General features: G+C 53.7%; 1 long non-coding RNA gene across 1 annotated transcript; it reads right to left on the bottom strand.

Moving 5' to 3' along the window:
• Window positions 1–34,277: 34,277 nt before the first annotated feature.
• On the bottom strand, window positions 34,278–50,917 carry LOC131279924 (uncharacterized). The gene is made up of 4 exons (XR_009187427.1): window positions 50,619–50,917; window positions 50,050–50,491; window positions 44,655–44,877; window positions 34,278–34,526 (listed from the first exon to the last, which is right to left on the bottom strand). It is a non-coding gene; the product is annotated as an uncharacterized lncRNA (long non-coding RNA).
• Between the last annotated feature and the right edge of the window lie 19,856 nt (window positions 50,918–70,773).

Below are 70,773 nucleotides of genomic sequence, written 5' to 3'. Positions count from 1 at the left end.
CTGCCCCCAACCCCGGGGCACGCCTGTCACCCAGACACGGCCCCGGCACATCACCAGGTGCTGGGCCAGGGTCTCTGCAACGACACTCCAGGTGTGGTTGTGCTGCAGAAAGTTCCGTGCACCCAGCAGGCCCAGCAGTGCCGACCCCTGCAGCCGGCATGTGCCGTGCTCCCCCCCCCGAGTGGCCGAGTCCTCCAAAGGAGAGACCCCTCCTCAGGCTGCGAGATTCCCGGAAGTTCAGAAGTGCAGTGTGGACAACATCCACAGTCCCACCTGGGCTACACCCCAGGGGCCCCCACACCCCTCAGTTACCCCCAGGGACCCCTCCCCACCTTGGTCACCCCCACCTGAGACTCTTCTGGATAATGCCAACATCCACCTCCCTTTCCTTCTCCTTCCTCCCTGATCCTCGTTTCTCTTTGGCCTTGTTGAGGTTATAGACTGGTCCCTCCATTGCGTCCCCATGGCACTGTTTGGGGCCAGGTCGTTCTTTGCTGGGGGGCTGTCTTGCGCATTGGCGTGTATTTAGTAGTATCCCTGGCCTCCACCCACTAGGTGCCAGTACCCCACACACAGCTGTGGCAACCAAAAAGTCTCCAGACACTTCCAAATGTTCCTTGGTGGGCAAATTGCCCCCACCGAGAACCGCTCTTCCACGCCCATTACCTCCCTTGACCACTGCCTTTCATGTCCCACTTCTGAAACAGATGCGCCCTGGGGGTGAAGGAATACTGTCAGCGGAATGCCCTTGAGCCTGATGCATCAGCTTCTGAGAACCTGATCTTGAACTCGGCACCCTGGGACAGCAGGGTACGGAAAAGGATGAGCTGGAGTTGTCTCGAAGGAGACAACTGAGGTAAGGCCACCAGAACCTTCTCCAAGTCCCACCCCTCAGGGTAGATCAGCAGAAAAGTGATGCTAGGAGAACCACTCAGCGTCACTGAGACTGCAGGCAGCCGCCCTGCCAGGGGCCCCAGCCAAGGGGATGTCGTGCTGCCAGCACGTGGGAGGGGCCGTGGGGATGCCATGCAAGGCACAAGGCCGGATGTGCTCAGGGTCAGGTCTAGATGGGACTCCCAGGACACTGCTGTTCTCTAGGATGGAAGCTTCTGGCAGGGGCCTCCAAGGAGGGCTGTGAACTCCGTGAGGCCCCTGAAGCGCAGCACGGAGATGCCCTGGCAGTTGGGAAACCGGACAGCCCTCTCCTGGTTGGAGAACACATGCGTGTCCGTGTGCGAGCATAAGCACTTTCACAGAGGTTTGCTTTGTAGTTCCAGAAACAAAACTTTCTGAAATCATTTCCCCGTCATTTGCCAAACGCTGCAGACAGGCTGTGCTCTACACCCCGAGTGCAATAAAAATAAAGTGTGCGGCTCCTCTGGAGGAGTCAGAGGTCCAGGGTGGGAGACACGTGCACCCCGAGAGTCATAATCTGACATGCAAGTGGGTGATTGAGGTTGGCACGGGCTCTGAGAGTTTCCTTCTAGAATGTCCCGCAGCTCTCCAGAACAATTCTTAGGGCCATGCCAGCCCCTACTGTCCTCTCAGGCCTGTTGTCCATCCTGCAGTTAAAAGGCAGAAGAAATTCCTGTGTTCCGATTGTCCCAACATCCACTCTTGCAGGCATGGCCATCGGCATCGATCAGGGGACCCCTGAAGAAGGACATTCCGCGGCAGTTCAAACGGATTCAAGAGCCTTCTGGACCAGGGTACCACAGCCCGCTCAGGTTGGCTGAAGCCTAGGGTGTGAGAGGAAACGCAGGAAGCTCAGGACTGGAGAGCAGGCGTGACATCAGGGAGGCCTTGTGCTCTGCCAGGTCACCTGTTTCCACCTGCATTGTCCCCTGTCCTCCACGGCCATCCCTCTTACCATCGTTGCTATCTGATGGTCAGCTGGAAACCATCTTTCTTCCCTCATTTGGCTTGATGAGACCCAAGCCCCTTCTGGTTGGCTCTGAACAGCCTTGGGCATCCCACAGAGATCGCCACCAGGACAGGTATACCTGTCACTCTCGCCGTGACAAGGCCCCTGCTTCCAGCAAAGGGCGAAGCTACAAAACTTTAAAGCTGGCAGAAAGAACAAACAAAATACATCAGTAGCTAAACAAAAAAGAAAAGATGAAAACAAACTTCAAACAGAACAAAAAAAGAGAATAAAAATACATAGTAAAGGCACCAGTGACCTTGGAAACACCCTCATCCAACTGCCGTCCTTTACAAGGAAGGAACCGAGTGCTGAGAGGGGACCCTGCCTGCCCAAGGCCACGCAGCCCTCCAGGCCTGGCTCTCTGGAGTATGACCCACGGCTCCTCCCTTGCTCCTGCTGCTGGTCTGGCTCCTGGGTGCGAATCCCCCCGGTGACTCCACCGCTCAGTGCCCTTAGCCGCTCTCCACGTGAGCCTGCTCTCAAGCTTTGCCCCTTCCTCCTGCACTGAACCTGTCATTCTGCTGGTGCTGCCTGATGGAGACTCAGGCCCAGCCCTGCTCTGATTGGCAGCTCGATGTGAGCCAAGGTGAGGCCGCATAACAAGCCCATCAGACGGGCCCCAAGTGGTCAGGCAGCAGCCCCAAGGCAGCCAGTGTTGGTGCAGACAGACCACGGAGGCTGCATTACAGGGGCTCCTGGTCCAAGAAGGCTCGCTCCACCCAAAAGTCCCTGCTTCCTGGGCATCTGTGATGCAAGAGGCACCCAGCACCTCTCGGGTAACCACGAGGCTGAGTAGAGCCCCTGCTATCCAGGGCATCTATGACACTGAGAGCCACCCCTGCTTCTCGGGTATTTGCGATGCTGTGTGGTACCCCTGGTATTCCCGCATCTGTGATGCTAAGTGATACCCCCAGCATCCCGGGCGTCTGTGGCACTGAGCACTCCTCTGTGCTGCTGAGCAGTACCCCAGCCTCCTGAGCTCTACCACCAAGCAGTACCCCAGCAATCTCGGCACCTGTAACACCGCCACGTGCCCACATATTAGCGCGTCTGCCTCCTGCTGGGCCAGCATCAGCTCACTGACGCCACAAGCCCCCGGCCACCTTTGTAGCGCCCGCGCATAGCAGCACAGCTGGCGGATGCAGGATGAGTGCTGGCAAATGAAATGCACGATGCTTGTACAAACAAGACACGGGTGGAATAAAGCTGCCAATCAAGTGTCCTCAGCCCAATACCTGTGTTCAGACTTGGCCGTTGTCTGTGGGCCAGAAACAAAGTTGCCACATCTGGTGCTATGTAGAAATTGTTGGCAGAGCCAAGAAAAAGGGGGTTTCCTGGAGGCTACCCCAAACTTACAGGATCAGACCTTTAGGGCATGGGGACCCCAGAATTTTTACTCCCCAGGGTGGCGATCCTCGAGCAGGAGCCCCAGCCCGCGTTGGGGATGTGCAAGGACGAGCATCAAGTCTGCCCTGGCTCCCGGGCTGCAGCCCCAGCTCTCACTTCTTATGGATGCAGGCCGGGGTGCAAGAGGGCTAGGCTGGGGTCAGCGGGCAGCTGGCCGCGCTATGGGGCACAGGCTCCCAGGCCTGGCTCAACAGGCCCTGGAGTGGGCATTAAACTAGAGGCAGATGGACAGCCAGCCAGAGCACACACTTCCAGCCGGGGTCTGAATCCCAGGGGATGCCCTGCCCTCCATCTGATGCTAAGCAATGCTGGAAGGCAGGGGCTGCGCCCTGACCTTGCCTCGCTATCCCGCCATCACAGGTAGAAATCTGCCTCTCCTCAAGCACAGCCAAGTTTGAAAATAGGCCTCGGCAGTCCAAAGAATTGCCTCTTGTGTGGAGGCATGGCCGGGGGCCTCTAGGAGAGTGTCTTGCAGAGCAGCTAAGCATGCGGGCTTGAGGCTCAGACTGCCCCGCGTTCCAGAGCCAGCTTTGCACTTACCGTGCATATTACTTTGCCATGGGGCTGTCAGTGCAAAGTTCCCGAAATGGGTTGGTGCTTCTACTGGGAATTTTATTTAGGGTAAAAGCTCACGGTTCCGAGGCCATGAAATGCCCAAATCAAGGCACATCAGAGGAGCCTTCTCACCCACGTCAGCCACGGGGCGGCGAAGCCTGATGGTGGCCGACCTCGGCCAAGTCCCTGCCTTCCCCTCGGGACGCACCGTCCCCCGGAGCCCAGCTGCGGGCGCCCAGGCCCAGGGCTGCCTCTTCCCAGCCTCCTCTCCGTCTGTCTGCTCCGCTTTCTTCCTCCCGAGCTCGGCTGCGGGTGGTCAGCACGTGGCGCATCTCCTCAGCCTGTGGCTGTGCCTCTGGCCCTGCCCCTGGGGGGCTCATCCCCTGCCTCCGGGCTCTGCTGGTCCCAGGTTTGGGACCCCTCTCAGCCTCTCGGGGCTTCTCTGCCTTTCTGCAGCTTAGAGAACCCAGGGTCCTCGCACACAGCCAGGTGACAATGGCAGAGCCCCTTTCCCTGGGTGGCTCTCTGTGTCTCCATTCATGTAAGACCCAGCAGGAGGGCGGAGAAGCCACCCAGTCACGCCTGGCTGCCGTAGCCCAACCACAAGGGTCTCACACCCATGGGAGTGGGTTGGTTCAAAAACATAACATTTCTCTTCTGGGAATTCGCCAAATTCCGCCTGTCACACCACGGGACCTTGGGCGGGGCACACACACCCCCTGGCTTGGGTTCCTCCTCCGTAAACGGAGAGACGGGGACCTGCAGCATGCACTGGCTGGGAGGGTGGAAGGAGAAAGTCCCCAGGGGTCCTCACGGGCCCTGGGGCGTGGCAGGCAGCTGGCAATAGCTCCATCTTCCCAGCAGCTCCCCAGAGCCTCTGAAGAGAGGTTATGTACTCACACATCTGCGGTGTGTGCCAGGGCACCTGTGCGCACGGGAGCGCCCGTGGGAAGGGGTGCCCTGCAGCCGGGCACGCTCAGCAGAGCAGCCCTGGCCAGTGTCAAAACCACCAGGAGAAGGAAACGGATTCTGACCCTGTCCAAGCGCACGTGCCCCCTCGCCTCGGCGCAGGCTCTGTTCGTGTGGCTCCCCCCGTTCTTCTGCCCTGCCCTTCGGCCTGGCGTCCCTCTGCCTCTAGCTCTGCCGCCACTCGGCTGCCCCTCTCCATGATGACCAACTCGCTGGGGAAGGGTGTCCTGCTTGCCCTTTGTTCTCTTCCTCCCGGTCTTTCCGGCTTGCACAATAAGCTTCTCTTCCGTGTGCCGGAGGCATTGCCAGGCTGACAAATCTCTCCCTGCAGGGAAGCCTGGCTTCTAACTTCACCCCTACACACCGCTCCCTCAAAGCCACCAGCGCCCTCACTCTGTGACGAGCCTGGCTCAAACGATGGCTCTGGCAGGACTACGGGGGGTGGGGGGGAGACTGGGAGGTTCTGTGATTCCAGCTTGACGAGCGCTCGGGAGCCAATGTGCAGCTTGGAGAGTGAGGTTCCGGCAGCCGGGGCAGCACCTGCCAGCATGCGGCCGCACGGGGCTGCCGTCTCGCCTTCTGCCCTGGTGCCTTCTTGGGATGCTGCTCCGTGAGGACATGGCCCTGGGTGCGAAATTGCCAACAGACCATGAAGACAAGCTGGGACGCCTGGCGGGAGCGTGTCAGGGAGAATGGCTGGCTTCTCTCAGTGTATTTCCAGCAAGAACAGACCCCAATGGGCTGCCTGATCTATCAGGCTGAGCGGTCCCAGTTTGACGGATGTTGCTCTCCCACTTCCCACTGGTCCCTTCCCAATTCTGTCTCCGGAATGAAGACTGAGGGGCTGGAATGAGTCCTCTGGCCTTTCACGCATGCCTCCTGCCCCGCCCCACATGAACACAGCAGCCCCAACTGCTTCTCCTGCCTTCAAGGTTCAGGTTCACTCCAGAGCCGGCAAAGAGGATGCGCACTTTGGAAATTGTTTATCCTAGTAGTAACCCACAACACATCTCCTCTGATCAGGGGGCTGCTAGCCTTGCCTTCTCCTCACCACCATCACCAGGGGTAGGCCCCAGGCTTGTTTTATAGAAGAGGAAACTGAGACTCAGAGGGGTCCAATTACTGAATTAAAGTCAAATCACCCAAGTCATCGCTGATTTGCTCCTGATTCCCGGGTTGGCCAGCCTGGCCTTTTTCAATGTCCCACGACTAAGGAATAGCCCCCAGGAACTGAGCCTGCTAGCCCAAAGCCCATGCTTTGGACTCTAGCAATAGGATTAAGATCCACCCTGATTGAGGTGGGCTAGTCTTTAACTGATGTAGCCTGCCAAAAGGTCCACTTACAATGGCCCACACCCACAGGGATGGAGTAAGTTGAAGAACATGTTTTCTTGGGGTGCGTATAGTTCCAAGCCTCCGCACTGCATCTCCTGGAGCCCAAGAAGACCTGTTCTTCCTACACGCAGAATACATTCATGCTGTCACAACATCCCGCAAGTGTTACCTCATTTCAGAAACAATGCTAAGTACAAAGTCTTTTCAAAATCGGTGATAGGTGTGGTCTGTTCTGGGGCACAGTTCCCCTCCATCTGTGGACCTGTGAAACCTAGAGAACAAGTTATCTGCTTCCAATATACAATGGAGGGACAGGCATAGAAGAGAATTCCCATTCCAATAAGAAGAAATTTGAAGGAAAACAGGGGTCACAGGTCCCAAATAATTCTGAAACTCCATTAGATTCCAAGGTCTGAGAGTCACCTATGGGTCCACGTTTTGTCCTCTGGAACTGATGGAGCAACTGTCCCACCCCTTTCAAGTGCTTGTGCAGTGGTCATCTCTCCCCCCGTGCTGAGGGGAAGGGTCCACCCTCTCTGAGCACTGGAGTGGTGGTCAGGCTCTCTGTGAACCCTGGGGCGCAGGCCCCATCAACCCAAGCATTGGGGTGACAGCATTCTTACTGAGTAATGGGGTGCAGGGCCCCACAACATGAGTGGAACCATTCTCTTGACTTGAGATTTCTTCTGTCCAAACCTCAACTCCCACGGTTCTTCTCCTGAAGTCATTCTTCTTTCAATTGTCCCTTCTCTGTCTCTTTCAGTCCAGGTTGGCCTTGATTCCATTCACACAAATTTCACAAAAGCCTTGTTGATTTTACACGCATTTCACAAAGGTTCAAACCATCAGACAAACAGGTTTCCACAGATACTTCCTGGATAACTGCATTTCCGACCCGGACCTCCACTGAAATGACTAACTTGGATCCCTGTTCAGTTAAACCCTCACATGGAGCCCTAGTCTCTGGGGACTCGCTTTCCAGAAGCTCAGGGAGGTCCCTGGCAGAGCCACTCCTGGCCCTAGTCTCAGAGGACACTATCTGGATAGGCTCAGGATTTTCCAAACCATACATTTCTGGTTTCTTTGTATGCAGGAGTTCAGGTCTCAGGTTATCCCTTTCCTCTCTCATTTCACTGTAGCTGAAAAGAAAACCCAGGCTTCACCTTCCACACTCAGCTTGTGTGAGAGCTAGCTGAATATCCAAATTCACTGCTTTCAAGTTCTGCCTTCCATCTAATACCAGAATTCAATTTTGCCACCTTAAACCAAGGACTGCCTTTCCTCCAGTTTTCAATAACATGCTCTTCGCTATCTTCTAAGGCTGCATTTGGAGTACATTTAGCATCCATCTTTCTACCAACAGTTTCTTCAAAGCAATCTAGGCCGTTTCTATCAAGTGCCTCACAATTCTTCCAGCCTCTACCTATTACCCAATTCCAAAGCCATTTCCACATTTTTGGTATATGCAGAAGCAACACCCACCCACTTTCCTAGTGTCAAAATCTGTTTTAGTTTCCTTGGTTGCTCAAGAAAATAAATACAATGCAGTGGGTTAGGTTCGACAATAGGAATTTATTTGCTCATGGTTTTGAGGCTAACAAAATCCAAACCAAAGCATCATCAAGGCAATGCTTTCTTCCCGCAGACTTGCATTCTGGAACTCACTGCCAGCGGTCCTTCACCTTTCCTCTGTCACAGGACAATGCACATGGCAGCCTCTCCTGGCCTCTCAGATTTCTTCTGGATTTCATTGAAGTTCAGCTTCTTACTTTCTGTGGCTTTTTCTCTTTTCTGTCTGACTTTCATTCTGCTTATAAAGAACTCCAGTAATAGGATTAAGATCATCCTATCTGAGGCAGGCCACACCTTATGTGGTAACTGGAGACTGTATGTGCCCCGAAAGCCACGTTCTCAAAGCCAGTCCGTTTCTGTGGGTGAGAACTTTCCACTAGGTTGATTAGATTCAGTTAAGAGCCTCCAGGATCACTGGCATCCTGTCTTTGGGAAGAAAGCATCTCCTGATGATGCCTTGATTTGTACATTTTTCTCAGCCTCAGCACTGTAAGGTTGTAAACTAAAAAATCCCCATTGTAAAAGCCAACCCATTTCTGGTATATTGCATTTTGGCAACCTAGCAGACTAAAACACCTTAACTGAAGTAGCCTCCTCAAAAGGACTTACTTACAATGGGTTCACAGTCACAGGAATGGATTACGTTTAAAGGCAAGTTTTTCTGGGGTACATAGATCCAAGCCACCACAGTAGCCTTTGTATCCATGAACCTTCTACTCCCATCTCTTCTTGCAAGCAAGGGCCAAGAAGGGCTGAAAACACCCTTATGTCCATGTGCTCCTCCAGGTCCCTCTGCTCTGTGGCTTTCTCCCCATTTCACAGGCCCTGGCTTGGCCAGTGTCCTCAGGCTCAGCCTGAACTCTAGGGAGTTCTTGCATGCATCTTGGAGCCCACTTCCTTGCACCTAGCTGCTCTCCTTGCTGGCCTGGCCCTCTCTACTCTGTCACTGCCTCACTCCATGCTGACCAGTTCCCAGGGGAGGCTAGCAGCTTCCCTTTCACTCTTGCCCTTCTTAATTTCTAGTTGCACAATGACTCTCTTTTAGCAGGAAAGGGCCCACTTGCATGGCATTTTAGCTTCTCCAGAACTACCCATAGCTTGGGGCATCATACTCATGTATGTTGCATACATTTCTCTTCCAAGGAACTGTGGGTGTATTGAAGATGGGGTACAAGTTGAATCAATGTTTCCTTGAGGTTGCCTTCATGCTGAATTTTCCAAGTTTATCTTTTGAATCAGAAGAGCCTACACCCTTGAAAATTAGTTCTGAAGAACACTTCAGAACAACAACAACCACCAAAATCATCCTTCATCCATGCTTTAACCACACTAACGAAAGTCGCTGTTAATGTGGGTACTGTATGGGAGGTGGGGCATATGGGAAATTCCAACATTTTTTATATAACATTTATATGATCTAAAGCTTCTTTAAAAATAAAAAAAATTTTTTTGGAAAAGAAGAGAAAAAAAAAAAGACTGAAATATGCAGGGATCTATACTTCAGTGAGCCCAGTCCCTAAAACTCTTTGTCCAGAAAGCAGGAGGAGGTGGAGGCACCTTTGCTGGTTGATAACACCAGCCGCTGTAACAAAGCACTCCCGGACTGCCCTGTGTGCCCCATCCTTTGGCTGAATGTAGTTTGTACCCTTTTGCTTTAATAATTCTGTAATAGTAAGTATAGATTTCCTGAGTTCTCGGGGTCATTCTAGTGAATTAGGAAGCCTGAGGGTGGCAGCTGAGCTTGCAGCTAGCTGGTCTGGAGTAAAAGTGGTCTGGAGTCGCCTGAACCTGTGGCTGGTCTGAAGAGAGGACTGTCTTGTGGGGACTGTGTCATTCACCTAACACTCTGGCTGAGCCTGGGTAATTTCTTAATATTCTATGAAATGGGGTGCTGTAAGTTACACAACTGTGCCTGTCAAGGTGGGGTCCGGAACGTGGATGTCACTTCAGGTACTACAGCAGGAAAGTTTTAATACAGGGGATTGGGGGCTTAAACTGGAGGAGCTGAAGGCACGGAGGTCAGGGAGACTGCTGCTCCCTCTCTGATGCCTGCAGCCCTGAAGCGGGTGGTTGCAGGAACTTGTTGCGAAGCCCCTGCAAACTGCGTGTTCACTGTCTGTCTGCCCATGTGCCCACGCATGGAGATGGCATCCTCTCCCTCCCTCTGCCTTCCACATGTCTCATGAAAGCCTCTGCTTGGAAGACACTAACCCAGGACGATGCAAGGAAGGCTGCTAGGGAAGTCACGGACACACTCAGTGGCCAACTCCCAGCTCTCACCTGCACACACCTTTCCCTTCTTGATTTGTAGTGTGTGGGTGTCTGTTATGGTTTGACTCTTGCCCGTTTGCATGCAGGTGTTCAGTATATTTTTAGTTCACAAGAAAGCACGCGCAGCCTGGGGAGACATTAAATCTTAATCAGCCCCATCTGCTTGTCAGTGCATAAAGGTTGCTTACTGGCAGGACTCCTCTCCCCTGGAGTGCATAAAAGCCCAGCATTCTGGCAGAGCAGGTGTCCCTCATCTCCAACAAAACTGAGACATGCAGAGCTGACATTCGCCAACAACAGCCCGAGCAGCTGACTGTCCCAGGAAACTGGCCATGGTGGGATCTTTCCCCTGCTCATTTGAACTCTTTGTGCTGTGCAAGTAATAAAGTAGTCATTTGCTGGAAGTCTCTGTTGTGTCTGAGCTGTGTTTCCATGATGCACTATATAGCAAAACTGTTCCACTAAAGGAACTTGGGCGATGTAGTCCCAGGCTTTCTCTGTGATTCAGAGGAGTGTGTTGGTTTGAGTCTTTTGTAGATCCCAGAAAATTATGTTCTTAAATTGAACCTATTGTGAACCTTTGATTAGACTAAATCAGTTATGGGCCCCTTGGTTAAATTGCTCCAAAAGGGTGTAACCTAAAATGAATTTTCATCCTCTGAAGGGAGTCCTTTATAGACAGAATTATAAAAGCCACAGATGCAGAAAAAGGTTGCAGAAATAGAGAACCCAGAAGCTGAGAGGGAAGTCCCTGGAGCCCTGTGCCTGATAGCCCCATGGCTGAGCTCGGGGAGAAAGCGAGCCTGGAGGAGAAGGCAGAGACTGACAGAGTCACCATTGTGCCTTGCCACATGGCTGGCTTCCCAGACTGCCAGCAGCCAACCTTCAGGGAGAGAGCTTCACCTGATGCCTTGATTGGGACATTTTTCTCAGCCTTGGAACTGTAAGCTTTTAACCTAATAAATTCCCATTATGAAAGCCGACGCATTTCTGGTATATTGCAATGGCAGTCTTTAGCAAACTCAAGCAGAGGACTGTGTGGACAGGGTGATGGGGCACCCAGGTGGAAACACGGCCAACCTCTATTGTTGGGCTTTCAAGTTATTTCCTGATTTTCACTGGATTTCTCTCTTCACCCTACATAGTAGGGGAAAACAGTTATCTTCTGCAGTAACACATTTCTCAGGGCGTCCAGACCTCTTAATGGCTTCCACGTCACTGGAAAACCTGGACTCCTTGCTTGGGTTTAGGGGTCACACACCTCCTTTCCACAGAGTGGACCCAGGATGGTGCTGCCTGCTTTTCTCTGGTTCTTGGTGGAATCTGCACTCTTGCCCTGGTCTAGGCAGATGCTCAGCAGGTGGGTTCTGAGAGGCTTGCTTGCAGGGATGCCCCAAATTTCTGGCCCAAGAGCTTCGCAGGATGAAGAGCTCCTGTTCTTCCTTCTTATTTCCCAAAGTTCACAAAGAGACAGCCTGAGGAAGGACATTGCTCACACAGCGGTCAGCACAGGCAGTCCAGCTGTGGGTTTCTTGGACATTGTTGCCTGGGATTGGCAGTCCCTTGGGCTGGAATGTTCAGGGAACCCTGTGCGTGGAACAAGCTCATTCTTTGAATTGCTGCTCTGTAGTCTGATGCAATTGTCCCTAAAATGCTGTTTAGGGAAATCTCCATCCCACTGTTCAGGCACGTTGAAAAGACGGAGGGAAGTTTGGAAGTGAGGGAGAAGAACCAGGTCTATTTTGGACACCGTGCGCATGGACTGTCCTTCCCACCTGTGTAAATGATGTAGTCCAGTCTTCCCACCAGGCTGAGAAGCCATCGAAGGAAGAGCTGTCTCACTGTGGACCCAGACTTCAAAGCCTGAGCCCTCCACTGAGAATTAAAGTGCAACTTAGGACTTCAAGGCTCTGTCTGAACTGGCCCCTGCCCCGCTCCCCACCTCATCTCCCATCCCTCTCTGTGCAGTTCAAGTTGCTCTGGCATCTCCCCCATTCCTGCAACCCATTGGCTTGTTCCCACGGCCTCCCATGCCTGCTCGCCTTCAGTCTGGATCACCCCCTGCTGCTCATCCCATCACACCCCTGGACCTTATCTTTCAGGTCTCAGCATCAAGGACCGCCCCCCTCCCGAGGGCCTTCCCCTCAACTCCATTTAAGTGGCTCCCAACCCCCACCAAATAATTTTCCATTTCACTGCCTTTGTGTTTCCCTTATACATACCACAATGTGCAACTCTCTTACCGCTTTTCCTGTTTAACTCACTTATTGTTTGTCCATCCCCTCCCAAACACCCACCCATAGTCTGTAAGCTCCATGAGAAACAAAGTCCTGCTTGTCTCATTCACCATTGGACTCCCAAGACCTCACAAGTCCCTGCCCAGGAAACAATTTTTGAAATGAATGAATGAATTGGTGTTTACCCCTCAAGCAGCAGCCAGCTCAAGACATCTTGCGTGACCCAAAACACAAGAGGAAAGAATTGTTTTGGGTTTTGCTTCCTGGGGTAAGCCAGCCAGCCCAAGGGTCAACAAAATAACTTAACTCCACTGGTTCCCGTTGTGAATTGAACTGTGTCCCCCAGAAGTATACACTGGAGTTCTAATCCCCAGGACCTCAGAATCAGACCTGAGTTAGAAATAAGCTCATTACGGATGGAATTAGGTATGTTAAAATGAGGTCTTACTGGAGTAACATGAGCCCTTCATCCAATATGACTGGTATCCTTATAAAAACTGGAAATGTGGATACAGACAGATACACAGGGGAGAAGGTGGTGTGACAACTGAGCCGGAGGATGCTTGAATTGCCAGCAAGTCACCTCCAGAAGGCAGTAAAAAGGCATGAAACAAATTTTTCCATTCAGACATCAAAGGTAGCACAGTCCTGTTGACACTTTTATTCCAGGTTCAGTATTGTGAGAGACTAAATCCTTGTTTCTTTGAGACACCCAGTGTGTAGTACTTTGTTATGACAGCCCTTGGAAATTAAGACAGTTCCAACATCCAGAGCTCATCTGAAACCCCAGGACCAAGTGGAATTCTGGCAGAGATGGCAGCTCACATTATTCTTGTGGCAACTCCACTCTGGTTTCACAGATGGGGCTGACCCATGATTCCTGCTATAGCCTGAAGAGAGACTTAGGGTGCCTATGTTGTAGCAGGCTGCTGCAGACCTTTCACCCCATCTTTTGTTTCCCCCCCACCCCCAAGAAGCTGGATCCCACTGTTGGCCTCTCCCCAGGATGCCTCCAACCTGCTGCTCCAGCAATGTGATGTGAGCAATAAGCAGGAACTAGGAATGACAGCCCCCTCCCCGCCTCCTAACCTTAGCACTGAGGGCAGGAGGGAGCGGTAAACTGGCCTTGGTCTCTAAGGGAAAGGCAGGGTTCACCCAGATGACCAGCCCTGGAATTTATGCCATGGCCTCAACCCATTTCCATCGATCCATATTATCTCTGGCATATAGAAGATAGTGCTGCCTCCCAGACCTCAGAGAGAAGCTGCTGACTACTGTAAGCTCATCCACTTCCTAGAAAAACTGCTGACACTGCACATCGCCAGCAATTATCCCTGACACATCCGTGGAGGCTGACTGCCTCATGGCAGAACTTTCATCCTTGCTGACGTGACCATCTCACTTAAGGGAGGCTTCTCTTCAGGTCAGAGCCCTGTTCCAAAGACATGGTAGTCACACTTCTAAAAGGTCCAGAGGGTAGAACAAGAAGAAGCAGTAGCATTTAGTGTCCAGGGGTTTGGACATGCCATAAAGAAGGATTTTCTAGGCTAGAGGGATGGACTTGGAGTGGTCAGGGATGAAAGTTGTGGATCTCTTCACCGAGATGGATGCACAAAGTCTTACTCTGAGGCAAGGGTTAGGCAAGAGGGCCAAGTTTTACCCTGCAAGGCACAAGTCCCTGGCTGTTGTTTCTTCCCAATTTACATGAAACCAGCTTTCCACAAGGCTGGAGGGGGGAGGTCAGGAGACATGAGTGAGATAAAATGTGAGAAGCACTGGAGCGATGACAAGCAGGTAATGAGCATTCATAAACATGATCTCCTACAATGTCAATGACTCACTTTGAAGACTAGCTTGAGTACCACCCTCTTGCAAAGCCCTCCTGAACACCCGTGGCCACTGTCCTTGCTTCCTTCACACTCCTTCCATCACCTTTGTATGTCTTAAGTTCCTCCTTACGTTCTGCCATTAGACTATGAGTAACAGGATGATGACAATAGCAATTACAATAATAACAATATTCACTTGGTCAACAATTATCAACTGAGGGCCTAAATAGCTCCATGCTCTATTCTCCACCCTAGGAAGTTGGTAAAGGACAGGACAGACATGCCTCTTGTCCTCCTGTAATCAAAGTAATGATAATAGCAGCTGGCATGTATAGAGAACTTACCTGTTAGGCATTGTTTTATAAGCCCTTTGCATGCATTATTTTAATTCATTTTCAAAACTACCTTACGAGTTTATTATCACCCCGTTTTACAAATGATGATGTAGACACATAGATAGGCTAATACACTTGCTAAAGATCACACACGGGAGTGGCATAGCTGCAAGGAGAAACGTCAGGACTGATTGCTAAATGAACATTCTGGTAATGTGTTTAGAGCAGCAATCACATCTCATCCTCCTTGTGGCCATCACCAGACCTTTACAGCCAGCAGCATCAGCAAGGTTTATGGACTCAGCATCAGCAATCCTCCCCTGGCTACCATCTTGGCATCAGGTTTCAGGGGTCAGCATGTCCCTCCTAAGGCCCTGGACTCAGGGAAGAGGAGCAGGAGGGCCCAGGCCCCCGTCATCCAAGGAGCAGCAGGGCTACGTTGAGGTCAGGCTGCAAGTCCCGGGGACGCTGACATTTGGGCTGAACAAGAGACTCACGCTCCATAAGCATTTTACTATTCCCTCCAAGGAGCTTATGCAGACATTTGGGTTGATAAACCTGAAAAATCTCTAGAAAGCATCTAATTAACATGTTCTTCCCGAGTAGAGTGTTTTGGTAATTGCTCTTCAAACAACAGAAAAGTTGAGAAAGCTTTTACTGCAAGTGCTGCAGGGACAGATAGAGAGCCACACGGCTGCTTTTCCCAGGCGCTGGCTCTCCCTCACTCAGACTATTGACAGCCATTAACATTCTTCCAGCTATAAAAATGCATCTTATTCTAACACTTTCCATAGGCAGGAAGCTGGGCAGTGAATTGCCAAGCCTGAGTAATTGCCCGTAGTCATTGTGATGGAAAATGGCAGAATTGCAATGAGTTACAGAGTGTTGGAAAGGCAACTGTTAGTGACTATAATTCTGTAACGATAATTTCATTAATGGAAGTGGGAAACGGCGCTTGTGCCAGCGAATACTGTATATGTATATATAAATATCGATGGACGCACATCTAGGGTTTAAAATCAGCTGGATGTAGATGGGTATGTATGTGTCTGCCTTTTTTAATGAATGCCCAAGCACTGAATGGTAAAGCACCATTCAAAAGTGATTTGGGACAATCACAAGGGGGAGAAATCTTTTAAGAGAAAGGAAATGGGAATAAGGGTGATTCAAGGGTGGGTGTAAAAAGCATCTGGTTGATTTGGGGCCACAAAGGATTCAAAAGGCATCAAAGCGATGACAAGCTGAATAGCCATCACCAAGGGCAGATCTGCCCTGCTTGGCATTTAGCACATGAAACAAACCGAGGGCACGTCCACATGCCCAGAGGAAGTCACGGAAGGACAGAATGATTTGACGCTGGCTGAACCACAAGAGAATCCAAGGTTCTGCTCTGCTCTGCGTCAGGGCTCCAGCATCTCGGCAAAAATGGGCCCCTGTCTTGCAAAAAAAGGATTCTGACCTTTGAATGAAGGGGGTTCCTCTCGGCTGCCACACCCATGGCCTTGGGATTAAAGGCAGGGGTGGACATTTTAGGGCCAAAAATAATCATCCACCAGACAATTTCTCCTCCCCCTCCTTCCAAAGGCCTTGCCCAACTCCCATCCTCATCTCTGTAGTTGGGTTAAAAAACAAAGTGCAGAAAATTGCTGTGTCCTTTGCATTGTGCATCTCCAGAATTTGAGTCTTGGTGGACCTCGCATTTGGGACCCAGATGGATTTTATGTTTGCCAGTGAGTCAGTCTCTCCCTAATAGAGAGACACCTTCCCCCCTGAACTGCGTGGGCTTTTATTCCTTTTAAATTGGGATAAAATTGACATAGCATAAAGGTAACCATTAAGTATTTTAAAGTGGGTAATTCAGTGTGACATAGTACATTCACAATATTGTGCAACCATCACCTCCATCTAATTTTAAGACCTTTCCATCACCATAAAGGAAACCCCTGTACTCATTAAACAGTGCCCCCTCCCCAGCCCCCAGCAGCCACCACCATGCTTTCTGTCTCTATGGGTTTACTCTTTCTGGCTGCTCTAAACATGCGATGTTTTGTGCCTGGTTTCTTTCACTGAGCATATTTTTGAGGTTTATCCACGTGGTAGTATGTATCAGAACTTTACTCCTTTTCATGGCTGAGTAATATTCCATTGTGTGGCTATGCCACAGTTTGTTCATCCAGTCATCTGTTGATGGACTCTTGGGTTGTTTCTACCTTTTAGCTTTGTGGCCCTTCCATGCCCTGTTGTCTCCCAAAGACCCTGCCTGAACTATGGCCAAGCCTGGCAGGAGGGCTAGCCCACCCATCTTAGTGCCAATCTGTAGGCTCTCGTCCATCCATCTCACTCCATACAGCAGCCCTCCCAGCCATCTGCAGGGTCCTGAGTTCTTGCCATTTTCCCATCTCTACTCCCAGTCAAACCCCAGATCCTCCCTGACACTTGAGCCACTTGCACCTCCCGACCATTTGATGGGAAGGAATTTTTGACTCTGGCATGCAGCCATGCAGGTGCCTGAAAGAAACATCTACCCACCTGAGATTTCTTGTATGTAAGAAAGTGAAATAGGAGGGGACCTGCCTCTCCTGAGTGTCTTCTATAGGAGTCCATCACCCAGCACCTGCTCAGGACGTGTTTATGACTGTGTGTGTGGCTGTCACTCATCAAGACCCCATGCCATGGTCTCTCGCCCTAGCAAGTAGAGTTACTTCCCCTGCATGCCTAACAGACGGCAACGGTTCTCCCCGGTGGCAACAGGGAAAGCAAAACTTTTAAGGGAGAAAAATGAGAGATAATGAAAACAGATTAACAATCTGCAAATTATCATAAGGAAAAATGTCCTATTAAGAAAAAAATGGTGCATGCACGCTACTAAAAAAAAAAAGAAAAAAAAAGTGGTTGGGGAGAAGAATGGGATCTAGCTCACTGAAATTACAGTATTGTCCTGTCTAAAACTAATAGGCTCTGCGCCTTGACAATACACTGAAGATATCGTCTATTAAGCCCATTATCCCACAGACCGCAGTAGTCACATCTCAAACATTGCCACATTTATGAAAGACAGTTACAGTCATTTGCAAGATAATTACCATTTTAATCTCAAACCAGCCCGTAGGAGCAAATTGCTTTCAAAGTAACCAGGTTTTCAATGTGTTATAATGGGGCGCTGCGCAGGCATGGAAAACAACTCTGGGCTTATTTTGCCATTGTCTACAGAGTGTGAGGGAATCGGCTGGGTGGGCCAGGTGAGATGGGGATGACTTCCCCCTGTGCCTAAGGGTGGCACTGGTAGCCTCTTGCCCCCATCTGTCTGCCTTGCTGCCTGCCTTGTAGTTCTCATTAACTAGAGATAGAGAGAGAAATCAGACAGCAAAAATGCCTTGCTCTTAAGCTAGACTGAAAATGGAGTCAGGGTATATGAAATTGCTGTCCCTGGAGGCAATCAGAGCTCTGGAAACTGAACAAGGATGCAGATATCAGAACAAGCTGCCAAGTCAGGAACTTGGGTTCCAAATGCAGGACCTTCTCTGAAATATAGGAAAGCATAACTGAAACAGGTGTAGTCAGTCCGTTGCAGGGAGGGATCAGTGTGAGACAGGGAAAAACCATCTCAGAGTGAAGAGGAGCAGAGGCACACAGGAGAAGAGAGATGCTGAGCAAGGAGGATTTGGGGACCAAACGCAATTTAGGGGGATAGATCAAAGTAGACTTGATGGCGTGGAAGGCGGTGGCTGCAGCGGCACTTCAAGCAGCACTTCCCTTGCAAGTATAAAGCATGACCATCACCAAGATGGCACCTGGCACGTAGTGGGCACGGAAAGGACACTTGCAGAAGTGAGTTCTCGTATGTGGTCATGGTAGAATGTAAGCATGAGCTCCGGCTCCCGTCACTTCCAGATTGGGAGATAATTGAAATTGCTGGAATCCAAAGCCCTCATCCATTGTTTGAATTTCCTCTAAAACATTCCCACAAAATAAGCACCCAGCCTTCGTCACCGTTCCTTCCCGATGTCTGAAGTGGGGCTGGTAAGGAACCCCCGTTCTAAGGAGGGAGGAGAAAATGCCAGCAGAAGGAGGAGAGGGACCGACAGCGGAGGGTAGAGTCAAGGAGAGATCATTCTAGAGGGGGGCCAAGGATAAGCCAAGCTCACAAAGCTGAGGACAGAAAATTATCCTGTGTGGCCACATGGGGGTGGACGGTGGTGATTCTGACGAACGTGACGTCAGAGCAAAAGCCGGAGGGGGAGGGAAGGCAAATTCCAGTCAGCTCGAGAGCAGACGCAAGGTGAGGAAGGGAAAGAGCAAGTGAGAAGGCTTTGCGGAGGCTCCTGTCAGAGGCAGTGGAGAAACAGGCAGGGGGAGGGGGGGTGTGGAGTCAGGGTCACGTTCTTCTTCCAAGATGAAAATAAGCCGAAAAAGGTTCCAGAGAGGGCAGCGGGTGATGTTCAGCCGAGGGCGGCGAGAACAGGACTGGAGGGGTCAGCCTTGGCTGGCAGGAGGGACCGTGTTTCATTACCATCGCCCCGTGCCTCCGGCTTCCCAGCTCCAGCAGCGTCTCAGGGACATGCTAGGGGTGGGGAGTTCAGGACAGAGGAAAGGGAAGCATCATACCCGAGTCCTGGGCACTGCATCCAAAGGACTCTTTGTTTGGGGGTCTTTAGAGTCCTGATTCTCCCCTTTATCCTAAAATGGTGCCTCCTCCAGAACCCTGTGTCTCTCCTCGTGCTACAGGGCCTACCAGTCGTTCCACTCATCGTCTTCTCCTTCTCCTCCGGCTCACCTCCTACCTCGCTCTCCCTGGGTCACCTGCTCCACAAAATTTCCTGACTTCTTCTTCCTCCCACCTCCAGGGCATTTGCTCTCTACCTGGCTCTCCACTCTCAGCACTGATTGTATTAGTTATCAGGTGCCACACAACAAGATTACCCCAAAGCATGGTGGATTAAAACAACAAATATTTACTCTTTCTTGTGAGGTTTTAGGGAGATGAGGAATCCAGAGGAGCGTAGCTGCGTGGTTCTTGCTTGTTTCTTCTCAGGAGGTTGCATCCAACTGTCGGTTGGGGCCGCTTCACTGGAAGACTTGCTCAGAGCTGCAGAGTCCACTTCCAACAAGGCTCGCTCCCAGGTGACAGCTGTCAGTGCAGGTCTCCCCCAGGGACTTCTCACCCTCCACAGTCTCTGTTATCCATGTGGCTTCTCCAGCAGGATAGCCTAGACTTCAACACGTGGCAAATGGCCTTGGAGAGAGAGAGAGCCAGCAAGCAAGATGGTGCCCAAGAAAGAATCAGCCGTTTTTTTCTTAACCTTATTTTCAAAGACTCTGCCATTTGTTACCGGTCTCAGAGACTAACCCCGGTGCAGTGTTGGAAGCAATCACCCAAGCGCGAACACCAAGTGGGGGCCATCCTGAACCTTCTGGAGGCAGGCCGTCCCACTGACTGATTTTCAATACAGGAGCACGGAACTTGGCTATTTCCCCTGCTGAATCATAAGCTTTAAAAAAGCAGGGGCTGGGAAGCGGACTTTGGCCCAGCGGTTAGGGCATCCGTCTACCACATGGGAGGTCCAAGGTTCAAACCCCGGGCCTCCTTGACCCGTGTGGAGCTGGCCCATGCGCAGTGCTGATGCGCAAGGAGTGCCCTGCCACGCAGGGGTGTCCCCCGTGTAGGGGAGCCCCACGCGCAAGGAGTGCTCCCCGTAAGGAGAGCCGCCCAGCATGAAAAAAAGTGCAGCCTGCCCAGGAATGGCACTGCCCTCACAGAGAGCTGGCACAACAAGATGACGCAACAAAAAGAAACACAGATTCCCGTGCCACTGACAACAACAGAAGCAGACAAAGAAGAACATGCTATGAATAGGCACAGAAAACAGACAAACTGGGGGGGCGAGGGGAGAGAAATAAATAAAATTAAAAAAAATAAAAAATAAACTGATTTAAAAAAAAAAAGCAGGGACTGAGCTTTCCCGTTTTGTCCCTTCTAAGGTACCTAACTCAGGGTCAGAGTTCGACTAGGGTCTCAGTGAGCACAGGGTGGAACGCAGAGTCCTGGACTCCATGTGATCACGCGTCACCGAGGGTTTACTGCCCCTGATGCAGGTTCTCCTTGTCCCCCAACAGCTGTGGCTGTCGTCCTCCAGCGTTCGACCTTCACGCCTTCCCTCTTTGTTCTCCCCGAAAGTGTCCTGCAGACTAAAGCAGACCGCAGAAAGCGGAGATCTTGTTTACACATTCAAGGTCATGGACCGTACTCTCATTTTAGCATTATTTATGAAAACAAAGAAAGGAGACAGGGAGCTAGCGCTGTGACGATTTCATGGCATGCCCCCTCTGGCAAAACTGCCGTCACTGGTCCCTCTGAATGCGGGAAACCCGCCACGGAAATCTTCTTCCCTTCAAGCTGGCTGCCCCCTCCCACGCCTGCCTTTCCAGTGCAGGTTGAAGTTATTGTTAGCTTTTCAGTTTTAATACACATATGAAAGAGAATCAATGAAAGTGATATTATGAGACAATATATTTCCCATCAGACAATTACAGGGATATTTTTCATTCTGATTTTTAGAATTCAAAATGAAGCTCAGAGATTATTTTTTCAACGGTGAAACCTGAAACTCCAATCTTTCTGTCAGGAATGCAATTCCTGAGGCAGAATTGTAAAGAGACTTACTGAAGTAGACTTCTTGACATTAATATAGCAATATGTCAAATAAAAGCTTCGTCTAAACACGGCTGCGTTTCTCTAATATACTGCGATGCCTCCCATCCTCGATGGGCTCCCGTTGGCTGCCAATCTTCCGCTCAGGATTCTACGCACTTGACAGAGACGCGTCCTGTTCCTCGGAGTCCATTAACGCAGAACCAGGCTGAGAGGCAAATATTTTGAAAGCAGAATGAAAGAGGGCTCTCAGGGGAATGGTTCCTGCTACAGCCCCAGCCTGGCACCCACCTGCATCTCCACAAAATGATGTGTGGACATAACCCTGTGGCCCTGACCGTGACGTTGCTGTCATCTGCCAATGGGGACAGAACAGGCCACTGGCCCCCAGTCCAGGCCCGCTGGCACATGCCAAGAAGTCCACTACTGTGTCCTCCCCGTGCCCACCCAGCCCACAGCCAGGCCTGGCACACTCTGTGCCGGTGATGCTGATTTTGCCCCTTCCCACCCCTGCCTCGGGGCCTGGAAGGGAGGAAGCGTGCAAGGCAGGGTCGCTGATTCAATGAACGAATGGAGGGATGGGTGGATGGAGGGATTTAATGTTTGCCAAGCATTTGCTTCGTGCACTCCAAGTTTATCCTGTTCACTCCTCACATCAGCCCTTTGAGATCAGCGCTAGGATGATCCCCTTCATCAAGATGAGGAAACTGAGGCACAGAAATGTTCAGAACATTGGCAATTTTAGTAAATAAAAATGCAGGATACCCAATTAAATTTGAATTTAGATAAGCGTTTTTGGTTTTTTTTTTGGTACAAGTGTTCCAAAATATTGCATTTGAGTTTCAGATCAATGAAGCCTACTGTTTCAGTATAAATATGTCCCAAATACGGACATTTCTTTGAAATCGAAATCCAGCTGGGCATCTTACGTTTTGTCCGACCACCCTACATGGCAGCAAGTGGCAGAGCCGAGTGTGAGCCCGGTGGAGGCTCTGGGCACCCCTTCTCCAGCAGGACTCCGAGGGCTGCAGGGGAGCCTGCGTCACACCTGGCCACAGCCCTGTGGGAGCCCAGGAAAGGAAGCGCCTGGACCCCAGGGCAAGTGCTCTGCTCTCCTCGCCCCACCAGGGCACAAGAGTGGGGGAGAGCAGGACAGCCGGGCCGAGGGGAAGACGCGTCCATTTCACGGGGCTCCAGGTTAGAAGATGCTGGCAAAGCGGGAAGAAGTGACCCTGCGGAAGTCCCTCTGGGCGCGGCGCCTGGAAGGACGCAGCTGCCCTGGGGTGGACTTGCATCTGCAGTGCCGAGCTTCGCGGAGGGAAAGCACTTTATGTGTGTGCATGGATGTGCGTGCGTGAACGTGAGGGCACTCGTGTGTGTGCAAAGGGGCTTCTCGTGAGCACTTCCGGCAGGGCTTGCACCGGAGGGTGAGGCTCCCCGAGGCAGGGGCTGCCAGAGCAGGACGCTCGGAACGACCTCCGGTGGGAATGGAGAAAGAAGGCGTCTTTCCAAGCTGCCAGCTGGTCCTGGGCTCAGGAGTAAAACCTGCAGACCCTGTGCCCCCAGCTCCTCTCCCCATAAAGTCTGTTTATTTGGTCGTCAGTTCACTTCTCTATAAAGTTGATTGTGCTCCTTGTATGAAAAAACACGGCTCTTTAATAGCCGCAGTCATAAAAAATGACGTCCGCGTCTCCAGCTCTCGGGGAATGAAGTTAGTCCAATTACATTTTCCTCTCCTACTAAATTCCCAGGTTCCACTATCTGCAGATCAGCAGACTCAGGGTGGTTAAAACGTTCAATTAATCAAGGTGCTGTGAGCATTGTTGGAATATTCTAGAGTTCCTGATTGCCTGTGACCAGGTTAGCTATAAAAAGAAGACTTAAAAAGCGCTGGTCCCTTTTGAGAATAGGCTGACCCTGAAGCCGGGTGACAGGGAGACGGCCAGGTATTTGGAGCAGGACCAGGAAGAGAACTCCGGAACGAGTCTGCTCTCCCACCAACCAGCTGACCGAGGCCCGTGGCAGCGGCCGCCACCCCCACTGGCCCAGAAGGGCCTCTGGGCAAGCGCACCTTGCTTTGCCGGACATTCAGTCCATCACAAGAGTGTAAGGGTGTCCTAGGATGGACCCAGAGTCCAGGTTTACCAGAGAGAAGGAGATGCCAGCCAAGCAATTATCCGGTGACTTTGAATTTGACTAAACAATTTCCTTCCTATTCGATGCCAGGACCATCTCTCCAGCTTGCCCCAGCCTCTGCTCCATGGACCAAAACATCTCCAGTGGCTTCCTCTTCTGCCCAGAACAAGAAGCATTTCAGATGTGTAGACACTCAAACCTAAGTCATAAGGGCAGGCACCACCGTGGGCTGCCTTTACTTTTCTCCAGACTCTAAAGGGTTTTCACAGTCTCCCGCCTCGCATCACCTGTGTGGTAGTTTGTGTACTGAATGTCTTCCTGATCGTAAGCTCCCTGAGGGCAGGAGTTTTTGTCTTTTTTTTTTTTTTTGAGGTGCAGGGTAGGGGATTGAACCCCAGACCTCATGCGTGGGAAATCGGCATTCAACCACTGAAACGTATCGACTCCCCTGAATTGGTTTTGCTTCTTGTTGTTTTTTGCAAATTTTCTTTCTAGGAGCAACTGGGGACCAAACCAGGAACCTCCCATGTGGATAGCAGGCACTCGACCGCTTGAGCACGTCCGCTCCCCTGTCTATTTTATTCACTGTTATTTACCCCATTCCTAGCTCTTGTCTTGCACATAGTAGATCCTCAAGGAATAATGCTTGGACAAGCAGATCATCATCAGCAATATCCTGTACTGAATTCACACGTTTATTTGTCGATGCATATGCCTGTTAATTTATTCAGCCTGTACTCCAAGGCTGCCCACTCACGTCCACATCCTTATGCAGGAGACAGCACATGCGATGATTCATGGGCTACAGAGTCCAGGAAGGCTCCACAGAGGAGGTGGCCTTGGAGCATGGAGCCACCTCGGTCTCAGGGCAGGTGGCAGGGCACAGCAGGCAGACAGCCTGACCCCTGGTCTAGGTTTGCCAGTGCTGCTATGACAAATACCACACCGTGGCTTGGTTAAAGGACAGGAGTGTCGTCTCACAGTTTTAGAGGCTAGAAGTCTAGCATCAAGGTCTCAGCAAGTCACACTTTCTCCTGAGCCTGTAGCCTCTGGGGCCGGCTTGCCGCCGCCCTTGGAAATTCCTTGGCTTGCATTCTGCCTCCAGCACGCGGCGCTCCCTCTCCGTGGCCTCCTCCGTGGCCTCTTCCGTGGCTTTCTCTGACTGGCTGCATCTGGATGTCCTCTGTCACGTGGTTCAGGCTCACTCTGATTCGGTCTGGCATCATCTAAGCAGGATCTTCGAGGAGTCTATTCACGAACGAGTCTGCCCCTTTCCTAAGAACAGCTTCTACGCACATCCTGCTTACAAACGGGTTCACACCCACGGGTCGCAGATGAAGACTTGAAGTCAAGGCTTTGGGGTGCATGATTCATCCTCAACACTTTTTTTTTAGGAGGTACCAGGGATTGAACACTGGTCCTCGAACACAGGAAGCAGGTGCTCAACCACTGAGCTACATCTGCTCCCCAGTGTGAGAGTTGGTTTTTTGTTTCTTTTGTTTTGGGGGGTTTTGGGGGTTGAACCTGGGACCTCATACATGGGAAGCAGGTGCTCAATCATTTGAACTACATCCGCTCCCCCCTCAATACCTGTCACAGCTATTCCTGCACCCACCAGGGTAGGTACTGCACATTGAGGATTGTGGAAGCTTCAGGCAAGAAGGTCCACATGACTCACTAACATGAACCCCAGTTTAGAGAGAAACCCAGAGGCCCGGCAAGGCTCACAGTGAGACTCAGTCCAGACTCGCCCCCCCACCCCATTTTCCTTCCCATCAATTCCCATCAATTACTGAACCACATCAACAGCACCTGGAAATAGCCGGCCTTGTGGATGTGCTGATGGACTGGCTCTCGGGTGGTTCAGCCCTTGCAGGAGAAGGTTAGGGTCAGCTGACTTGAACAGAGAGCATGCCCAAGGGAAGACGTCATGGGGGCAGGCAGGGCAGAGGAGAGGGCGGGGCCTACCTGAGGCACACGGAGGGTCGTGCCTGTTTACGCGATGCTGAGGATCCATCTCATGGTGCTTGCTTTGAAGGGAAGCCCAGAAAAATCCATCTTCTAAAGAAGCTAGTCATGCATGACAAATGGTAAAGGAGCGCGATATATGCAACCTATTCCCAAGTGTTTAGAAGAAAGAGGGAGAGAAAGAGATAGGCAGGTAGATAGGTAGATAGAGAAATAGAGGGATAGATGTGATATGCTATACGATATGATATAGGAAATGTTGCAAAAGGTTAAAAGTTCATAAATCTGGGTATCTGGAGAGAGAGTGTATTGGAGTTCTTTGTTTTGCTTTTGTATTATGTTTGCAACCTTCCTGTAAGTTTGAAATGATTTCCAAATAAGAATAAAAAAGGAAGAAAGAAAAGGGATAAAAAGGAAACATCTGACTGTCTAACTGAGGAATAAGTCCTATTTGCCAGAGCCTCCGTCAGACAAACACAGTTCTCCTGAAGCAAATGAAGCACCAAAGGGGAGTTGCTGGAAGCTTTAGCCTCCTGCTGCAAAAAAAATCATTCTCTGCTTCCAGCCATACCTTGCTTACAACCAACATTAAATTTCAGACATGAGATCCTGGATGGAACCAGGAAGACACAAATATATTGAATTGGAAGTCAGACAGCTTTCCCCGTGCCTTATCCTTTCACGGATGCTAACTCCATCCTCCATCCCACCAAGACTCTGCTTGCTTTCATAAGCTCCTCAATCATTGATAAAGAGAAACCAGAGACATGCCTCCACCCTAGCTGCGATGGTTAGGCTTGAGTGTCGACTCAGCTAGGTAACGGTGCCTAGTTGTTTGGTCAAGCAAGGCACTGGCCTAATTGTACTGTGAGGCCATTTCACGGACTTAAAGCATCAGGGAGTTGATTGCATCTTTGACTGATTGCATCTACAATCAACCGAGGAGATTGCCTTCATCCATGAGAGATGCCTCATCCAATCAGTTGAAAGCCTTAAAAGGAGAACTGATGTCAGCAAAGAGAACTCCCATCTCTGCTTCAGACAGCCAGCGTCCCCTAGGAAACTCGCAGAGGACATCTATCCGAATCTCTGGCTTGCAGCCTGCCCTGCAGAATTTGGACTCGTACATCCCCAATGGCACAGAGACAATTTTATAAAATCTCGTAATATTTACAGAGATCTCCTGTCGGTTCTGTTTCCCAGGAGAACCCTGACTAAGATGCTGGCTGGAAGAAGCCTGGTAGGTGTCCAACAGAAAGCTACTGCAGCCAGTTGTGATTCCTACAGCGTCCACCATCAACCCCACCCTTCCCCCCTGTCTCAAGGTCCCTGTGCCCCAGCTGTGCAATGGGAGGTGGAAGAGCCCACTCTGTTCTCCCAGATCATTCCCTGCCACTGCCTCTCTGGGCAGACCACCCAGCTCTGAGTTCTGGGCTCATTCACCCTTGTGAGCTGGTGACATGCCACTACAGAATGGAGCAGTTTGGGGCTTTGGACCCCAAAATCCCACCCGGTTAGCTCAAAGGGATGAATGGTGAGAGGGAGGCAACCGCCCGCGGAGGTAGAGAACCCGTCTTTATCAGCCGGGCTGTGCGGTGGCTGCCGGGTGTCCAGCCACCCGACCCCGTGCTTCGTGAATAGACACAGTGCTGCAGGCTCCCCTCCAGGAAAAAGCCTTTTTTACTCTTTATCCTTTCAGTCCATTTATTTAGGGCAGGAACCCTGCCGTGAGCAAGGGGCTGAGACGACAACTTGCCGGAGACTCGGCGGCTGCCTTTGTGGCGCCCACAGCCCCTCAAATATCCCCCAGGGTGTGGGGATAGAAGACCCGGCCCCGGCCCGCCAAGAGCCAGGAGAGGAGACGAGCCAGGACCTGGAGGCCAGGGGCAGCCAGATGGCCCGGGAGGGAGCTGGCAGAGGCCGGCAGCGCGGGTTCTGCCCCGCTCCTGCCTCCTGGGGGCCCGCCTCCTCCAGGAGTCACCTTGCCACGTTCTTTCCCCAGGAGGCCTGGGCGGCCTGCCCCGCTCTCGAGCCCCTCGTTGCCCCATCAGGGAGGCTGATTAGACACACGTCGATAAGCTGTGGCCATCGCCTCATTTAAAATTCACAGCAGCTCACAGGCGGCTCCCGGATTCCCCCCAATTACAGGCAGGAACAGAAGCTCCAGAAGGTGGGGGGACACACCTGGGAGGGTGCAGGGCCAGGGTCAGGGGGACGTCCAGTTTGACTCCAGGGACCAGCACTAAGAACTTACCCCTGTCCTACCCCACCCCCCGCCAGGTGGGCAGATCCGGTTGGGAAGAAAACTCACCTGCAGGCGGTGGTTCAGGTCTAGAAAAGCCCTGGAGTCTGGAGGGGAGATGGGCTCACCACCCTCGGGCACTCGCTGCTGAAGCCCCAGCTCCCGCCGCGGAGAGCAGCATGCAGGGAGGCCCCGGCTCCTGCAGCACCCAACCGAGGCGACCCCAGCCCGGCCCCCCACGAGGCGGGTGAGGAGAGACCCTGGCTTCGCCTCCAGAACCAGCCGCTGCGCAGAGGCTGGGCTGTGCGCCCTCGAGCCCCCCAGGCTGGGGAGCGGCGAGGTGGGCGCCGCCAGGCTCTCGGGGTTCCCTTCCCTGCAGCCCTGGGATGATGCCATGGACAAAGGAAGACCCCTCCCTCACCGGGAGGGCTGCCTCTGGGATACGGGGACCCACAGTGGGTGCACCCTACGTGAAAGCACGTGTACCGCAGCCACAGGTCATGAGCTGTCGGGGACAGCCCCGAAGTAAAATGAATCCTCTGTGGCAGTGCCTGCCGGGGTGGGCAGCGCCCCAGGGAGGGCTGTCCCCATCACAGGGCCGTCCCTGGCTCTGGCTTCTGCTTACTCCTGGTTTTTGGCTTCTACTGACTGTATCCAAGCTTCCTTTCTTCCCGGGGCCTCCAGCCATTCAGACTAAGGCCACCTGGTTCTGGTGGTCACCCCTAAGGGACTCCCCAAAAACCCGGTCCCCAGGGAGCACACCCCGATCCGCCCTAACGTTTCAAAAGTACGATTTCCAAATAGGCTCACACCCCAGGAGGGTGGGTTATGTCCTTTGTAGGGTATGTGACTCAACCCCCAAAGACATGCATGGACTTAGCCTAGAGCAGGGCCCCCACCCCTGGACGGAGCAGGTGCTTCCCTGGTCCCTCAGGGAAGGAGGGTTACCTGGAAGGCCAATGTGGAAGGACAGCTTAGGGCTGGCTCTCCCGTAGACAATGCTCGCACGGGCTGCCATCCCTCCCAATGCTCAGCTAGCACTCCGGGGCACCCTGGTCTTTGGCCCTTTGCAAGTCCCCCGGTCCTGAGAGCTTTCCCGGGCTGCTCCGAGGCTACCAGATGTGGGTGGACACCTGCGTCTCCACCAGGGCTCGGGTCTGGGGCACCCAGGCGTCTTCTGATGCACTCGCCACCTCCGAACGTCCACTAGGTTTGGCTCAGAAATTCCCCATGTGTTTCTCACTCTTCATGAGCCCCGGGTATACTCAGTGTGTGCCCATGTCACACACTGGAAGCCATTTTGCCAGCTTTATCTCTCCAAACTTTTAATTTTATCATCATTTCAAGCATGCTTACAAGTTGAAAGAATAGGACAAGAAACTCTAAGGAGCTTTACCCAGATGCATCATCTGCTTACATTTTGCTCCTTTGGCTTTGTCATCCCAACTCCCCTTCCATAAACAAAAGAAGCAGCGCTCCTAAAAAGTTACAGCATAATTATCTAAGTCAGGGAATTTAGCAGCAATACGATTATCTAATCCACAGTACCTATTCAAATTTTATCAGTTGTCTCAAGAATGTCATTTTATAGCTTTTTTCCCCCTCAGTCCAGGATCAGGAATATTCCTTTAGTTACCCTGTCTCTTTAGACTTCTTCAACCCGAAATAGTCCCCTAGATGCCTTTTGGCGTTTTTGAAGAGTGAGTTGACTTTTAGAACGTCCCTCACAGTGTTTTTGGCACCGTCCCATAATTAGAGTCAGGCTCTGTCTCCTCATAAGCAAGGCACAGGAAAGCTGCTGTGTCTCCACCACGGCACCGTATCAGGAGCTGCAGGACATCGGTTTGTCCCAATACAGATGATATTGACTTGGACCCTCTGGTTAAGGCAGTGTCAGCTTGATCTCTATGCTGTAAAATTAGTCCTTTTTCCCCTTCATAATGAATAAGTAATATACAGAGAGACATTTTGTGTGATAGTTTGGAACTGTGTACACCCCCAGAAAAACGCATTCTTAAAGTTAACCCATCCTGTGGGCATGAACCCACTGTAAGGGGGATCTTTCAAAGAGGTGACTTCAGTTAGGACGTGACCCACCTCAGTCAGGACGGGTCTTAGCCTATTATTGGAGACTTTTATAAGAGAATAAATTTCAGACAGAGAAAGAGAGAGAAAGTCACAGGACCCAAGGAGCTGCAACGGAACCTGGAAGAGAACCGAGAGGCCAGGAGCGGCCACCATGCGCTTTGCCACGTGACAGAAGAGCCAAGGACCAGCGGCAGCCAGCCCCAAAACGCCACAGTCTCTGGGGAAAAGCATTGCCTTGATGATGACTTGGTCTGGACGTTTCCCCAGCCTCAAATCCCTGAACACATGCGCTCCCATTGCTTAAGCCAATCCATTTCACGGTATTGGCTTGACTAGCCGAGGAAATTAAATGCGTCGATTTTCTGTAAATGTCTTGCTCATGTCAAACTTGCATATCCATAAAAATAGAGAGAGATACATTCATACGTGTCTGTAGAGCTATTTGTTTATATATATATGTATGTGCAGAGAGTACACGCACAAGAGGGAAATGAGGTCCTATTGATATCACCAATTCCAATTCATCAGGCACATCCCAGTCCTCCCCCTCATCACATTCCCTTCTCGAGCTCCCTTATCCTTGACGCATTTACTCATTCACTCAAGCCTAAAATAAAGAGAAACTGGTTTCAGGATTGTTAACCCAAAGCACTGCAGTAAGCGGATCTGCTAAGGTCACCCTTTCATTGTAACACACTATGAGCTGTACAGAACGGAGTGCGCCTTCGATGAGCTTTGACACGCACGTCCCTGCGTAGCCCACACCCTACCAAGAAACAGAGCATCCCATCCCCAAAAGGTTCCCTCTGCCCTTCCCAGTCAACACCCCCAAAGACAACCTCTTCTCTGCGTTTGTTATCATGCGCTAGTTTCATTTCTTCTAGAATGTCATATAATGAATTCACATTTATTGTCCAGCTGCTTTTATTCAGCCCAGGACCTAAGCTGTTGCATTTGTCTTCATGCATTTCTATTTATTGCAGAGTCATTTTCTATTGCGTGAATATGCCACGATCTGTTTATCCATTCTCTTGCTATGGACGTTTGGGTTATTTCCAGCTTCTTTCTCTTGTAGTTAGATTTGTTCAGTCTTCTACAAACCTTTCTGCAGACATGTCATTTCCCTTGGGTAAACCTAGTTGTGGCACCTGCTAAGTCACATGGTAGGTATATAGCTAACTGTACAACAAACTGCATCATGTACATGATATACATGATTATATAATTTTACTTCCCCACAAAAATGTATGAGAATACCGGTTGTTGCGTATCCTTATGAACACTTGGTAGTTTTAGTCTTTCTAATTTCAGCCCTAAAAGGTATATAATGAGACCCCTTGCTCTCTTCTTTTTAAAGGTGGACATTTTGCTTTTAAAATTTTTGCTTGATATTGCAATGATAAACATCCTGTTTTATTGTCTTTATATTGTATTCTTTCTTTAGTCTAATCTCCTGGCAGGAGAATTACTTGCTCAGAGAATAGGAACAATTCAAAGTCTCTTTCCATTGCTAATGTCCAGTTCCACAGAGTGTGCCAGGATTGCCCAACACCCCCGCTTCTACCAGGACTCGGTATGGTCATGGTAGCAGTTTGATATTATTGATGAATTCCAAAAAGAAATAATGGATTATGTTTGTAAACTGGTCTTTTTCCTCTGGGCATATTAGATTATATTGAATTCATAGGTTTCCTTGATTAAGTAAGTATGTAAACCTCTTGTGCCAGTAGGGCATTGAGCCTTGGTGGGTGGGGACTCACAGATAAAAGGCATGGCAAAGGACAGAGTTGGAGTGTTCTTAATGTCGGAGTTTTGATGCTGAAGCCTTAAGCTGGAGCCCCAGAAAGTAAGCTCACAGAGGAAAGAGAAGCCAGCCCCAGGAAGAGAGGACCCTGAGCCCAGGAAGAAGCAAGACCCTGGAAGGGAGGAACCCAGGAAGCGTGGACCCTCACAAATGTCAGCAGCCATCTTGCTCCAACACGTGGAAATAGACTTTGGTGAGGGGAGTAACTTATGCTTTATGGCCTGGTATCTGTAAGCTCCTACCCCAAATAAATACCTTTTATAAAAACCAACTGATTTCTGATATTTTCCACCAGCACCCCTTTGACTGACTACTACAGTCATTTAAAAAAGCAAAAATCTTGCCAATTTTTAAACCATTTTGTCAAAGTAAAATGTGCTGAAAAGAAAGTGTGCAAAACAAAGTGTACAGCTTGGCGAATTTTCACGAGAAACCACGATCCGGGTCAAGCAGTAGAGTGTGGGCAGCACCCGGCTGTTGTCTCTCTGAGCCCTTTAGCTAATTGGCACTCGAGCTTGGCCCTCTCTGAGCGCTGCTGCCGCTTACCAGAAGCCTCTTAGGAGCCATTTCGCATGAGTCTCCTCTCACCTGGGGGGCAGCCACCTCGCCTCTCTTTTCTCAGTGTAAATAAACCCGACTGTCAATGAAAGCCGGTGCGGTGCCGGCCCGGCTCCTTCTGCCCTCTCAAGGCTGGGATTTAGCCCCCCCACCCCACGGAGGCAGTGGTGCGCAGGTGCAGCAGCAGGCAGATGTCCGCTCCGGCCCTGGGTGAGCGCGGCGTGGAGGGACTGCTACCCCACTCTCCCTCCAGCTGAGTGTCCCCACGTGTAAACGCAGCTAAGGGGAGGGTTGACCAGATGGCCTCCAGCAGCCCTTCCAGCTTGGGCATTTCAGACCTGGAAAGAAGTTGGAAATGACCCTCAGCTCAGAAAACCCATTAAAGCAGGGCTTCTTAACCTTTTCTTAACGTGCTTTGACACGTTTCTGTTCCGCGGACCCATTCAGGTGAAAACCACGACCTCTTTCTCAGGATGCAGCAGCAGGTAGTTTTATGACACTCAGCTAGCGTCGGGCCTAACAACTACTGTAATTTTGAAGTATGGATGAGCAGAAGCGATTTTCCGAGACATGCAACAACTGTAATGTGATGTGAAATGAATACGACTGCAATTTACTGCTTACATTCATAAGAGAAGGAAAGACTAGATTTCAGTTAGAGGTCAGAGAAAATGGAGAGAAGTTGACTTTTTCTCAGCTCAAGCTCCTGGGCCCCTTGGGGGCCGCTGGACCCTGGTTAGGAGCCCTGCAGACGTCAAGGGCTTCGAGCGTGGGGCTGGGGGGACTGGGCCCCGGTGTGTACGGCTCCTCCTGGGCAGTTCTCATTAAAGACGGTGTGTGCCCTGGTCCTCTATAAACGAGGTGGACAGGGCCGGAGGAGAGGGCTGTGCAGACAGGGCCCTGCTCTCATCTTCCCTCCTGTTCCAGTCCAAGACGAAGGAGCAGCCTTGAATCCACCGCTCCTGGCCGTGGGGGAGAAGCTGTGAAGTCACGTGGACTGTTCTTTTTCCGTATTCCCTGGTGACAATCAGACGGCCAAGGGTCCTGGTGCAAATCACAGGCTGTTCTGAACTGGAAATGATTTGTTACATAAGGCAATGAATCTCGCCAGCAGCAGTGGCCATAAACCCTGCCTTTTATTAGCACTTACTGCACAGACCCTGACTGTTACTTCATTGTGGTACAATTATCCTACAATTACTGTTATATTGTTAAGTAAATAGTGAGCCGGAAGCAGCCATTCCAGAGCTCATAAATACACGAACAAACATCCACGCAAGGGCCAGGAGCTAAGGGAAGGAGACGGGGGTCCCAGATGGTGGACCTAGCACCGGTGTCCATGACATCCCGAGGGCACCCGTGATGACCCAAGGGCATGTCCATCTGTCGTGCACATGGGTTCCCCCTCTCTGCCCCATCCCTGCAGGGCTCAGGGAACTGTCACTGGCAGAAGGACATGGTGTCCAAAACCAGGCCTGCTCCCCCACCCCTGGGGCCGGTGCAGAGCAAGAGGTCCTCACCTTACACAAGGCAGCTCTCGGGGCACCCGCCGCCCCGACTTGCCAGGCTGTCATTATCTCGGGTACGACCTGTGGCTTCTTTCATGAGCTGGGAACGTATGTGCAAAACAAAGGACAAAGCAAATTACCTGGCAATTTAAACATTTTTATTTACAAAATTTTTATTCACAGAAGCTTTATTCATAACAATGGAAAGTAGATCTAGCCCAGGAGTCCATCCACAGGAGAGTGGAAAAACACGCCATGGTGTGTTCACCCCGTGGAACACCAGTCAGCAACAAAAAGACAAAGGGAAGGAATATCTGATAGACACGATGACAGGGTTGCATTTCCAATGCATTAGACGAAGGTGAAAGAAATCAGAAATAAAATGCACAGCCTGCGTGGTTCCCATCATGGGAAGTTCTAGAACAGGCAAAACTCATCCATGATTTTAAAACATCAGACCGCCAGGGGCCTGGGGTGCTGAGGAATTGACCAGCTCAGCTGGACCGCAGCTCAGGTTCCACTGTCTAGTAAGGGTTCCGTTACACAGGCAGGTGCACTGGTCAGACCTGACCAGATGGTGTCCCCTGGCTTTGAGCTCCAAAAGGGAGCCTCAGCATGATGGGACACGCCCAGTGTCAGGTGACGAAAGGACTGAAAACGTGCGTTAGAGTCCAGCTGTCCACAGCACCGTGCAAGCAGGGGCAGCGTCCTACAGGCGAGGCCAGCTCTTCTTCAAGAGGGTCGTTATTCCAAACCCCCGCCTAGGCCTGCCTGGGGTGGGATTTGGCATGGCAGATGGGCAAGAGCGTCCCTGGGGCCTGTGCAGCTTCTCCTGCCGAGGACAAGCTGGAGTTCGGGCTTTGCAACAATGTGCTCAAGCTACTCAGTGCTGGAAACACCAGGGCCACATTTCGTTTTTATTACATTTATACTTTTCAGAGCATTTCTGTATCTACTTCTTTGCTCCGTTTCCCCCGGGCCCAATGTCGTCTCATTTTTGTAGAACGAGATGTGGCCTGCAGCTCAGACACACCCAGCCAGCACAGCCGGGGTCGACCAGCCGGCTGGTGACATTGCCGAGACAAAACCTCCAACTCCCCAGAGGCTGGTTCCCTCCTCATCTTTTTTCTCAAAACCTAAAATGTAAATAAACAAAAGCAAGTCAGCAGAAGCACGTATACGTGTGACTGTTGTTTGTGATCTGCAGAACAACGACCCCCAAAATGCCCTCGTCCTAAGCCCCAGAATCTGTGACTAGGTTATGTTCTGTGGCCGAGGGGGATTGCGGATCAGCCAACTTAAAACCTGGAGATGATCCGGGTGGGCCCAGTGTGATCACAGAGGTCCTCAAAAGGGAAGGAGGAAGCCAAAGAGAGCAACGGCTGTGAAGAGTTGGGGCGATGCGATATGAGAAAGACCCGACCTGCTGTGGCTGGCTCAGAAGGTGGAGGAAGGGGCCACGAGCCAAGGAGGGGCGGCCCGCAGAGCTGGAAAAGGCCGGGAAGCAGGGTCTCCTGCAGACCCCTGGGAGCAGAGCAGCCTCATAAGGCCCACTGCAGGCTTCTGCTCTCCGGAGCTGAAAAACAGTCCCTTTGTGAGGCCGCTGAAGTCGGGGTGGTTTATTGCAACCGCGTCAAGAATGAATGCACGCTGCAGCCTCAGGAGAACCTGCAGCCACCGCTGCTGCCCCTGGGAGGCCTGGGCTCTCGTCCTTCTCCATGTCATGCTTCAATCCTCAGGCAGCCACAGACTCCAACACCCCAGGCCAGAACCCGGAGAGCCCACCCCCGTCCCACCCGCCTCCCGACAAGGCGCAGAGGGCTGCCCTAGGAATTGGCTCCAGTGGGCATCTGTGCCTGGAGGACTTTCTCCTCTCTGACCACATGTTCTTTCGGAGAATTGGGACCCACGCACCCAGAGGCATCCGTTTACGAATAATGAAATGATTACCCACTACAGATTTCGTGAAGAGCGGTATTGCTTCTTATAATAACAGCTTATAACAGGCTGCTTTGCAATGCGTCTGTTCACACCCAGTGCTTAAATTGAACATATGCTTTTTAAAAATTCTATTTGCATTATCTTATCGAGCAATCATTGTCTGCAACTTCATAAAACACACGTTAATTAGGCTCCAATTGGTGCAGTCTCCTGAAGACGCCTCAGCCATACCACCCTCGGGGCTGTCCTTTCAAGAAAGTTGGTAAAAATCAGAACCCGTATCTCCAATGCCAAACACAAATGCGGAGGCTGCCTCTGGTGGAGACAGGCTGGAGCGGGGGACTGCAAGGTGCCTCAGTCTGCAGGGCTGCCAGGGCCCCACGGACCAGGCGGCTCAGACAACGGGAATTCATTGCCTCGCAGTCTCGGAGGCTGGAAGTCCACCGTGCCGAGATGTCTCGGGAGCACTCTGTCCACAAATTTGGTCACATTGCGGCAGAGGCCAGCCATCCATCGCCCATCTGCCTCCATCACACGGCCGCTGAGTCGTCCGTCTCGCCCTCACTCCTGCCGCTCACAAGACGCCGTCCAGGTCGACGGCCAGCCGGACGCGCCGTGGCCTCCTCTGAATTGATAGGGCCTCCGAGGACCCTCTAAACACTGAGTTACATCCACCAGACCGAGGGTGAGGACGTAAATGTGTCCGGTGGGGTCACCATTCAATCCGTGACATGAGGGAGAACGGGGAGTGGGCTGTGGTGGACCCGAGCCCACCCCCCGGAATAGAGCGAAACCTGCCGACGGCCAGAGCCTGGGGCATTCGGCAGTCCTGCGCCCTCAGCAGCTCCCCTTCCAGTTCATCGCCCCCCGCCTCTCACTTCACCCAGACCCCTGCCCAGCTCCAACAGCCCACCCACCCCCTGACAGCTGCAGGATCAAGAGCAGGCACCTCGGCAGATAGAGACCCCGGGAGGAGAGTTGTTGGGGCGTCCCCAGCTGTGAGAACAGTCAGGGTTTCCACGGTGACCAGGCCTCCCGGGTGAGCACACAGAGCGCCGCGCCCTGGACTGGCTGGGAACGCTGTCACCCTCGTTTCCGTACCTGCCTTGTAAGCATTGTGGCGGCCCTGAAAAGGATGCAGGGACGGGCACCTGGCGTGCCCTAACCACATCTGTCCATCGGGCCAGGCTGCGCCCAGGACCCCCGCTGCCTCCTGCTGGCCTTACGCTGACCCTGAATCCGCAGTCAGGTCCTCACCCTGGGTCACCCCAAGTGCAAGCCCCGGGGCCCCAGGTCCCACCTCCTCCTCCAGGCCTGCCCTCCCTGCCGCTGTCCAAAGCAGCCCCTGCCCAGGCCCCTTGGCCGCACCGGGGCCCCTCCCGGCCGGGCTTGCCGCCACCCATAAAAGGTCAGTGCGGGGGGCAGGAGCCACGCCTTCAGCCCATCTGGGGTCCCTGGTGCATCAGAATTGCTGGTTTGAGGGTTGTCGAAGAATTCAGCAAACATGCAGGGGAGAAGGAGACCATCTCCCCAAAGAGCCTTGGGGTGCCTTTGAAAAGCCAGCGCTGACTTGAGGTGACGTTTGGGGCAGGCAGGTGACAGAAGCAGCAGCCCTAAGGGCCAGAGCACACAGTGCTGGGGGGACAAGACTGTCCCAGGCAAGAGTGGGTGACGGCAGCTAGACCGGAGCTGGGAGCGAGAGCTGTGCTCCCCCACAGTGGCGCAATTCGATGCATGGCTGTTTGCTGCAGCGCATGTCGGAGTGGCGGCTGGCAGCGTTTAAGGGCACTGACGCTTCGAGCGGTCGTTGCTTGTCACCTGTCCACCCTGCACCTTGTTCTCTTTACTCTGAACTGCAAAAGCCCGGCAAAACGCCCCCGTTGTTTACAATTCGTGTTCACGTTCTGGGGGTGCCTGGCTATCCCGTTGTTGCATTTCAGAGGAGGCACAGCAGGGCGCTGCTCCCTGCTGTCCCACACGCCCTGCCCCTGTGCCCTGCCCCCTTGGCGCTGGCTGCCTGGATACCCACGTCCGTTTGCATCTCTCTCTCTGCCTCCCTGTCTCCCTTGCTCTATCCTTCTGAAGCCGGCTAGTAGGATCGGGAATTAATAGACGGATCTGGAACCTGGCAGAGAGTCCTCGTGGACATCGGTAACCCCAAGGTGGCTGCTGGAAGACCCCCACCCGAGGATTCTGCTCTCCAAAACAAGGACTTCTTCCTGGGAGCAAGGAAAAGCCCCGGGTGTTCCCTGGGGACTTTATCATTGGGTCCTCCCTGGGGGATTGATGGGTGGGGTGATCAATCCAGACAGCAAGCAGCTGGAGCCCCTCCCCTGCCATTAACAAAGGGGGGAATAATTAACAGTTTATAAAGGAAACCTCGCTCTCGCCCTGCTCTCTTGTCTCTGGACCCGTCCTGCCCTCTGTCCGCCGCTTTCGCCATTTTTCCCCTGCCACGTGGCCACGCAAGTAACCCTGGGCATTTATCATCTGTAATGGGGAATTGTAGCCCGTGAATCTGCCCTCTCCATCCCTTTTCACCCCCTTCCTCTCTACCTGGGACCCCTGCTCTGTTATTTTCTCCCATTTCTCTTCCCTCCCTTCCTGAATAAATTACTGACCTAACTCACCCGGCGTGCTCTTAAAAGTCATTTCTGCAGCATAGCCAAGAACCTGGATAGAATCTGGTAACACTTCTGTGTCTTTTATAAAGAAACTTGACAAATCTGGGCCAAGGTGATCAACAGCCCCGCTCTTCCCAGGACAGAGGGATTTCCTGGGAAGCAGGAATTTAGTGCTAAATCCAGGACAATCCCCAGCCACTGGAGAGGCTCGGGCACCTTCCTGGAGCCTCTCGAGTAAAACGGGCTGAGGGATGGACTTCAAAGAGACTCTCAATAAAACACTCCAAGGGGCTAGCAGCCCGCAGCAAATGCCAGATGAGGGGCCGAGGGGCTCCTCCACACGGCTGGAAACAGAATTCCAAGCACATTCCCCCAGGGCCGGGTGGCCGGAGCGCCCACCCAGAGACCCCGCAGAATGAGCTGGTCCATCCCCTCCCTCCAGGCAGCGCTTACCCCTGGAATGAGTCCCAGTCGATTTTGAGCTCTTAGGCTCAAGCTAGAGGAAAACAAATCTTAAACATTCTCCAGCTAAGTTAAATAGTTCATCTTTTTTTTCCCTAAATCAACTCTGTTCATTTCTTCCAACTTTACCAAAAACACCTGACATGACTCCAGCCCTTTCAACGCCGCCTCCCCCCGGGGGGAAGGCGGCAGCTCCCCGGCCGTGGCGCCCGCTGCACCTCCCACCCTCCTCCTCGGCGGGTTATCCTCATTGCATTTTCTATATTTTAAAACAAGAGAAGCTGTCACCAGAAGGGTAATTGTCCCCGCACGTAAGCCAGGCTCGGAAGGAGCCAGGCGGCCCTCACTTCATTAAATGCAAAGCCTCTGCCTGAGCAAATCAATCGCCGCCTAAGTCATAAAGACAAAAATCAATCCCCACGGCACGTCTGGGTCTCTATTAGCATGAGCACGTTAGAGGGGCAGGTGGGGGGAAAGCCCGCCAGGCGCGGCGCCCCCAGCCCAGCGCCCCCTACTTAGCCAAGAGAGTGTCCAAGGACAGAGGGACAAGACAAAGGGCTTTGGAAATGTACCCAGAAGCCACCTAAAGAGAATGGGGCCACTGGGTCCCCTTCAGTTCAAATGCGCAAGGCACAAAGCGCCAGCCCTTTAATTCCAGCATTTACTGAGCCACAGTTATGCACCAGGCCCTGGGCAAGACCTGGGAGTCAAGATAAAAGCCCCGGTGTCTGTTCCCCAGGAGTTCTCAGTGTAGTGGCAAGCAGTCATTGGGCAGCAAACATGATTTCCTGGGGGATGGGGAAAGGGGCAATTTAAAAGTAGGGTCTTGAAGGATGAATAGGAGTTTGCCAGGAAACTATTGCTTCTTAATAGTGTTTGGAGAAGGATATGGCAAAGAAGAAGGGTGAAGGGTCATCTTTCCATGATGACCTGCTTGATAAACTTGGATTCCCTGAACTGGCACAGCATATGCCATGACCAAAATCCAGTTGTCACTTCTAGACCGTTCTTCCGAGCCTTAGCCTGCTTCCCTGCCTTGGGAGGTGGATGAATCCAGCCGGGAGGAAACACAAGACGCCCCTGACACTCAGCCTGGGGTTGAAACTGAGCGGGGCCCCCGTTTCCTTCCTTCTGGGCGCTTCTTGTCGCCCTGATGCACTGAAAGATCTCGGGGCCCCAGCCCATCGGCTGCCTCACCCCTCCTCTCTGCACCCCTAGACCATGTTCTTCCGGAAGATTCTTTCCTTCATCCTTCCTTTGGGAAGCAGCCCCCAATGGGTGCCGGGAGCTTCTCTAGGTGCTGAGGACGCATACGTTTGTGGGGGACAGCAGCCCTTGGGGTGCTGCCTGCTGGTGAGGAACCAGCCATTCGGCTCACGTGTGATCAGGCGCCATGGGGCAGGAGGAAGGACACCTGCTCCGCCCTGGGGAAATCAAGGCAGGCTTCTGAGAGGAGGTGATCCGTGAATCCATTCCTGAATCAGAAACCAACCGGGTATAGGGGGGTGGGAGGTGGACAAGGAATTCAAGAAAATTGTGTCACACCCCAGGTCTTTCACTCACAGCATCATCATTTTATAGATAAGGAAACTGCTTGGGAGAGTCAAGCAACTTTCCCAGACTCACGTGGCGGCGCAGGGGCAGAACAGCCGGCGGTCAGGCCGGGTGCACCAGGTGGCAGGGAGCGGGCGGGCGGGGACGGGGGGTGGACGCGCAGCCCTGGCCGAGCCCACCTCAGAGCCTCCAAATGCTCTGGACAGGGGGACAGGCGTGTGTCCCCCGGCCCCCAGGCTCCTCCCTGCCCTCCCCTGCAGGAAACAGCTCTGCCTGCTGCCAGCATCCCACGTGCGTTGCTGCGCACCTACTGCGTGCTGGCTCTGCCCCAGGTCCCGGCTCGCAGAGGAAGGCGTGCCCTGTCTGGAAGGAGCCATCCTGGCACCGGCCTCCGGGCAGGCCCTCTAGGGCGCCGTTACCCGAAGCGAGTTCCTGGACCAGTGTGGACATCTGCCCAGAGCTTGTTAAAAAATGCAGAGTCCCAGGCCTGGCCCCAGAACTCCCAGCTCCGAATCTGCGTTTTAACCTGTGATCCACGTGCGGGGAACGTTTGCAGAGCTCGGACCTGGGGAGCGCAGCAGGGGAGAGGACACACACCAGGTCTGCCATCCTCCGGCGCATTTTCTTCACGCTCAAGCTCGTTGAGGGACCACAAAAGACCCTCGTCTTTTTTTTTTGTTTTTTTATTTATTCCCCACCCCACTCCCCTGTTGTCTGCTCTCTGTGTCCACTCACTGTGTGTTCTTCTGTGACAGCTTCTATCCTTATCAGTGGCACTGGGAATCTGTGTCTCTTTTTGTTGCATCATCTTGTTGCATCAGCTCTCCGTGTGTGCGGTGCCATTCCTGGGCAGGCTGCACTTCCTTTCACGCTGAGCGGCTCTCCTTACGGGGCGCACTCCTTGTACGTGGGGCTCCCCTACGCGGGGACACCCCTGCATGGTAGGGCACTCCTTGTGCGCATCAGCACTGCGCATGGGCCAGCTGCACACAGGTCAAGGAGGCCCAAGGTTTGAACCTCCCATGTGGTAGGCGGACGCCCTAACCACTGGGCCAAGTCTGCTTCCCAGACCCCCATCTTGCTAAGCAAATGGACACCCCAGAAAGAGGGAGATAGTGAGGCAGCATCTAGGAGAGTCGGTGTTGGGGGAGCCCCGGGCAGGGCTGGGGGGAGGAGCGGTCCTGTCACCCACGTGGAAGCAGGTGTCACCAGAGCTGCAGGGAGGGTGAACCACACATCCGAGGTCCCACAGCTCCTCGGTACTGGGCCCAGACTCGAACTCTGACCCTTGGGTCCCCAAACCTTCCCTTTCCTGCTTCTTGGTGGCTAAGGAAGCATTCACTTCCCACCACAAAGTGCCACAAACTGGGGGTTTACACCAGCCTAAGTGCACTCTCCTGCCACCCTGGCGGCCAGCAGTCACCCGCGGGGGTCAGTCCCACCTGGCCTCTTCTGGGTCCGGGGGTGTCCGGCCTGAGCGCGCCTCGGCTTGCTAATGCGTCGCTGCGGCGTCTGGCTCCGTCTCCACACAGCTGTCTTCGCTGCACGTCCGTGTGTCCGCGTCTCTCCCGTTCTCCAGGCCCCCATCATCAGGGACTTTTCAGCCCCCACCCCCGCAGCGGCCTTGTCGGAACGAATTCCTATTTCCGGGGCAGGTTCTGAGGTGCCGGGACTTCGGGCTTGGCCTTTTAGGGGACACAGTGGAAGCAAATACACACGCGTATCGCTTGTGCAGCGTCGTGTTTCTGTCCCCTCCGGGAGGACACGGGTTCGGGGAGGACGGGGCCGGGGTCTGGCTCGCGGCCGCGTCCCCCTCTCCGAAGCGGCGCTCGTCGAGTCTTTGCTGAACAAGCAGATGAACGCAGCAGCGGCCCGGGGTGGCAGCTGCACGTGGCACCGGCAGGTCCTGTCCACGGCAGCCCGGGCGCTGGGGCAGGTGCAGGTGGAGGAAAGCAGGGTGACTCCCGCTGGCCGGCCGCACAGGGAGCAAAACGCCCGGTCGCTTGCCAGGGAGCTGCTTTATTCCTGATAGGCCGTAAAAAGAGGGTGCTTGGGGGGCTGCTGGGTGGGCTTGCTGGCATCTCAGCGGGGCCATGCCGGGGTCGGAGCCGGCCCCCGCGCTCTGGGCAGCTCCGGGGAGGGACTGGACTCGGCCTCTCTGTGGGCGGGGGCGAGGCCGGGCACCCACCTCCAGGGCCTTCCCTGAGATCCACAGCAGAGGCCCCAGGAGGCCCCGTCCTCGCCCCGGAGCCTGTGAGCAGGAGCCCCACGGCGCAGAAGCGACTTGCGGGTGGGCACGGAGTGGGCCTTGAGAAGGGGGTGACCGAGCAGACCCTTCCCCTGGGGGCGGGCAGCTCTGCTGGCTGGTCGCGGGCCTGCGGCCTCCCGACTGCGCGGGGTAAGTCTCCATTGTTTCCGGCCATCGGATTTACGGAAATTGGTTTCAGCTGCAACCAGAAGCTCAGGCACGCCCAAGCCTCTCCCATCACCCACGTTGCTCCTTGTCGCCTGGAGAGAGGGGAGCCGTGAGGGCGGGGGCACAGGGAGCTTCCTGCCATCGGGGTACTCAGGCAGAGACCAGGAGAGTGTCCCCCGCTGAAGCCAGGGCCAGGCGGGACAGGGACGTGGCCACCTCAACGGAAACCAAGGCCCGGGGCACCCAGGGGACCAGGCCAAGGGGCAGATCCACCAGGCTGGGGTGCGCCAGGGGGCGGGACGGCTCTCCCTTCCCTGCGGCGGCCGCAGCAAATGCCCGCTGCGGGCTCAGGGGCGCAGGCAGCCTCCCCGGCGCGAGGTTGCCGCGGCCGGACAGCGCGCTCTGCGCTCGGGTCGGTCCCGGCCGCTCATTACTCATCCTGACCCACTTATGCCTCCCGACAGCGGAGTCGGCTCACGCCACCAGCAGCTCCCTGCCAAGCGACCGGGCGTTCTGTTCCCCGTGCGGCCGGGCCAGCGGGAGTCACCCCTGCTTTCCTCCACCCGCACCCCCCTGCGGCTGGGATAAAGCCCAGTCTACTTCTACACCCTCCCTTCTAGGGGACTCTGCATCCGTCTTCCAAACTCGGGCACAGGGGAGCAGCGTGCCCCGACTTCCTCCAGCTCTAACCCTGGAACAGTGCACCCTGACTCCTCCAGCTCTAATCCTGCAGTGCCCCCTGACCTCCCCTCGCTCTACCCTGGAGCAGGGCGCCCCGACCGCCCCCCAGCTCTAACCCTGCAGTGCACCCCGACCTCCTCCAGCTCTAACCCCGGAGTCCCATCCAGGAACTTACGAAACGGACAAAGCATCGGATTTAGGGACACAGAAAAGGCGGAGGCGGAGGCTTCCAGAGGCGTCTGCCAGGCAGCCTGAGGCCTCGGCGCTGACCCCCTGGAGGGGTCCCTGGCTTTGTGTACACGGACGGGCCTGGGGCTCCCAGGACGTGCCCAGAGTGGCCCCTCTGCAGCGGGGCGGGCCCTCCAGTCCTGCGGCGGGGGCGGGCTCGCCGCCTCGCCCTGCCGGGCCCCCCCGGCTCAGGGGTACCCTCAGCGCAGCCAGGGCTGCTCTCCGCCGGTGCCGCCCTCAGCGGCCCACGTGGGCTAAGCCACTTTCCGCAGCTCGGCTAAGGCCTGGCTGTGACAGCAGGAAATGCAGACCTTCAGGCACTGGGAGGGAGCAATTTTCTTTCTTTTTTTCCCTCTTTTAAGTGTGTTCCTCAGCCAGGCTGCAGGCCAGGGAGCCAGGATGGGGGTCTCAGAAGCAGCGGCTCAGCCGGCCGGCAGGCCCCCTCCGTGTCCCCTAAATGAAGCCAAGGCCAAGCCAAGGGCCATGAAAGACTGACCTTGGGTCAGCCCCAGCCAGTGACCTCAGGCTGACCCGACTTGGTCACCACACACCCTGAGCCTGGCATTAGGTGTCTCCAGGTGCAGCTTCACCCAGAGAAGGCAGTAGAACCTTCTCGGAAGCAGTCGAGAAGTGACGAGCATCCTTACGTAAAGATGGGATGCGCAGATCCACTGTGAACTTAAGGGCTGAGTGACAACTATTTTAAAGGCATGTGCCCAACACACTCGGCCTCTGGGACCCTGATTTGCTGGGGGGACCCAGGAGGAAAGGCGGTGGCTTGAAAACCAGGCCTCCGTCCTCCTCTCAGCCAGCAGCTGTGCACAAACGACGGCAAAAGGAAGGCAGACTCGACATGGAACCAGGGGGCTCCTAAAGGAGGCTGGCGGCGTGGGAAACGTGCCGGCAGCCTTGCGGGCCTAACTGCTGTTTAAGAGGAGGCGGGGGAATGAAAAGCATAAGGCCCCGCTTGGATGGATATGAAAGCGATAGGGGCTGCCTCGAGATAGAACCGAGCTTTAGGGTGGGTGGGAGGCCTTAGCTGTTGCCAGTTCAAGAGGCAGACCTCAGAGGGTGCATGACGCGCCAGAAGGATCCAGAAGCAGGGCGGATGATGCCCATAGCAAGGGTGACAGGAGAGTGACAGCCGCACCTCACAGCGGCAGGAACTGCGACACAGCCCCGCAGGTGCCGAAGCAGCCCGACCCTGCTGGAGGAAAGGGCACCTTCTCCGGGAAGACCCCGCCAGGGGGAGGCAGTGGGGCGAGAGCACAGCCCCGTCCAGGGACCCGCCCCCTCTGCGGCTTCCTTCTGTGGGGCCTTGGGCAGGTCCCTTCAGCTCTCTGGGCCTGTTTCCTCACCTGAGACAGCGGCGCTGATGGTGTTCGCTTTGAGGCGAGCTTGATTGGGACTTGAACGCGGGACTATCCACGGGCAGGCGGGAGCAGCCTTGGAGTAGAGTCCACGCCGTTCACGGCCAGTCGGTGACCACAGGTGAGAGGCAGGGGCGCAGGGCCACGGCGCACTGAAGCCAGGCCCGGGCGGACATCGGTCTGTCGGGATTGGACGGCGGCGTGAGATTTTCTAAATCAGGGAGGGGATGAAGAGAAGATCAGTCTAAACTGTGCTTTGGGCGGACTTAGAACTTATTGAATTCCTATTGCTCCCCACAGGAAAGAATCTGGAGGAAAATGTTAGAAAAACAAGTGCCCGGTTTAGCAAACAAAGGGCCCAGCGAGCCAGCAAACACCGGAGCCCACCGCGGAGGCAGGCGAGCCGGGTCCCTCAGGGCCGCCAGGGGCAGGAGCTCTGCAGAGAGGGGGCGGTCGGCTCTGTAGCCACCTGTCTCCTGGGGCTGTTGAAATTGCATTGGTGCTCGTTAAAATTAAATAAAGCTTACAATTCAGTTCCTTGGTCACACCAGCCACATTTCGGCTTTATAGAACGTTTCTTCTGCAAATAACAAGCCTCGGCTGTTATTGTTGGAATTAAGTTAAGGATCTAGGGACGGGGAGATGATTCTGAATTATCCGGGCAGGGCCTAAGTTCAATCACAGGGTCCAGGTAAGAAGGAGGAGAGGAGATTTGACACAGAAGGAGGCTGGAGTGAGCGACTGCCAGCCAAGGAGTGCCGGCAGCACCAGAAGCGAAACTGATTTCAGACTTCTGACTTCCAGAAGTGTGGGAGAACAAGCTTGTTTTAAGGCCCCAAGTTTGTGATAGGTTGTTGCGGTAACCTAGGAAACCAAAAGAAGAGCTTCCTGCAAAGTCCCATCCAGTGGCTTCCACTTCCTCGCCATCAGCCCAAACGGAGTTGTGGGAAACCCCAAATGCAAGGGAGGTGCCGGCTCGCTCGGCCGGCTCAGTGCTGCCTTAAACAGAACATGCATTCTGCGAATTTAATGGATTTGGGACAGGAAATCAGCAGCTACCACAGAGCCTGAGCTGGAGAATCTTCTGGAAAGAAGAAACTAGCTGCATCAAGGCATCTGTGCCCAGTAAATGTTGAAGAAGAGTTGAATTGTCCTTTACCCCCTTGGTGGCTATGTCCTTTTCCTGCTTGTTCTACGTCTTACACCAAACGTAGGAGGTCACCACTTCCCCACACCTCCTCGCTCTGGGCACAAACTCTGTGGGCGGTGCTTGGTGGTGGGATGTGTCAGCATTTGGACAAAAGCAGGAAAGGGAGGCATTTGGACAAAAGCAGGGAAGGAGATGCAGCCGTGGGGGAAGCAGAAGGTCTCCAGGCATGTCAGGAATCAAAACACAACAGCGCAGCCCCTGCTGTGGGACCGAGGACTTGCGAAAGGAGCCAGAGCCTGACCGGAAGAGCCAGCTCTTAGGCCCCTGCGACGAGGGTGGGTCAGGGCCGGGGGGGCTGACCAGGGTGCACAGCCAAGGCTGGCACAGAAAGCTGGGGGACGGGGACTTTCTAGGGCAGGCTCCCCGTTTCGCAGAGGCTGTCCTGGGCCCGGAAGATGCACCCCGATGGCGCTAATGCCCAACCGACTTCCCCAGAACTGAGTCTCCAAGTCCGGGTATCGTACAGGGCCCGTCTTAAATGGCACACGGCCGTTGGCTTAAACAGCAGGAACGGGTCCTCTCGGGCTTCTGGGGGCAAAAAGTAAATGCCAGGGCTAGGGTAGCAGTTTGATATTATTGATGAATTCCAAAAAGAAATATTGGATTATGTTAGTAAACTGATCTTTTCCTCTGAGCATGTTAGATTATATTGGATTCATAGGTTTACTTGATTAAGCAAGTATGTAAACCTCTTGTGCCAGTAGGGCGCTGAGTACTTTGGTGGGTGGGGACTCACAGATAAAAGGCCTGGCAAAGGACAGAGTTGAGGGTTCTTAATACTGGAGTTTTGATGTTGGAGTTTGATGCTGAGGTCTTCAGCTGGAGCCCCGGGGAAAGAGACAGAGCCCCGCTCACCTGATGGTCTACAGCTGACCTTGTGGAGAAAAGAGAGGCGCTGAGCCCCAAGGAACCCAGGAAGCCTGAACCCTCACAGATGTCGGCAACTGTCTTGCTCCAACACGTGAAAATAGATTTTGGTGAGGGAAGTAACTTATGCTTATGGCCTGGTATCTGTAAGCTCCTACCCCAAATGCATACCCTTTATAAAAACCAACCGATTTCTGGAATTCCTCATCAGCACCCCTTTGGCTGACTAACACAGCTTGTTTGCCCCCAGCCCGCAGGCCGTGGCGCTGCGCACTCGGTCTCCATGCATGGCCCCGTGGCCCTCCCTGCCTCCTCGGGGTCCTCTCCCGCACCCCCTTTCCTTCGCCCATGAGGTGGCCGGGCTCGGCCTCACCTAACCGGCAGTGCCGTCGGCGTCCACTGCGCAGGGACCAGGAGCAGGGCTGGGCTTGGACGGGCCTTTCAGAAGGGACAGGACCGCAGCCCGGAGGCGAGCAGGGCTCCCTGAAGAGGCGCCCTGTGCTCCTGACTCCCACCCCCACCCCCCGGGCAAGCCGTTTTCTCCCCCCTTGTCTCACCCACCACAGTGGCACCAGGGCGGGGCCAGGTCCACGTGACCTTAGGACCAGGAGGGAAGATGGCTCATGGTGGCTGGTGGGGGGGGGGCGGGGACACAGAGGGATGCGGCCGGCTCGTGGTGGGACCTGAGGGCCACCCCGGGAGCAGAGAAGCACCGCGCTCTCCTGCAGTGGGACTCTGGGAGGCGGCGGCCCTGCCCCCTGACCCCCCCGTGCCTGCATGTCACCTGGGGTTTGCACGGCCTAGAAGTCGCGGCCAAGCCTTTAGTGAGGGCGGCCTGGCCGGCCGCCTCCCCGCCCCTCTCAAGGCCAGGCAAGGAAGAGGCCGAGGTTCTTGCCAGAAGGGACAGGGCCGCGCCCGGCAGGGCCCCTGGCAGGTGCTCGGCCGAGAGTCACGCACCCTGGCTGGTCACCCGGGCAGAGCAGGCGGGAAAGGCAGCCAGACCGCGGACAGGGTGCGGCACCCGTGGGTGCCAGCCTGAGCTGCATCCACCTCGCAGTAGACCGAAGAACACTCCTCCAGGTGGCCAGCTGCAGCCTCTGGCCGCCGGACTCCAGGCTGACCCGGGATGCGGTTGCCATGGAGACCAGGGCACCAAAGGGTTCAAATGCAGACCCAAGCCCCCTCCTTCCTCTGCAGCACCAGAGCATGGGCAGCTCCCGTGTGGCCTCAGGGACCGTCCTGCGGGAGAGGCGGGAGGACAGGTGAGTCCCTGGCGATGTGCCCGGACAAAAGCAGCCGGAAAGGCGGAGGGGCCGCCTGAAGCCAGCCTCACCGGCCCCCCCCCCCCGCCTGGTGACTTCAGCACATTCCCCGCCAGCAACCTTCCTCTAACCCCACCGCCCGGGGGCGGAGGCCCATTAGGGAGACAAGATTAGTTCTAGAAAATAAAGAAGCTTCATTTTCTTTGCACATCTGAGCGTCAGGAGCAAATTTGCAGTCCCACTACACATTGATCGAGCGCACGCGAGGCGCCGGGAGTTATATATAGAATGCCATTTAATCCTTGCCATTGCCCGCAGGTATGAATTATTATCTCTATTTTACAGCTGAAGAACCCAAAGTTAATAGTTTTCCCGGAGTCGCCATACCCAGCGCAGGCTGAGCTGCTGAAGGAAGAGGCCTCCGGAAGCTGCGGCTCCAGGGGCGCTGGCCTGCAGGCCACGCGGTGAGCTGGCCAGGCCCGGGGGTGCTGGCGGCACCCTCGTCAGGGTGCTGAGATGGGGGCTGCCGTCGCCAGGTGGGTGGGGAGGGCAGGAAAGAAGAGAGCCAGCGGCGGGGACCCTCAGGGGGACAGCCCACCGGCCCGGGTTTAACCCCGCGGCCGCACTGACCTCCCGGGGGCTCTGAAGAGCTCATCGATGCACAGCCCAGCCTCGAGTGGGGTGTTCAGAAGGGAGAAGCGCGGGCACCGGGGCGTGTGGCAGGCTCTGCCCACTGTCCCCAGCTCTGCCCGCCGACCAAGGCAGTCTGAACGTCCCTTTAGCAGGACCAAACTTCAGCCCAGCTTCTCCCTGATCCGGGGAGAACAAAGGTGAGAGCAAAAGAAACGACCCTCACCCCACGGTCCTCACTGCAAACCCATGACTCACCATCCCACTGACCAACCCCTTAGCACCCTCCAGGGTTTCTCCCCCAGCCCAGCCTGGCCCTAAAAACCCCGCCGCCCCCCGTCTCGGGAAGCTGAGTCCTGCTCCCTCCCCTGCTGCCTCCTGAGCCTGGTGGACATCACGGGGTGCAATCTCCTCTCGGGCGCCATGCAAGTGTCCAAGTGACACCCCTCCCCTCCCCGCACACGTCACCTGTCTTCATGGCAGCCCCACCGCCTTCTCCGCACCCAGCTCTGGTCTGTGGTCTTTGGAGAAGGGACAGCCCCTTCCATCAGGTTCGGTGGCAGCAACTTGGGGTCCAGAGACTCATCAACCAGTTATCTGAGCATCTCCCCTGACACATACCCCGAATAAGTATCCCAGGGTCGCCCAACAAAGTACCATAGACTGGGGGGCTTCAAACTGCAGAATGTGTGCTCTCCCCATCCTGAGGTCAGGATTCTGAAGCCCGGGAGCCGGCACGGCACTGCTCCCTCTGAAACCAGAGGGGACCCTTCCTGGCCTCTCCTGGCCCCTGGGGCCCCCGAGCTTGAGGGTGCACCACCCCAGGCTCTGCCTTCGCAGTCACAGGGCTGTCCACCATGTCCCTTCTCTTCTTAGGACTCCAGCCCTACTGGATTGGGAACCTGCCTCGTCCACTCTGACCCTGTGCTAACTTGAGTCCACCCACAAAGGCTCTGTTTCCAATAAAGCCATGTTCACAGGTCCCAGGGTTTAGGACACCACCCTATCTTTTTTTTTTTTTGGTAGGGGGGAGACATAATTCAACCACCAACACCCACTATGCAAAGTGGACAGCAGAGCAGTGGGCGCTTCCTCTCTTGAAGACTTCAATCGGTTTGCACCGCAGGCCTCAGCCCGGAGCCTCTTAACCAGTTCATTTCTCTCCTACGTCTCCAAACAAAGTTGCCGAGTCTTGCCCGACTTTATCTCTTTGGTGTTTTGCTGAAAGCAGCAAAGAACAGCCCACCACGCTAAGCCTTCCGAGGTTTTCTAACAAGCTCCCTGTGAGCTCAGCGCCAGGAGGAGAGCAGGGAAACCGTCTGCCTTCCAAGCCATCCTCGGCCACCGCTTGACCAACATTTCCAATGCACGTGAACGATCCCCAGCTCCCGAGCCGGCGCTCCCGCGCACTCACCACCTGCACCGGCTGCCATGCCAAAGGCAGAGGTTGTGGATTTTTGTTATGGCAGCTCCGCCCTTCCGGTACCAGTTTCCACAGTTGATAGCAGAGAGGTGAAGCGGCTGGAATAAAGAGCACCGAGTACAGTGATTCAGAAAACATACCCCGTGCTCCCCAGTCACAGCCTGCCCAGGGCTGGCGGGGGGCTGTGCCAGCCTCAGCCACAGCTTGTGAGCTGGCGCTATCTGTCCTCCCTCATCCCTCCCAGCCTGGAGGGACGAAGAGGGCGCAGAGGGGGCATCTTTAGAGCCATGATTCGAAAGGCCCGCCACACCCCCACTCTGCCCCAATGGGCTGGACTTAGTCACGTGACCGCCCCTGGCCGCAAGGAGCCTGGGAAGTGAAGTCTGCAGCTGGGCGGCTGTGTGTCCAGGGGGCCGGGTGTGGAAGAGGTCTACTAAAAGAAGGCAAAGGGGAGAGTTGTTAGTATGAGGAGATCGATCACCAGTACATCATGTACTTGGTGAAATCCAAACCCTAAGCTAGTTCTCCCTGACCCTGTGCTGCCATTTCTTCCTTGGTACCTAAGGAAATGAGCCCAGAGATAGAAAGTGCCCTTCTGAAGTCCTCAGGGCAGGTGAGTGGTCAGGTGTCCAGAAGTCCCACAAGCAATCCGACGCTTGTCTCTTCTCTCTGCTCCACTGCAGGGCAGACGATCACACAACACAGGCACTTCAGAGATGCCGATCAGCAAGACCAGCTAATTGTCTGTGGCCCACCCTACTAGCCTCTCGGTATTACCTGTGTCCCCCTCTGCCAAGTCACTAGAGGTAGGATTTTTTTTTACTTTAAAAATTTTTTTTAATCATAAATTTTCTTTTTTTTAAAGATACATAAATCACAAAAAAATGTTACATTAAATAATATAAGAGGTTCCCACATACCCCACTTCCTACCCCCCTCCCACTCCTCCCACATCAACAACCTCTTTCATCATTGTGGCCCATTCATTACATTTGGTGAATACATTTTGGAACACTGCTACGCCACATGGATTATAATTTACATTGTAGTTTACACTCTCCTCCAGTACATTCAGTGGGTTATGGTATGATACATAATGTCAAGCATTTGTCCCTGCAATATCATTTAGGACAACTCCAAGTCCCAAAAATGCCCCCATATCTCATCTCTATTTCCCTCTCCCTGCCCTCAGCAACTACAAGGGCCACTTTCTCCAGATCAATGCCACAGTTTCTTCCATTACTAGTCACAATAGTTCTATAGTAGAATACCAGTAAGTTCACTCTATTTCATATTTTATTCTCCATCCTGTGGACCCTGGGTTAGTGATGTCTGCTCCACCTCTAGATCGAGAGGGGGCTTAGATCCCACCTGGTTAATGGATGCAGTTCTCCTGCTTGCAGTGGTAGATACTCTCGGTTCCCTGGTATAGTGATTGACCATCTTAACCTTCCTGTTAGCTGATCTGTGCAAGTCCAATAAATTGGAGAGTAGGAGCTGCAACTCTGCTGAGGTCCAGGGCCCAGCTGGTACATGGTCAGCCCAGAGATTCAAGTCTCCTCAGTATGCCACCAACCCCAGCACCAGCCACAGATTCAGTAAAAGTGTTAGAAGAGGCATATGTAGCAAGTTAACATCTGAGTCCAACTACATCACACTCAGGAACACAAATTCCCAGATAGGGTCCACTGACAAGGCACTGAAATCCAGAGCCAACTGCTGTGATCATAGAAACTGTGTCTCCATAGTCCTCAGGAGCACCGTGAGCCCTTGATCCTGATGACTATGCTTATGAGCCTGTGTGCCTAAAATTTCAACTAGGCCTAGAGCTGCAGGGTGCCTAAGAGTTACCTCCTGAGAGCCTCCATGTTGCTTAAATGTGGCCACTCTCTAAGCCAAACTCAGCATGTAAATGCATTACCTTCCTCCCAATGTGGGACACGACTCCCAGAGATGAGCCTCCCTGGTGCCAAGGGATTGCTACCAATCACTAACTGGTAATGTAACCAGAAAGAGATCTTGAATAAAAGGGGAAATGGTAAAGACAAATGTGTTTATATGGCTAAGAGTCTTCAAAGAAGAGTCAGGAGGTCATCAGACAGGTCACACTCAGCAGGATCCCAGAGACAGGCAGAGGTAGGATTTTAATGTGAGCATGGCCCAGTTTTGCTTCCCCCCAGAGAGCAGGAATTCAGCTTCTCCAGTGAACTGCTAAGTGTTATGACTCCCAAGTGCAACTCATTCTTCAAAACCCAGTTTGCATGCCTCCTCTTCTAGGAAGCCTTCTCTGACTGCTGCACTTCCTCTTGCTGCATCCCTACTCTGAAGCCCTTTTCTAAAATACGTTCATTCTCTGCTCTGCCTCTTGGTACAGATGATGTCCACTCATGGGCTGTTGGCTAATTGTTTCATCTTCAGTCATCTTTCCTTGATTCTGGTGCTTCTCTCCTGTCTTCCACAGAGCCCAAAGCAGCAAGGAAGACACACCCACATTTTGGGTGGGCTTCCTCCCATGGGCCTCATTCGCCTCCATCCTTAGCCACATCAAAACCCTTGTCCTGATTAACTGTGACATCTGGCCACTTCTCTGGCCACCCTGAGATGAAGGACTTGTCCTTTACAGCAGTCCATGCTCCCATACACATAATAAATAGTGTGGATAAATGAATGAATATCTGTTTAAAGCACAAAGGTCTGATTTGACATGCAGTCCTACCATGGGGCCAAGTTATCCCATAGTTCTTGTGGCTCCAGAGTGAGAGCACTGCTGTGGATTGAATTGTTTCCCCCAAAAGATAGGTTAAGCCCTAAACCAGGGCTTCTTAGCCTTTTTGTTCCACAGACCCCTTTGCCAGTCAGGTGAAAACCACAGACCCCTTACTAAGTCCACCCAATACTGTGTATTATTTAATAAATATATCACACCAGCACCAACATGTCCCCACAGGAATAATGTTATTTTGAAATTCAGTTCAAGCTCATGGACCCCTTGCTAAGAACCCCTGCTCTAAACCCTGGTTGCTTGAATATCATTCTCTTTGGAAATAGGATCTTTGAAGATGATCATGCTAAGATGAGGCCAAACTGCATTAAGCTGGGTCCAAAACCAGTATGACACATGTCCCTACAAGGAGAGGAAATCTGGAGAAAGAGATCAGGAGATCTCAATCAGGAGAAAGAGAGCAGAGATGGCCACTTACAGGGGCAGAGGTTAAGCCACGTGGCCACAGCCGAGGAGCGGCGCGGGCTGCTGGTGAGCCAGCTGCTGAGCCCTTGGACTCTAGAGGCAGCAGGCCTGCCAACACCTCGGCTTCGGGCCTCTGGCCCCTGGAATTGTGAGGCAATAGGTTTCCACGGTTTTAAGCCACCCTGTCTGTGGTACTTTGTTACATCTGCCCATGGAAACCAAGACAAGCATCTCACGTGACGGGGCAAACAGAGCCAGAGGAGAGGAGCCCGCGGCACTGGGCACTCAGCCCTGTACCCTCTGGGATGAGGGTCCTTCCTCAGCAATGGCTTTTTCCGGCAGAGCCAAGGCTCCGGAAGGGCGGCAGGGATGTTGCAGTCTGCATTGAGGAAGAGCACAAGGCTCTCCTGGGGAAAGACCCGGGCCCTCTGATCTGGACAGCCCATCGCCTTCAAAGGGGACACAACTGCCTTAAGTTCAACCCCGTGGCATCCTAATGACACCAGTGGTGGTAAGACAGTTCCTTTCAGCCGCATCTGATGGGGCGACTCCTGAGCCATGGGTCAATTGCATCCCCACCTCCTGGCTGCATCTTCTTCCTCCTTCCATGATGACCATTGAGACTCGGGACACTTTGCCCATGAGAAGGGAGGGCCGTGTGCTGGCAGCCAGGGCTTCTGCCTGAAATATTTAAACATCTGATCCCACTGGTCCAAAAAGTAATCAACTGTTAAATTATGAAAGGTCTTTGGGTTCAGAACAGCTGCTGAGAAAATGGATGGGTTTCGGTAATTCATGAAGCGGACACGTCACTCCCGCCCTGGCGCGGCCATTCCTGAATAGCCAGCGAGCGGCTGCACCCTTGGAAGGGGGCCCACGGCTCTACCACAGTGCGGGATGACCCCGAGCCACCTTGGAGCGGGACCCGTCCACCAGCTCGAGGATGCTGGGGCTGGAGGGACCTCCTCCGGACTGTGACCCGCGTTGCCCACTCACAGGCGCTGGTTCCTGGAGGTCCTTCCATCCCACCACGTGGACCCCTTAGAGGACTGCCGGGTCCTCACAGCGCACTGCCTTCCCCCAGGGCGAGTGAGCACGAGCGCGAGGCGACCTAGCTTCAGAGGCCCCACTCTGTCCCACACGCTCCTAGGGCTGCACCTGCCGGCCCTGTTCGGAGCAGGAGGTGGGGGCTACACAGGGCGCGGGGCCAGGGAGCGAGGCTGCCTTCCAGCACCCCTCCCCCTGCTCAAGCTGGGGCACCCGGGCCCACTCCCCGCCGGGCCCGGTTTCCTGGCAGCTGCCCCCTGAGCTGTCGGGCCCTGGGATGAGGCCGTGTCCTTCAGGACCCCAGGGGGTGACTAGGGTTCCTGTGGGCCTTGAGAAGAGTCTTCAAAGTTCACAGGACAACTCCCATATCTCAGCACCGCCCCCCATGAAGCGCAGGGGGCAGGGCGACCCCCAGGCCCTGAGGCAGGTGTCCCAGGCAACACTCCATTTCCAGAAGCCGCGTTTGGCGCAGCGCAGACCCAGTGCTATCGAACCAAGAGGGAGGGACTCTCCCAGGCTTCAGCTTTGCCAGGTGTTCACATTCCAGGACCCAGGGACCTGTGCCCACCTGGGGAAACCTGCCCTCACCGGGTTAGTAAAGTGGGCTCAACGGGCCAGAAAGCCCCTCTGCGCACCAGCTCCCCTTTCAGAGCTGCGTGAGGACAGAGCTCCCTCTTGCTGCGCCGAGACTTGTGCCGCGGGAGCAGCACTCCGGAGGCCACGTCCTTCCATCCTTGTATTTCAGCCTCGTCGCCGCTCCCCCTCGGGTTCCCGCTTCGTGCTCCCCAGTGCCGGACAGAGCTCTGACTCTGTCTCTAGGCCAAGTCCCACTGGTGCCTTCCAGGAAGGGACAGGATCATCCTTCCTTTTCCCGTTGCCTCTGGGGCGGAATTCCTTAGGCCTAAATGCAGCGCCCCTGGGGACGTTTCCCACCTCCTTCCTACAGTGTCCAGCTGCCGGTCACCCCTGCGGGCTGCTGAGCCCCTCGGGCGCTGGAGAAGCTGTGGTCCTGGGGCCAGGGAGGCCCTGGCCTCCGCACGTGCCCCTGAAATGTTGCATTTCCTCAACTTGTGTGTGTAAGGCCTTGAGTGGCATCCTTTGTCTTCTGCTCGCTTATGCATTTGTTCAGGCACCCGGCACACACCTGTTTGTGTAGCTGCTGGGTATCGGCCTCCTGCTGCTGCTGGACAAATGACCACATGTTGGGAGGCTGGAAATAGCACAGGTTTTCATTCTCCCCGTTCTGGGGTGAAAAGTCCAACACGGGTCTAAAATCAAGCTACGGGCAGGCCTGCATTCCTTCCAGAGGCGCTAGGGAAGAATCTGTCCGCTTGCCTTTTCCAGCTTCCAAAGGCCACGTGCGTTCCTTGGCTCGCGGCCCTGCACCGCTCTGCTTCCACTGTCACAGCTCTGACCCCCCTGTCTCCTTTTCCTTACAAAGGCCCTTGTGATGACACCAAGTCCACGAATAATCGAGCGTAATCTCTCATCTCAGAGTCCTTAACTTAACCGCATCCGAAAGGCCCTTTTGCCATGCCAGGTCCCGTATTCCCAGGATCGGCCAGGTCCCGTATTCCCAGGATCTGCGGATTAGGGTTCAGACACCTTCGTGGTCCACTCTTCCGCCACCACAGGCCCTGTCCTGGGGCACCCAGCCAGGAACAAGCCAAAAGGCCCTCCCTGCCCTCATGGGTTCACACTTCAGTGTAAAACACATTTCTCTCCGTTACAACTTTTCTGTAGAAGGGGGGCGAATGTTAGAGCAGACTGTCCCAAAGGACGTTATAAGTCTGTGTTGTCAGTACAGTGGCCGCCAGCCACACCTGCTTAGTAGACACAGAAGTCACCTGGAACCCTGAGTTTGCCAATTCTGAGCCCTAGGGGAATTCCGGGGGTTCCCGAGAGCTTGTAGTCACAGCCCTTCCTCACCAGACACAACCTGTTTAAAGACACTTCATATCTTTTGCTTTCGCCTTCAATTTGCATACAGTGATTCCCCAGGAAGGTCTTGGTATCACCGGCCTCTGAAAGCCTGCCTCCGACGAACAACATCTAGAAACAGTATCTCTCACTTCAGAATTTTTCCAAGCAACAGTAAAACACTATTTGCAGTCACAGAGCTGCAATGCAAGACAGTGTCACCTTGTTCCATCTCAGCTGGGAGCGTGCCTATTGGGAGACTAAAGTTTTTTGCCTTTCTGCTCATGTCTACAAATGAGCACCAATAACTTTGGGTAAAAGTGCTCGAACTAGAGAATCTGCAAGTAATGAGCCTTAGTTTGCCACGGGGCTGCCGAAAGTACCAGAAATGGGCTGGCTTTTACCATGGGGATTCTATTTAGGGGAAAAGCGCACAGTTTCAACGCTGTGAAAAGTCCAAACCAAGGCATCAGCAGAGACACTCTCTCACCGGCCGCTGCTGGTGGCCCTGGCGTGGCCGCGTGGTAAAGCGAGGGCGGCCGGCCCTGCCAAGGTCCCTGCCTGCCCCCCAGGCTCTCCGTCCCTCTGAGCTGCCTCTCCGGCCTCCCCTCTGAGTCTCCCCCCTCCTCTTTCCTCCTGAGTTCCCCCGTGAGCTCCCGGCGAACGGCTCCTCTCCCCCGGCCTCAGCACATGAGCCTCTCGGGGCGCCTCCCCTTGAGCCCACCGTGGGCGAGCCTGGCGCCCTTTCTCCCACTCGCAGGGTGAAAGCGTGTACCCTGCTTTCTCTGTGAGTCGTCTCTCCGCATCGCCGTCTATGCCAGACCCAGCAGGAGGGCAGAGGCTCAACCTGAGTCCAGCCTCGCAACCTGAGTCCAGCCCCTAGCGTGATCCTTTTCTTTTGGGGATTCACGAAGAACACAAACTGTCACCGACTGCGTGTCCAGCTGGGGTAACGCTGGCCTGTACCAGGGATTGGCCTTGAAGTCTTGGGGCCTTGCTCAGGCCACCGCAGCTCCCTTCCAGGAAGTCGGCCCAGCCAACGGCCCCTTTGACCTCCGTCCTTGTCCCTTCCCGCCTAAGCCTCAGCCCCGCGCTGGAGCCACGGAGTTACCTGCCGAAGAGGGCGCAGCCGCCCGCCACCAGGCCCAAAGCCCCTGGAGCCAGGCCCTCGGTGGCCTGCAAGCCATGGCAGCCCTGGGCCACCTCCCTCTGGGCTTCCTTCTAGATGAGGAAAAAACAAAACAAAACCCTCTTTTGTTTCACCAGCAGTTTGCTGTTGCTTCCAGCCTTGTGCCAGTCCAGCTGGTACAGACCTTGGCAGGAAGGCCAGCGGCCGGGCTGGGCCAGGACTGCGCCGGGGGGCAGTGTGGGTGCAGCCAGGACCCACCTCCCCTCCCCTTCTCCCCCAACCAGCAAGCACCCCGCTTCGCCCCCAGGCTCGCCATCCGCTACTTGATCTTAGAAGCCTCAGATGGGTTGTGGTGCAGTGTGTAGCACAGCCTGAGCTGGAAAGCCTGGGCACCCCAGACTCGCCCACCTGACGATCAGGAACCTTTTCCATTTCTGCTTCAAACAGAACTCCGAGCCCCACGGGCAGTGCCAGGTGTGCCAGCAGCCACCCCTTCCCTGTCAGCCTCCCACAGTTACGTGTACAGAAAATGACCTCTGGCTTCTCAGCAATCGGATCTACAAAGACCGCTGCTGGAGCACACCGACCTGAGCTCCCCTTGCATGGCAGCTCGCTGTTCCTCCACACAGGCCAAACCCTTCTTACTCTCCCTCTGAGGCTTCCCTCCTCTTCCATTCACCCGCCTGACTTCTTCCTGCTGCAGAGGCAGCTCCGGGCTGATTCCAGAGGACACAGGAGGGTTTGTAGCTTGTGAAGAATGACACTCAACGACAACATTGGTTTATCCAATGAGCTTTCATTGTTTGCCTTCTACGTGTGCTAAGAACGCAACATGGCCCCTCAGTTTGCCAGGACGCTGCGACAAACCACACAATGGGCTGGCGTAAACAACAGGAATTACTGACTCCTGGTTTTGAGGTTAGAAGAAACCTACAACCAAGATAGCAGCAAATTTGCTCTCTCCCCGAAAACGGAAGCGTTCAGGTGCAGGCTGCCACCGGCCTCGGGTTGCTGGCTTGTGTCCCCGCCTTCCGGCGCCAGCCAGCAGCTGTGCTCACGTTCTCCGTATAAGGCCTTTCCTGGTGAACTGTGTCCAAATTTCCTCCACTTATAAAAGACAAAAGTCACAAGTCAAGCGCCCCTAATTCAGTGGGGCCACGCCCGAATGAAGGCATCTCCCAAAGGTCCTGCGCACGCAACTTCCACCGAGGGACACGGGTAGAGATTAGGAACGTGCCTGTGGCTTGGGGGGCGCTGTCCAGCCTTCCCCACCTGGACGGCCCCCTTGTGTTCCCACCTCCTTCACGCCCAGGTCACAGACAAGGAAACGAGGGCTGGGACTGGAGAAGAAGTGGCTTGAGGCAGTCCCCACAGGCAGGTAGCCGAGCGGACCTGAGCCAGGCTCCCAGCCCGCCCTCTTCACCCTCATGCGGGGAAGCAGTGGACTGTTATAATGAAATTCCTCCATTCATTATAGGAAATGCAGACTACGCGAATACACGAACACGTAAGCGAACAGAATGAAATCCCGGTGCGCCCACTTTCCAGGGGTCATTACTGCAAAATGCCAGTTGCTTCTTTCCAGTTACACACACACACACGTCAACACACACAAGCATGTGCAGAGTCGAAGTCTGAGCAGGCCGAACGCAATCATGTGACCTGCTGCTCCTATAACCAAATAACATAGCATGTTCTTTTCCACATCTTTGAAAGATACATTTTTATGGCTCCCACTCCAGTTTGTGATTAGTGCTGTAGTTTGTGTATATATGCTTGTTTAGAAATAGTTTAGATTCCCTCCCCTCTGCCTTTTGCCATTGTGAGCACTGGTGGATGAATTTAAACCTTGGTCCACGTCAGTTACTATTTTCTTAGAACAATTTCTAGAAGTGAAAATGACGAATCTCCAGATTTGTGGGTTTTTAAATGATCTGTGTGTGTTATGCCAAATTGCCTTCCCAAATGGCCTCTTGATCTGCATTCACCCAGAGTGTCTGGAAATGCCTGTTTTTCTCTCTAATGGCAGCTAAGATTTTTCTTTCTGAATTGCAAGCACCAAACATGAAGTGAATGTGTGTTTGTGGAAGTGTTTGTGCTTCCTGCTCAGAGCTCGGCTTTTTCCATCCGTCTTGTCCTTTGTAGGTTCTGGAAAATCCTCGGTGACTCCAGCTGTAAATGTCGCTGCCTCTTCCAGCATCTCTTGGCCCCCAAGGGACCCCCAGGTGGCAGCCCTTGGGCAAACGCCCCCCACCTGGGTCCTTGACCTTCTCTTTACGACTCTCCGTGATTTCTTGGAGTCACTAGTTCACGTCGACTTAGCTTCATTTAGTTTTATTTTGTTATGTTGTTTACTCTAGGGGGTTCTACTTTGTTCTTTTTCAGATCCACTTGTCGTACGTTGTTTCTGCTTGTGCTTTTTGGTTTTGCCCCCATAACGCCATGTTCTTGCCTTTATCACAGAGATACTTTAAACCCTTATTTTAAGGTTGCTTCGAAGCTGCCTGCTTTCTGTACCTCCTGCCTGCAGTTTATCCCTTTTGTTACTTCTGATCTTTCTTAGGTGGAGCCTGAGTCCAGCCTCTAAGGGAAGCCACCCCTTGCCTCCCGTGAACCTGTCAGCCAGCGGCCGCCCCGCTTCAAAGTGCCCCCCTGCTCCGGCGCTCCTCGTGGTTTCCGGGCCAGGGAATCTCATGTGCACGCTTGCTTGAGTATATGTGTATGGGAATACATGTGTGGGTTTGCATGGACGTCTGCGTGTGTCCCCTCACTTGACGGGGCATTTTTCCATGTCTGGAGGAGGCGGGAGCCATCTGTGTCAGCTCAGTCCCGATTTTAAATGAAGTCTCTTTACAGTAGACGCTTGCCTAACTGATGATAAAAGTAATGGTATAATAACAATACAATAATGATTTATTAAGCACCTCTGAGGTTCCAGGATCCCTTACATTCATAAGTACAGCTAATACTAGTGTGCGTGTGTTTACTTTATTTAACAAACCTTGTCATTGTCCCCATTTTAAAGAAGGAAACAGAGAGAGGGTGTGTATGAAAGCCCACTTCCCCCTCCCACTAGCCATCGTGTAGACGGCTGGAAGGGGTGGGGTGGCATTGGCCAGCAGTCCACTCTGGAAGGTTCTGCTGCAGAGCGCACAGGGCCCTGGGGGTCGTGACCGCTGACCTGCGTACGTGCTGCCCCTCACTGCTCCGGGAACCCACACGCCTCCCGCATACGTACAACTCGCAGTTAATCATTCACTAGGCTACGTGCCCCCGCGAGCTGCTCTGTGAGTTAGCTAGACCCCTCTCTGTGCTGTCCAGCCCTCCAGAGTCGTTGTCTTCTTGCTGGACAGGATGGTGGCTGCCCGATCGGCCATCATCGGGACCCGTGAGTAAATAGTCGGCAGGACTGCTGCCGGCCTCCCGGGTAGGTTTCTTTGGAATATCAAAGTATTCGGTCGGCCTTCCGGGGCTCAACCTTCCTGCGTTACAGAGGCACTAAAGGAATTGGCGAAGCTCACACAGCAGATAAGTGACAGGCCCTCTCTGTGTGCATGACGTCACCGAGATGGCCCTGAACGAACACTGTGGGGAAGGGGTGTCTTGACCAACAAGCTCTAAGTCAGTAATCAGGATGGAGCGCGGAGTCCAGGCGGCGGAGGGTGAGGGGTCACCTGAGCAGAAAACATCCTGGGGCTCCCCGCCCTGGCATCAGGAGAGAACGGGGCTGGAGCTCCACTAGGCCTGAGCTCCAAGCAAAGGACCTGGCCTAGTATCAAACAATAAAATAATGCAAACATCTACAATAAAAACAATTGTTATGTTTCTCCAACCAACTGTTTGTTTCCTAGGCTGCTTTAGCAAACCTTGAAATGGGTTGGCTTGAGCAACGGGAATGTATGGGCTTATGTTGTCAAGGCTAACAAAGTCCAAAGCCAGACATCGCCAAGGTGCTGCTCTCTCCCCAAAGACTGTGGCAGTCTGGGGCTGGCTGCCAGCGCGTCTTTGTCCTTAGCTTCTCCCCTGAAACACCTGGCTGCATCTCCCCGTCGCTCCCTTTTCTTCCACTTTTCATTGATTTCGGTTTCTTACTTCCCGTGGCTTTGTGTGTGTGTGTGTGTGTGTGTGTGTGCGCGCATTCATTCCATTCATAAAAACTCCAGTCATAGGATTGAGACCATCCTGAGTGAGGTGAGTCACGCCTTAACTCCAGCGACCTCACCTAAAGGTCCTACTTGCAATGGGTTTTTACCCACAGGAATGGATTAACTTTAAGAACGTGTTTTGCTGGGGTAGATATACAGTTCCAAACCACCACACTCCACCCTCTGGACCCCCAAAATACACATTCTTTCTATATGCAAAATTCATTCATTCCATCCCAATACCCCAAAAGCCTTAGGTAATTCAGTTATAAGTGAGGTCTGTCCTGGGACACAATTCCCCTCCGTCTGTGGACCTGTGAAACCTGGAGAACAATTATCTGCTTCCAATATACAATGGAGGGGCAGGCATAGGATAGATGTTTCCATTCCCATAGGAGAAGTTGGAGGGAAAATGGTTCTGGGTCCCAAGCAATTCTGAAACCCATCAGGGCACCCTCCATTAGCTGTCCAGGTCTGATGGTCATCTAGGGAACGTTGTGTTGTCCTCCAGGCCTGGTAGAGTGGCAGCCCGGCCCCTTCTAGGTGCTCGTGCAGCAGTGATGCTCTCCCTGAACCCTGGGGGAATGCTCCACCTTCTACAGGCTTTGGGGTGGTGCCCAGACTCTCTGCAAACTCTGGAGCCCAGGTCCCACTCTCAGCGCTTTCCCTGAACAACAGGGTAGAAGGCCCTCCCTCTCCAAGCACGGGGGCAGATTCACCCTCTTATGGGTGGGCTTGCTCTTTGACCCAAGAAGATGTCATCAGCCCAGGCCTGAGCTTCTAGTGTTCTGCCCTCAAAGTGACTTTTCTTTCAATTTGTCCCTTCTCTATCCCTTTTAGTCCTGGGTGGCAGTGATTCCATTCATATGAGTTACCAAAAAAAACTTGACAGTTTTGCATGTAGCACACAGGGTCCAATCCATCAGGTAATAGAAGTTTCCATAGATCTTTCCTGCATAATTGCGTTTCCAATCCTGACTTCCCCTGAAGTGGCTGACCGGTTCCACGTTCAGTTAAACGTGGAGCACTGCTCTCTGGGGATCATTTTCCAAACTATCAATTTCTGGTTTCTTTGTGCCCAGGAGTTCAGTCCTCGCCTTATCTCTTTCCTCTCACCTTTTACTAGAAGCTGCAAGAAGAAGCCAGGCTGCACTGAATATTGAATTCATCACTCTCAAATTCTGCCTTCCAGCCAACAGGAGAATTCAATGTGACTTTAAAATAAGGATCACCTTTCCTCCAGTTCCCACTAGTGCACTCATCGTTTCTGCCTAAGGCATCATCAGAAGTACCTTTAGCATCCCTATTTCTACCCACAGAATCCTCAAAGCCAGCTAGGCCTTTTCTATCAAGCACTTCACAATTCATCCAGCATCTACCTATTACCTAATCCCAAAGTCATTTCCATATTTTTGGTATTTGCAACAGTAGCACCCCACTCTTGGTACCAAATCTGTTTTCGTTTCCTTGGCTATTTAAGCAATACCATGAAATGTGTTGGGTTAAATGATGGTGATTTATTCACTCACAGTTTCCAGGCTTGGAAAATGTCCAGAGCAAGGTCTCACCAAGGTGACACTTTGTGCCTGAAGATTGTGGCATTCCAGGGCTCCCCTGTCACATGGCAGGGGACATGGCAGGCTCTGTCTCACCCATCTCTTTCGCGGGTCATTGATTTCGTCTTCTTACTTCCTGTGGCTTTCTCTCTGTCTAGCTCTCTCTGCATTCATTCCATTTATAAAGAACTCCAGTAATCATGTGAAGACCCATCCTGATTGAGCTACTTTAACTGAAGCCGCCTCCACGAAATGTCTCACAGTAGGTTCACACCCACAGAAATAGATTAACTTTAAGAACATGTTTTTCTGGAATATATTTGTTCTGAACCATCACACTAACCTTTTCACTTAGCCAGACAACCCGCTCATGTCAGGTAAGAGGTTTTCCACTCTACATCCAAGCTCTTTCCCCGAAGACTGGCTGGGCTTTTAGGAAAACCCTACGCAAATGCAGCAGCAAAGGACAAAGAACTGAGTCTTAGTCTCTACATATTTGGCCGAATTTGCGACCACCTTGCACAAGGTCTTCAGATTCTATTTTGTATGATTGTTTAATGATTCACTCACCACTTGGCTTGCCGTTTATGGAGTGTGGCTATTTTCTCCCCAGCTGTCATTTCCTTGAAGGCAGAGCCTATTACACACCTCACTTATGTAAAACACAACACAATTGTTTGTCAGAACCACAATATTTATGGATATAAACCTCTGTGCACCTTCTCAGGCCCCTTCAGCCTCCTCCGTCTCTTCTCGCTCTAGGTCAGTGGGTCAGTGCCCACACTACAGAGTTGCTCTACCAGGTCTGGACCTGCATAAAATGTCCCCATGTGGGGCAGGGGAGGTGGCAAGAATGGGATGTGGCTTCCCGGGTAGCTGCTGAAGGGTCAATGACCCAACCCAGAGGTGCAGGGACATTAGGTGTGTGGGGGGTGAAGCTTGACCTATGGAAGTGGGAGTGGGAGGGGCAAATCCCCTTGGCAGCCTGCCCCCAGGTCCTGTTCCCTCCATTAGAGCAGCCCCGCTTGCTGAGCGAATGCGCCAGCCATGCAGCGTGATGCATCTCGTCATAGCTCTTTACAAAGCAGGGCAGAGAATGGCGATGTGTCCCATTGCTTCACTTTGCATTTCCCTCGCCCTGCTCCCCATTTTCTCCTCTCTCTTGCCACTCTGGCCTTGCACCTGCTAGATGAGGTATCCACATTTTTAATCCTTGCTTCAGACTCCTAGCTCTGGACGGTGCAAGTTAAGACTTACATAGGGGATATGTATTACTCAGCCAAAGGGGTGCTGATGCAAAATATCAGAAACCTTTTGGCTTTTATAAAGAGTAACTCTTTGGGATGGAAGCCTACAGTTACCAGACCATAAAGTACAAGTTACTTCCCTCACCAAAGTCTGCTGCCATGTACTGGGGCAAGATGGCTGCTGACGTCTGCAAGGGTTGAGCCTCCCCCTTCCTCTTAAGGCTCCATGGCCCCAGCTTCTTCCAATATCAGCTGTAGGCTGGGAAAAGTCTCATCTCTCTCCCAGGGCTCATTCCTCTCCAGGCACAGCTGCTCTGCTCTCTCCACAAGGACAGCTATATAATGTCAGGCAAATGGCTCGTCTCTCTTCCCGGGGCCTCTGCTATATCTAACGGAGCCTTCTCTCTTTCCTCACTCACCTGCATCTTTGTGGGCTTACTTCCCAGGTCTCCAGCTCAAAAACTCCAGCTCTCTGCTCTGCCCTTTCATTTTCTCCTCAATGTCCTACTGACGTGGCTCAATCAAAGCCCTCATCATAATTTAATCACGCCCAGAGAAACAGACCAGTTTTACAAACATAATCCAATATCATTTTTTAATTCATAAACAATGCCAAATGCTACAGGATAATTTATGGATAGTACAAGAAGGAATGCAAGGGCTTAACCAAATCCTCAGCCCTTCCATAAATGAGGATTATTAAATATTTCAGGGGGCAATGAATTTAGAATCATCATTGGAGCAAATCCAGCTATTGGTTATTAGGATATGGTATGGTATGATGGAACTATATTTCTGACCACTCCTTAAAAGGGTCCCAGGAATCTCTTGAGTCTCAGAATCCTTAGGAAAAAAAGGAATTTCAAGGGGTCCCAACATCAGAAACCCATTCAGGCATCCTGGAATGCAGAGTGTCCGTCCTTCTCCAAACCGCCCTGGAAACTTAGACATTCCCACCAGAGAATTTCTTCCTAACATTTAACCCCAATCCTTCCTTAAATCCCTGTAACCTAAATTCTCTTGGCTTGTCCAAAATAGGGAAATATTCTCTCTGCTCTCATCCCAACTTGGCCCTTACTTGTGTAACCACTGTCCTCCAGTTGTCTTTACCTGGGGGAATACGATTCAGCTTACGGCCACCAGACAGATTAAAGGAAGGTGCCTGGGCCCACCCAGTTGTCAGCCTGCCCACGGGCCCAGCCCCTCTCTCGGCCTTCCCTCCCTGCGGCCTTCCTTGTCTCCACTGGCCACAGCGCCCTTAACCCAGAGGCGACCGGGCAAGCAGCAGCCAACGCTCGCCAGCTGCGTCCAAGTTCCCAGTAAATAAGACACTTGTTCCCTGGCTGACTTTTCTCAAAGCCCGTCTGTCTTCCGAGTTCGAGCTGAGTCATTTATAAAGTGGGCACGTGTTTGGATTTTAGCTGCAAACATCCATCCATTTTAGAATAAATGATTAAGAGGCACTAATTAAATCTGTCTGATGCCTGATGCCAAGGAACCAAGAACGGATTGCCCTGCCGGCTCCTCACAGGCCCCTTGGCCACGTTCCCAAATGAGAAGCTCTGTGGCCTTTGGGGGGAGATGGCTGCGCAAGGGGCCGCATTGGTGGAGGACACGGGGGCGGGGCTCCCCACGTACCGCAGCCCAGAGTAATCCCACCGCGGAAGTTTCTTCCTGATGACCCTTGGGAGACTTTATCCCTCCACTGCCTCCGAGAATCTAAGCGCCACGCACCGCGTTCCTTTAAGTTGGCACTGGAAGCTTTTAATTTAAACATCAAAGCGATCACTCGGTAACTCACTGGAGACTCTGTATCGCAGGCCTGGTGTGTGCCAGGCTCTGTGCCCAATACCAGGAGGACGAGCTTGGGTGGGGGGCTGGCAGCCCAGGCTGGGGTGGGCAGGACGGTGAGCCTGAGTGTACAGAACCCCCCTCCTGGTGGACAGAGGACGACCCAGGAGCTTCAGCCCCTCCCGGCAAAGTCCACCCTCAGCTCCAGGACGCTGGACGGGGCTTGGCCCGGCCGCCCAGGCGCCCCCCACCCCCCGTGTGAGTCCCCCCACTTCCGCCTCCACATTCCCCACGCCCACCCCCTCTGCTGCCTTCCAAGCGTCCCAGCGCACTGGCCCTTCCTCATTCAAAGCCCTGGCCTCTCCCTGCCGCCCAAGGGAAAGCAGAGTCCCCTTCGTGTGCCTTTCACCGGGGCACAGCGTGACTTCCACGGGTCCTTCTCCATTTAAAAAAAAAAAAGATTTTACAAAGCACGCATTACAACTGTGCTGGTATGAAGACCGATAAATCGTTTTTATGTTGAAATTTTTTCTTTGACCTAAAAGTTCTTTTTTTTTTTTTAATTCGATTTTTAAACAAATTCAAGCATGTCGTGGGCCCCTAGAGGCACCCTGTCCGCTGGGCCTGATGGAGGAGCTGGTCCTGGCGCCGAGGCTTCAGGCCTGCCCTCCCGGCCCCACCAGGCTTGTGACCTCAGACGCAGCTGGAGCACCCTCCCAGGCCTTCCTGCCTCTGCCCGAGCTGTGCCCACCACCCAAACGCCCCCCGCGCCCGTGTCTGCCAGGTTACGCCCTGGCACAAGCAGCAGGCTCCCCAAGCCTGCAGGCAGGCTCTGGGCTCCGTTCCAGGCCCGTGCTACTGCCCTGGCCTCAGGGGAGCTCACGCCGTCCTCCCGCGCAGCCACCGCCGGGGTGCCGACAGGAGGCCCTTCTAGCGGCCTAATCGTGGGTGGTAAGCTCAGGGTGCGTCAGTGCCACGCTCTCTTCCAGACGCACAACAGAGGGGGTGCCTGGGGGGGCAGGGGCGGACCCCTGGGGCATCCCTCCTGCCAAGCCCCGTGTCCCGCACCCAGGAGGCTCCTTGCCGGTGCCACAAGTGAAGGGTGGACAGATGCACGCAGAGCCAGGGGGCAGCTCAAAATTGTCCACAACGATCAAAACTGACCGGCATCTGGTCTGTGCTGGCAGTTCCCCGGGTCAACCTGGCAAGGCCGTGGGGCCCAGTTGTCTGCCCCGACGCTGGCCCAGAGGCTGCTCTAGAGGAATTTCATAGATGGGATCTGCGTCTCCAATCAGTTGACTTTAAGCAGAGGCAATGACCTCCCTCGTGGGTGGGGGGCACATCCCATCAGTGGAAGGCCTAAGGGTCGAAACTGAGATTCCCAAGAAACTAAACTAAGCTAAACTAAACTAAACTACGATAAAATGAAATAAAATGAAATAAAATGAAATAAAATAAAATAAAATAAAATAAAATAAAATAAAATAAAATAAAATAAAATAAAATAAAATAAAATAAAATAAAATAAAATAAAATAAAATAAAATAAAATAAAATAAAATAAAATAAAATAAAATAAAATAAAATAAAATAAAATAAAATAAAATAAAATAAAATAAAATAAAATAAAATAAAATAAAATAAAATAAAATAAAATAAAATAAAATAAAATAAAATAAAATGGATTCTGCCTCAAAACTACCCCTTCGATGCCTCGCTGCGTTTCCAGCCCGCAGCCTCCTGAGCGGGTTCTGAACCAGCCAGGCCCTGCGCCCGCGGGAGCTCGCCCCTTCAACTCACTCTCCCAGCAGACACAGCCGCGTGTGTCCCCCGGCTCTGTGTCTCCGGAGAACCCCGGCTGGTCCGTTAGTCCTTGCTTTAAACAGCTCACACCTCCTCCACGTATTCCAAGCAAATCACTCGTGTGACGCCCACGTCATTCTCCCCAGTCGCTGTTCAAGGCCGCCACACGTTGAACAGCCACGACGTCAGTGAATACCAGCTAACGCCATCGAGCACGCGCTGTGTTCCGGGAAGGGTCGGCAGCCTCTTTGTGTGTTATTTCTGTGCGTCCCGGCAGCCACAGCACACAGTGAAATCTCAGGGCCACCCGAGGGGACGTAGACCCCCAGGGTGACCCAAGATGGGGGGCGTCACAGGCAGGTGGGCCAGCTCCTTGGATGGCGCACTGTGCTCGACCCCGCGCTGCCTCCCCCACACATCCCCTTAGACGGAAAGGCCCACCCCCCTGTAGAGCCAAGGCATCCAGGCCTCGGAGGGCCCCGCGCCCAGCTGGAGGCGGACCCCGGGGTGGGCCCGTCCCCACGATCGCTGTGGTTTGTTTCCGGCGTTATTGAGCACCGGAGACCCTCGTCATCTACAGAGTCCCTATTTGCAAATTCGTCCACTCACTCAGATCTATTTGCAGCCGCAAAATCAGCGCCTGCCGCCCTTTCGCAGGCAGGAGTCCCGGGTGACACGCACGGCCCCAGCTGGGCTCAAGCAAGACTTTGGTTTTGGCTCTCACACTGTAAACACGTGTCCTCGTCACGGCGTCTTTAGTGCCAGGTTTGTTTTTCACAATTCTGTGCTTTCTGAGACTGATTTTGCCGTTCTGGGGTTCCCACGCATGAACCGGGGACTGTCTTGTGTTCCCAAGCACAGGAAGCCGTGACACACCTCCCGGGGAAATCCAAGTGCTGGATAAGCTCCATTCAGGCACGAGGTTCAGCGCTGCTGGCCAGGAGCTCAGCGTTGGCAAATCGACATTACGTTTTTTTTGGTTTCTTTTAAGATTTATATATTTATTCCCCCCCCCTTCCCCTCCTCCTGCCCTGCTGTTTTGCTGTCTGTCTGTGTTGTCTTCTTTTCTCATTTTCTCTCCTCTAGGATTTCCCAGAATTCGATCCTGGAGACCTCTGAGGGGGGAGAGGTTCCCTGTCACCTGCGCCACCTCAGTTCCTGGTGTCTGCTGTGCTTCACCCTGACTCTCCCCTTGTCTTTCTTTTGATGCATCATCTTGCTGCGTGACTCACTTCCATAGGGCACTGGCTCACCACGCGGGCACTGGCTTGCTGCGCGGGCACTGGCTTTCTCTTCTTTTTCACCAGGGGGCCCCAGGGCTTGGACCCCGGTCCTCCCATATGGTAGGCAGAAGCTCTGTCACTTGAGCCACGTCCGCTTTTAAATAAGGTGCCCTTAAACCAAAACACAGAACAAGCCGACGCGCTGATCTTCTGAGGAACGTGTGGGCCTGACCTGTTTCTCCCGGGGCCGTGGCTCCGGATTCGCTCCTTTAGCATTGCGGAGACTGTAGAGCCACCTCCTGTGGATAATGGGAAACGACTGCGCGTGCGGCTGTCAAACAGCCGGATGGGATCCGACATCCCGACCCCGTCGAGCCCGTCCCCCACGGCTCGCACTTCTGGGGCCCCGCGCTCCATGCTGGGGGGCCGCCAGCCGGCCGTGGGAACCTGCGCGCCCTCCTCAGGCGTGGAAGCCTAATGGGCCCTGACAGCCCAGTGCGCGCCGGGCCCCACGGCCCCCTGGGAAGCTCCGCTGAGCGCTCGGCCGACTGTGCCAGGAAAACATTATCCTTCTCACTTTGGCCGCACGCTTGAAATGTCAGCCTCGTTGGTTAGCCCCGTGACGGCAGCCCACACATGGGAGGTGACGGGCACGTGGGCCGGGAGGGACAGCAAGGGGGCGGCGGCCCCAGGGCCCTCGGCTTCGGCTGCCGCATGGTATCCTGCCCCGATTGCTTCCCGCCACTCCAATCGGAGTCACCGAAATGAAACCATTTCCACGAAATTGAATTTAAGGACTTGCCTGAAAGCATTAGGGCTGATGCTGATGGAAGGGTCTAGCTGGACTCTGACGGCGGGGCGCGGAGACGGGGAGCGGAACAAGCGGCTCATTTGGCAGGGACCCCGGGTTCCCCGGTGCAGGAGGGCAGGCTGCCTTCCCGGGGGCTCCACGACGTCCTCAGAGAGGCAAGAGGGGGCACCGGGTGGCTGCACGGCTGCTCGCTAGCTGTGTGTCCACGGCCAGTCCCCCCAGCTCTCCACACCCCAACTTTCTCATCTCCACCTGCTCAGGGGAGCTGCCGTCCTCTCCGTGCTTGCTCCACTTCAGGATTAAACGAGGGTTCGCAATGCTCCCAGAGCAGCGCCCGGGCTGAAGGAGCACCCACCCCCGGCCACTCCTCTCTGAGTTTTGTTGTAGATCCCTGAGGGATGGATGCTCGATGCTACCCTGCAGAGAAGCACTTTGGTTTACAGCTTAGGTTGCAAGCACTGGTGCTTACAACAATTAAGTGACACCATCCCCTGCCCTGGCCTTGCTCAGGTGGTTCCCTCTGGCCGGTGGAATGACAGCAGAATTTGTGCCAGTTCTAAGCCGAGGCCTTAAGGGGCATGCACGTGTCCCCTTGTCCATCCATCACTTCTGCCATCCACCATGAGAAGCATGTGCCCCCAGGAACCGTGGGCCCGTGGAGCAGGTGAAACCTGACCTGCAGCCTCAAGCAGAGACACCCGCAGAGCTCGCACAAAGAGCATCAGGCTCACTGTCATGCACCAGTGGGATTTGAGGGCTTTTGTTAAACAGCATTAATACAAAACTAGCTGACTGATACACCCCCGGGGACAGCGAGGGTCTGGATAGAAGGGGAAGAGAAGCTTTCCAGCCCAAAA

Source organism: Dasypus novemcinctus, chromosome 9, assembly GCF_030445035.2.
Source record: "Dasypus novemcinctus isolate mDasNov1 chromosome 9, mDasNov1.1.hap2, whole genome shotgun sequence".
Lineage (NCBI taxonomy): Eukaryota > Metazoa > Chordata > Mammalia > Cingulata > Dasypodidae > Dasypus > Dasypus novemcinctus.
The sequence above is the reverse complement of the archived record's forward strand: the minus strand, read 5'-3'. Positions and strand labels throughout refer to the sequence as shown.